The 72,089-nt window shown below is 49.3% G+C and overlaps 1 protein-coding gene across 3 annotated transcripts; it reads right to left on the bottom strand.

Moving 5' to 3' along the window:
- Positions 1–18,717: 18,717 nt before the first annotated feature.
- On the bottom strand, positions 18,718–46,939 carry BRD2 (bromodomain containing 2). 3 transcript variants are annotated; one of them, XM_069635260.1, is made up of 12 exons: positions 46,272–46,938; positions 44,804–45,119; positions 43,781–43,918; positions 43,452–43,590; positions 43,146–43,372; positions 32,548–32,916; positions 32,150–32,278; positions 30,711–30,917; positions 26,174–26,424; positions 25,512–25,834; positions 25,303–25,425; positions 18,718–20,352 (listed from the first exon to the last, which is right to left on the bottom strand). In XM_069635260.1, exons 1-12 carry the CDS (start codon positions 46,499–46,501, stop codon positions 20,222–20,224), a joined length of 2,583 nt encoding a protein of 860 aa, XP_069491361.1. In that variant the 5' UTR covers positions 46,502–46,938; the 3' UTR covers positions 18,718–20,221. The 3 variants fall into 3 exon arrangements, with proteins under 3 accessions (XP_069491361.1, XP_069491362.1, XP_069491363.1); XM_069635261.1 differs by lacking the exon at positions 32,150–32,278 and having other exon boundaries at positions 46,272–46,939; XM_069635262.1 differs by lacking the exon at positions 32,150–32,278 and having other exon boundaries at positions 45,674–46,413.
- Between the last annotated feature and the right edge of the window lie 25,150 nt (positions 46,940–72,089).

Here is a 72,089-nt window from a genome sequence, read left to right on the forward strand (position 1 = left end):
GAAGATCTGCGACCACCGGAAGCTTGACTGGAGGGTATGCCGACATGTCGAGAAGGTCTGGGTATCAGATGTGCCTTGGCCACGCTGGCGCATCAAGGATCATCCTGCACTGGGGCAGTCTTGAGTTGATTGACTAGTCGAAGAAGCAACGGCAGGAACGCATACAGAAACGGGCTGTCCCAGGAGAATGAAAATGCGTCCCCCCATGCTGCGTGGCTGGGGAAACCTGCTGGCGAACCTCCAGCACTTTGTGTTCATCACTGTCGCAAATAGATCTATCTTGGGATTGCCTCATCTGCAGAACAAGTGATCCACTTGGTCCTGCCAAAGCTCCCACTCGTGGCAAGAGCGGAACTCCCTGCTGAGGGAGTCGGCAACAGTGTTCTTCACTCCTGCCAGATGAAACGGGATGAGGAACATCCCCTGGGCGACAGCCCAGTGTCATAGATCCTGTGCTTCTTTGGAGAGTGCCTGGGATCTGGTGCCCCGTGCATCCCGATTGTGGTGGTATTGTATGTGAAGACCAGTACCACCTTGCCCTTTGAGGGACAAAAGGAAAGACTTCAGGGCCCAAAACACTGCCTGCAGCTACAACACGATGCGCAAGGTTTTCTCCTCCGGTAGCTACAGGCCTCTTTCTTGAAGACTTCCAGAGTGAACTCCCCATCCTTCCAGGGAAGCATCCTTTGTGACCGTCTTCTGGTGCGATAGGGTCTGGAAATCTGTGCCTCCGGACAGATGTGTGCAAACTCCCCCACCACCTTATCACTCGACAGAATCTCCAGTCGAGCATGATCTTGTCCTGGAAGCTACCCGACACTTGTAGCCAACAGTCATGGAGGAACTCCTGTAGCGGGTGCATCCGTAGCCTGCATGGTCGGATGAGGAAGATGCATGACAGGATCATGCCAAGCAGAGACTTGATGGTCCTCACTGTGGCGACCTTCAGTGCCAATAGCCGTTGCACCTTACCCAAAATGGCTGCTATCCTCTCCTCCGACAGACGCCAGGCACGACATTGTTGAGTCGGGACTCCAGAAATGGTGCGTCCTAAGATGGAGTCGAGCAGGACTTTGCATAGTTCACCGAGAACCCCAGTTCTGGCAGTAGGCGAACAGTCCTTGCAGTGTGATTGATGGCGGAGGAGCCAGTCGTCCAAGGGTAGACGTGTATCACCCGCAGTCGCAGCTGTGCCACCACCGGCTTCAGGCACTTGGTGAAAACCCTTGGTGCCGACTTCAATCTGAACGGAAGGGCCTTGAATTGGTAGTGGTTCTCCTGAACCACAAAGCGCAGAAACTTGCAGCGTCCCTTGTGAATGGGGATGTGGAAGTACCCATCCTCCAAGTCCAATGACGACAGGAAGTCCCCCCCTCTTCTAGCTCTCGGAGCATGTGCTGAGGAGCAACCATCCAGAATGTTTGGGACTTGATACATTTGTTTAGTCGATGAAGGTCTACGATGGGCCTCCAGCCTCCGATCTTTTTCACAAGGAAGTACCTGGAGTACCCCCCGTAGCCTCATTGGGGAAGCTCTATTGCGCCCTTCCTTAACATGGCTGACACCACCAACAGCAGCTGAGGGACATGGTTTTCCTGCCGGGCCACCGGTGGTATTTGGGGACACGTCCGTTGAAATTCCAGGGTGTGTCCGTGGGCAAGAGCATCCAGCACCCAATGGTCAGTGGAGATGGTACGCTTGAGCAAGTTCGCCAGTTGGCCTCGCACCAGGGTGCACGGGTGGGGGCCCGACACCATGGTCGGTTCAATCCTGCTTGGACGTCGAAGTGCTGTGATAGGGACCCTGGCGCAGCAACCTCCTCCAAAGGCCTTGGAGCGGCCTCTGTTGGTTTCCTAGGCCTCGGAGCAGGTGTGGTTGTAAGAAGCGGAGCCCCCGCCGAACCCCTTGAAGGATCCTTGGGACTTGCTACCTGAGGGCCAAAAAGACTGCCTCCATTGTTGGAGTGCCCAAGGCACGTGCCGTCTGTCTTTATGGCTTGTAGAGACTCATCCACAGCCTTCCCGAACGAATTGTCCCCATCGAAGGGCATGTCCAGCACCTTCGCCTGAACGACCTGATGAAAGCTGGTGGCCTTGAGCCAGCCATGACAAAGGCAAACGCTGTTGCCTATTTGGCAGAACCCTGCATCAGCAATGTCTGTGGCCACTGTGATCGCGTGGTCCGACGCCACTTCGCCTTCCTGCAGAATTTCCATTGCTTCCACCCTCTTGTCGGGACGAAAATCCAGGATGGGAGCTATTTTGAACCACAGCTAGCCGCCCCATGGCATCTAACTTCTTGCCCTCTGAGGGGTGGATGCTGCCAAGGAAGACACACCTGAGGACTTCTTGGCCGCCGCTGACACCACACAGTCCATAGACAGTTGGGCCCGCAAGCACTTGGGTGCGGAGTCCGGCACCCTGTACATCTCAAAGCAATCCCCTCCTCGCCGGGGCGTAGAAGGGTTCTTCATGAGGGCCAAACCTTCGTCCCAAATGTCATCCAGGAGTGAGACCGAGAAGATGGTCTTTCTCTTCGCCTTGCAGCTCTCATACAAGAAGCCCTCCTCCTCCTCCAGTGGAGTGAGCTGGAAGAGTTTCGAAGCTCTGGAGATAGAGTGGAACAAATCTTCTCGTCTGGCGGGGAAGATGGTGACGGGAGGTCCCTCATCCCACCGTTGCCGTCCGTCATTGCTGTGTCCATCTCATCCCTCAAGGGGGGGCTAGGGTGGCAAGGAGGTGAAGGTTGCACCCTCCTTCTTGGCCAGAGGTTCCCTCATTGCCAGGGGCTCGGTCACTGCCGGAGCCGCGGGTGGAGCCGCTGGCGTGATAGGCATCCTTGTATGTATCTCAGAGACAAAAGTATGCAGGGCAGAGAGAATGTCCAAGAGGTCTTAAGGAGATAGTTGAAGCGGGGGTGGCAGCTGAGGTGGAGGCAGAATAGGCCGATGGGGCACCAGCAGGGAGCCCAGGCCCTCGCGCCTTGCTGCTTTTCCTCAACAGTATCCTTGCCGTCATCACCCTCGTCGGTGCGCTCGTCATAGGGCCTGTTCCTTAAGTGTCCCTCCTCCTGGATGGTTTGCAGGCCGATGAGCTCCTCAGAAGAGATATCCATACCCTGGAGGGCCACCACACCCCCACCCCCTTCGCTTCCAGAGGGGAAGGTCACAGGGAGATGACCGGCATCTTCTCTGGGGTCTTCTCTATGGGCCGGAATGCAGCCTCACTCCTGGGAGGAAGGGACCCCCTCGCCTTCAGGCTGTGCCCTGCGGAGCAGTCTCAGCGGCCTTTACAAGAGACACCACCACCCCCTCAATGGACGGCTGGGCCTTCGTGGTCAGGGCCGGAGCCTTGTCCTGCTTGGCCTTCTCCTTACGGGGAGGGTTTGTGCCCCAAACCCCCTTGGCCTTCTCCGGCAAGACAGACCTGGGCTTTTCTTTGAGTATGCCCGGATGGTCAGACTTCCTCTTGGCCGAAGATCCTGAGCGTTGACTGGTGACAAAAGCCAGAGATGAACGTGCCCTGGCCGCCGAAGAGGCTGTCGCAATTGCGCTCCCAATGGCTGTGGACTCGCAGTGCTTAGCCTTTTGTTGGACCCCGCGCGAGAAGCGCCCTTAAAGGTTTTAGGAGCCTTCTTGGAGATTGGAGAGGCATGCTGCTGGGAGCCACCCAGAGCAGGGGCCTTGGCCTGTAGCCACTCTTTCAGCCACCTGTGCCGATCCTTCATCGTGCAAAGGGCCATCTCCTGGCAAAATGCACAATCTTCCTCCTTGTGAGGCCGGTTACAGGCAGTAAAGACACTGGGAATGCTCATCATCCAAAAAGACATTCCACAAGCCGCAGTCAGAGCAAATCCTGAACAGGGGTGTTGAATCCTTCTCACACATGGTCCACGCGCATAGGTGTGAAGAATCTTCTGGAAGCCTCCACGAAGAAACTCGATGAAATTCACCCTTGAATTTCAAGAATCTGAAAAACAGGTCCCCGTTAATCGGAAGGTTGATCGATGGAGCACAAGGCTCGATTGACCGAAAAATTGTGTAAACTCTTCGAAAAAGCGAAAAAACACAGTAAAAGCTCAAGAGCTAAACACGAGGACTCCCACACTTGAATGTGCGGTAAACATCTGAAGAAGGCTGCCTGGGGAAGGGCTTAGGTAGAGGGTAGTCATTGGCGGGGGCAGTATGACCCAGAGCTCAGTGATGGTTGTTAGGAGAAAGAAAGTTCAGAAGTGAAACAAACTGTTTTTTCTCTTTACCGAGGATTCCCAGCCTGACAGTGAATATTCATGAGCATGTGAATCCATGCCAGACCCCATGCTGGAGAAGGAAATGTATTCCAAACCTAGAGGTCCTTTGACTCAAGATGAGAGATTTTTTTTTTTTTAAAAAGCAAGCGAAGGTTTGTTCATGGGATTGTCTTAGAATTGCTCGCAAGACACCTTTGTCAATTCCAAACCCTCAACTTGTTGCAAATTCTGTACAGTCTGCAGGTCCTCACATCACCTTAAATGTATCCTTGTTCTTGCCAGGAAATCTTAAAGGTAAACGACCAGCTATGTTGCATTCAGGAGCCACTGGAAACTTTATGAATTGGGTTTTGGCTACATCACTAGGAATTCCGTGGAGTTTAAGACTAGTCCAGAAAGGGTCAGTGCAGTAGATGGTACACAACTTCAGGACCAATAACTCATGCAACCGTTCTCCTCTGTGGTTGGGAACAGAAGATGGGCATGGGGAGGAACTGGCTTTTGAATTGATTGATGCACTTAAACTTTTGATTTTGTGAATGCCCTGGCTCACTTTACATAATCTGTCAGTAGACTGGGAGAAGAGGAAGATCAGTTCAGTTTCACATTTTTGTTTATTGTTGTTTTGAGAGAGAGAGCAAATTCAGTGAGGAGTTGTTGACAAACCAATGAGGAAGAAGGCAGGGAAGCATTTTGGTTAGCCAAAGGTGGCACTGAGGAAGCTTGTATAGGAGCAGCGGTGGGGCAGTTGCCTAGGTGCTGGAGAGTTTTTGATGAGGGCGAAGATGGGGAGTTACCACCTCACAGACCTTACAACTGTAAAATAGACTTGGAAGCAGGGGCACCTATTCCCTGTAGTCGAATTTATGCCTTAATTGAAAAAGAAAACTTATATAGAAGAAAATCTTGCTATGGGATTAGACCTTCTCAGTCTTCGGCGGCGGCGTCGCCACTCTTGTTTTGTCCCCAAGAAGGACAAAACATTAACTTGTATAGACTAACAGGCCTTAAACCATATTACCATCAAGAACCGGTATCCTCTCCTGTTAATCTCAGTAATGCTTGACCAAATTCAAGGCTCCACTATCTTCACCAAATTGGATCTGTCGGGGGCCTATAATCTCATATGGGTAAGGGGGGGGAGATGAGTGGAAAACTGCTTTTAAAACTAAATGTGGACTGAGTATTTGGTCATGCCGTTTGGTTTGTGCAACGCTGCAGCAGCATTCAAATTCTTCATTAGCGAGATCCCTTGAGAATTTCATTTATTTGTAATTGTGTACATCGACATCTTATTTATTTACAAGATGAAACCGTGGTGCATCAGGAGCATGTGAAGAGTTTTGCCAAAATTGCAGTTGAATTTTTGGGGTTTGTAATATCACCTCAGGGTTTGAAGATTGAGGCTTGCAAGGTTCAGGTGGTTTCAGAATGGCCAGCCCCAACTTAAGTAAATGAAGTAGAGCTTTTTGGGCTTTGGCCATTTTTACCAGCAGTTCATCAAGGATTTGTCATTGAAGGGGTCACCCATTACAAAATTACTTCGGATGGGAGTGAAATTCGAGTGGTCGGAGCAAGCGGAATTGGTGTTCCATGATTTAATAATTATAAGCTACTCACCGTAGTGACTAATGTGCTCTTAGTCCATAGCCCCCTTTCCTCCATACTGTATGGGCGTCCCTTCCAAGGGACAGGAGACAGAACCTTTTTTCACTAGAAAAAACCACCTTCCCGTTTAAATTTAGAGGCGCGCTGAGGTGCGGCCCAGGGTGCATGCGCTGCCCTGACTGCGCCCTTCCAGCGTCACACCTCAGTACCCAGCATCACCCTCAGACACTAGATTTAACAATGCCTAATGACACCCATATTAGGGGATAGGATGTATGGAGTAAGTACGTTAGTCACTGCAGTGAGTAACTTATAATTATTCTTACGTCCCGTTCCCTTTCCTCCATACTTTATGGGCGATTACAATTGAATGTAGCCCCAGGGTGGAGAGGAGACCCTCCTTCAGCAAATAGGTTCCCAAGAACAATCTGTCTGAAGGCTGTATCAGATCTAGAGCCGGCATCCAAACAGTAATGCTTACAGAAAGCCGAAGGAGAGGCCCAAGTGGCCACCCTGCTTATGACTTGCCAAGGGACATGGCGCTGGAATGCAATGGCCATTGCCTTGGCCCCGACTGCGTGGGCATGCATGTTGTCCAGAAGCGGCTTGTTCCGGCCCTCGTATGCTTCCTTGGTGGCAGAGACCATCAAGCAGGATATGGAAGCCTTAGAGGCCCAATATCCTGGTCTTCAGCCTCCGAAAGTGACAAACATGGCATCCGACTCACGGAAGCCCCTGGTCCTGTCCACGTAGAATTTCTAGGCATACCCGACATCCAGGCAGTGCAGCACTCTGTGCTTCATCCTTGGGATCGGGAAAAAACATAGGAAGGACTATTTCCTCGTTCAAGTGGAACGCAGACGGAACCTTCGGCAGAAATGCTGGGTGCATCCGCATGACTCTTGTCTTTGTGAAAGGTGGTATATGGTTCATTGGTGACCAGCACCTGGATGTCGCCGACTCTACGAGTCGGGGTTAAGGCTGTATTGATGGTGACCAGCCCGATGTCCACAGACGCCATTGGCTCGGATGTTTGTGCGCCAGGGCACCCAAGACCATCTTAAGGTCCCACACAGGGTGCGGTCTCCGACGGTCAGGTAGAGCCTAGCGAGACCCATCAGATGTTTCTTGACGATAGGGTCGGAGGAGAAAATGCCCTCCTCCAAGTTCCTGTAAGCCCTGATGGCTGCAAGGTATGTGTGGCGTGTCTCCACCTGCACTCCTGAATGCCCGAGATGTGCCAAAAAGGAGAGCATGTCATCCAAAGTAAACGCCAGGCGGTCGATACCCTTGGAGTCTGCCCAGTGGCAGAATCTGGTCCATTTGCTTTTGTACTGGGCCCTGGTGGCTTTGCTCCTGGCACCCTGTATGATCTCCAGATTGGCCTGTGAGAGGCTAGGGTGCTGAAGCATTACCTGCTCAGATACCACGCTGTGACTGCTAGTTTCCCTGGGGCAGAGTGGATGACTCTGCCTCCCAGCTGTGCCAGATGATGTGCTGGGCCCGTTGGAAGGTGAATCGGGGGCACCTCCGAGAGGCTGATTAGCTCCGAAACCATGGCCTGGCCAGCCACCGTGGAGCCATCAGAATAATGAGTCGGCGAGACTCCTTGATTTTGCAGATTACACTATGGATTATGGGAGTGGGTGGAAAGGCATAGGCTTTCATGTCGGTCCACTGGAGGTGAAATGCGTTGCCCAGAGAGCCGGGCCCCTCACCTTGCCAGGATGCAAACTGGGGACACTTCTTGTTAAGCCAAGTGGCAAAGAGATCCACGTGGGGGTGACCCCACATGTTGAAGATCTGAACGAGGTCGTTTAGCTGCCATTCATAATTGTTCACTCCCAGCCTGCTGAGCCTGTCCTTTTAGAGGTTGGATTCCCCCAGGAGGTGGACTGCTGTGAGGTAAATGTCGTTATCAAGGGCCCACTCCCAAATGCTGATCGCCAGTCTGCACACAGAAGGGGGATCTGGTGCCTCCCTGCTTGTTGACGTAGTACATGCTGGTCAAGTTGTCCGGTGCTAATAGGACTGCTGCGAGTAGACCCAGGAGATGCTGGTACCACCATGGCATGGCACCTCTGCTGAGGAAGTGGGCGGTAGCCCTCTTGATGGCCGAGATTTTGTCCTCCGACAAGAAAACATTCTCGGAGCACGTGTCCCAGATGAGGCCCATGAAAGTCAGTCTGCGTGGGCTGCAGTTGTGACATCTTGAGATTAAGCGAGAAGCCCAGATCGTGCACTGTGTTCATAAGGGCATGGGAAGAGTGGTGAACCACCTCCGGAGATGTAGCCCTGACAAGCCAGTCATCGAGGTATGGGATGTGGAAACCCTGCGCTCTGAGGAGGGCTGCCACAGCATTCATGAGTCTAATAGAAACCCTGGGGGCCGAGTTGAAGCCAAAAGGAAGGACCATGTATTGAAAATGGTAGCCCATGATCCTGAACTGTAGGAAAGAATGATGGGGCTGCCAAATCGGGACACGTAGGTACGCGTCCTTCAGATCCAGGGAGCACATCCAGTCTCCATTGTCCAATGTCTCGTAACCATCTTGAATTTTTGCAGGGGTAAGGAGAGGTTGAGGGTGGAAAGGTCCAGTACAACTCCGGCCCGCCTGGTGGTTCTTCTGAATGGCCAAATTCCTGGAGTAAAAGCCAAAGCCTCGCTGGGAGTTCACTGCCTGGCTATCAACGAGCGACCGGATCCCCGCGAAAAGACGTGCTGTCCCATGGGAGTGGAGGGGAGAAGCTGGGATAGGAAGGCGGTACCCCGTGGCTACTACAGATAGGATCCAGGGGTCCGCAAAATTCTGGCACCAGAACTGTGCATGGAGAGCAAGCCTGCCCCCCACCGGAGACACATGGACCCGAAGGGACGTGTCATGCTTTCTTGCACTTGGATACTGACTGTGATGGGGACTGGAAAAAGCCCTTACTCTCCCCCCCCTCCCTTTTTTATTGCCCGCACCAACTCCGAGACAGCATGCGGTCCGGCTGCCTGGATCAGCATTCCTGGAAGCTGCAGAACCCTCCATATGTATGACCCCTTTCCAAGTGCGGCTGAGATTGGATGTAGTCTTTGTAAGGATGGATAAAGACTTTGCCGTTTGTGAGCTGTTCTTTTTGTCTAGCTCCTCATCCGTAGAGGAGTGGAAGAGCCCCCCCACCCCCACACCAAACGGTATATCTAGAATGCGCTCCTGGACATCCAGATTGAACTTTGTTGCCCGGAGCCAGGCTGTTTCATGTCCGTGGCAATACAGATGGCACAGCCTGAGGTATCGATATGAGCCACTGTGGATTCCATGAGGTCATGCACCACCAGCTTGGCTTCAGCCAGCCCCACCTTAAAGCACAATTTGCTCAGGGTGGGGAGTTCTGGGAGGAAGTCAGCAATTTCCTGCCATAAGCTCTGGTTGGCGGCAGCCAGCATGGCATTGGCTTGACGTAGATGTAAAGAAGCGCTGGAATATAGTTTCTTGCCATATGCCTCCAAGATCTTTTCCTCCTTGCCTAGCACTACCACAGAGGAAGAGGGCGAGGATGACTGGGGCTTGAAGTATAGTGATGCTGTAGCCATCACCGAGTGTGGCGGAGGATAGGCCAAAAGCAAGAGTGTATCCCCACTCCACCTGCCTGTACTTGGCATCCAGGCGTCGATTGACTGGCTGGGCCGAGTGGGGTTTGAGTCAGCCCTTCTTGGCCAGGGAGACTACATCGGTGTGCATAGGAATCCCCGATGTGGCAGAGGAGCTTCGCGTGAGGACTTCAGCCAGAACCCCCCTCTGCTCGACCTCGGGTGGGGGGGGGGCAGGTACTCCGCCAGACCAGCAAGACATTCATGGAAGGCCCTGGCTGAGGATGGCATGTCCGGATCGTCGTCCTCATCTGTATGCTGAAGATCTGGAAGATCCTCTGGAGGAGTTGGCACCTGAGGCTGGGGTACAGAGCCCGTGGCCGGAGGCTGGGGAGCCTTGGGCGTCGGCAGAGGCATGTGTGGTGCCTCTAGTGTTGCAGTGAGGAACTCCCTGATGGCGTCTTTGATAACCCCCATCTGAGGTGACTTCATGAGGCCGAGCAACTTCTCGAAGAGCACCTCCTAACTGGCCAAAGAGGTAGCAGGGGGTGCCGACGGGGTAGCAGGGAGCTGCTGGAGCCGCTTTGTACCTTGTCCATATGGAAACCAAGGAAAGCTGCCGTACACAACTGAGGGGTAGATTGTAGGCCACGTAGCTGGTTGAGGCCAGTCCCACCTTGACACTCATTCTTCGCCTGATTCCTGGAATGGCGTAGGGTAGGTAGGTAGCCATTTTGTCGAGCTGCCTGCCACGTGCCTGCGACGTGGTGCTCAGCCTGCTGGGCACGGCCTCATCCAAGACTCTTGCATGTGGATCTCGAGGCCTACCCTGCTCCTCGGACCTAGTCCAGGTAGGTGTAACTCCATCGACCCGGGGGTCGGCAGAGTTGCATTTAGGCACCCCCTCAGATGTATTGCCGGTATTAGGTCATAGACCCTCAGAAGTATTGCCGGTATTAGGGTGTAGCCCCGGTAAAAGAACCATGCGATCCCTCAACACTGCGCCCAGGAGGATCCCTCGACCCAAAGGCCAGTAGCTGAAGCAGGAGAGTCCCTGGGAAGGAGTCTCCCTTGCGGGGTGCGATGGAGAATACCAGCCCTACCTTGGGCCTGGTTCAATGCTTCACAAAGTTCTTGAGATCCTCTGGAGGAGACCTCTAGAAGAGCTCCCTCCGCCTGGCTAGTCTGTTCTTCAGCTCCTTCGAGGACAGCGAGTCACACATGGAACATGATTGCCAACCTAGGCAGAGGGCGCAGGTAGACAACTGCTGAACCCCGTAGAAGTCGACATGCACCGGGGAGGAGCACGACACCCAAGGACCGAGACCCGAATGATAGATAAGACAAAGTATGAGAACATGGAATTACATGGCCGAAGCCAAACCCAGGAGCGTTGGTGAATTCGGCCTGTTCCCATCGAAGTGGAAAAAGGAGACTGGGGTGTGGCGCCATAGGGCTGAGTCAGGGCAGAACCTCTAAATTTAAAGGGAAGGTTTTTTCTGGCGAAAAAGGTTTGTCTTCCGTCCCTTGAAAGGGACACCCATACAGTATGGAGGAAAGGGGACGGGACGTAAGAGTAAGAAATTTTACAGCAAGTCCAATCTTAATTCATCCTGATCAGCCATATATTTTGAAGCTGATGCTTCTAAAGTCGCAATGGGAGCAGTTTTATCTCAAAGACATCAGATGACTGGACAGTTGCACCCAATAGCATATTTTTCAAAGAAGGTGGCTCCTGCTGATCGTGAGCCATTAGCCATTAAAAAGGCATTTCAGGAATGGAGACACTACCCTTACAATTAAAGTTCCACTGACCACAGGATTTTGATTTTTTTTTTTTATCTGACAAAACTTTGACTCTAGGTCTACTTCAGTAGTCTGTTTGACGTTGTCATCACTTTCAAACCAGGAAGACAAAATGGTAACGTGGATGCACTTTCTCAACAGTTTCCGGGCAGTCTGAAGAATGAATATTTTTCAGCTCCCTTGTTGGAGGCAGAACATTTCGCTGTGGTATCAACTGAGAAGTTGGATTTTGGACTTAGGTAAAACAGATGGAACAAATTCAGGAATGGGTTCGGGAGATGCCATCAGAAGCATTCAAGATGGCTTGCAGAAGGTTGATGCTGGTCTCTATTTGCCTAGTGCCGACAACAAAGTGGGTTTAGCAGCTCATCCAGGTTACTCAAAAATGTTTAATTTGACAGCATTTTTGGTGGGAAGGTATGAGGACATATGCTGAATTTTGTGAGAACCAGAGGTGTATGCACAAGCCAAAGGTGAATACAGTAAACCGGCTGTGTATTTGAATCCTTTACCACACCCTTGGAATACAATATCTTTAGATTTTATTTTGCAATTACCTGAAGATCAGGGGTGTACATCCATTCTGGTGGTGGTAGAGCATTTATCGAAGGCAGGTCATTTTATTCCTATGAAGGGGCAGTCACAGCAACCAGTTTGGCTAAGAATTTCCTGCAAAATGTAGTTAAGTTGCATAGTTTACCAGTTTGAATTATCCCAAAAGGGGGGGGGGGGGGGTTGGGAGGGGTCTCAATTTGGATTGACATTTTGTAGGGCTTTCTTTGAAGTTAAGAATGGAAGTAAATTTGTCTTCAGCTTATCACGCCAAGACCAATGGTCTCACAGAGGGTTAATCAGGAGCTTGAAAAATATGTGAGGTGTTTTTGCGTTCTAATCCTAGTTGTGTTGATTGTTTGGTTGGCGGAAATCAGTTATAATAGTGTTACCAAATATTCCACCCGGATGACTCCCTTTTGCAATCAAGGTTATCACCCTCGTTTTGAGAGCTGAATCATCTTTAGATGTTTCTTGCCCTGAGGTAGGAGAAAGAATTCAAGTGAGGAGGAAGAATTTACACAACATGCTTTACAAGGGAGCAAGGAAACCATGAAATGGTTTGCTGACCAACACAGTAGAGGTAGTCCTGAGTATCAGGTAGGAGATCTGGTTTGGTTGGCCACCAAGCATTTGAAATTGAAGGGAAGCAGCAAAATTTAGCCCAAGGTTTATTGCTCCATTTGCTATGGAGAACATGTTAAATCCTGTTGCAGTCGAGCTTAAATTACCCCAGGAATTGAACATTCTTTCCATGTCAGTTTGATTAAGCATGTGATTGATGGAACTCTCATCTCACCACGAGAGAAAAAGCTACTTTAGATTCTCACAAGAGCAGCGGTAGATTACAATATTTGATTGGAAGTGGTTTGGTCCTGCAGAGAGGTCCTGGGAATCATCTGAAAATGTTCATGCCCGTCAAATCCCTGGGAAAACACAGAATTCTGGACTCAAAAGGTTACCAATATGTTTACAAAACGGGGGGGGAATCTGGGAAACTCTACCAGCACGAACACAGCCCATTGACTTGTTCTTGGGTGAATGGCACTCATCGAGGATGATCTGCTCCTCGAAGCTTCCAGATACATGGATCCAACGGGTGTCGAGGAACTCCTGCAGCGGTCGCATCCACAGCCTGCACAGGCGCATGAGGTTAATGCACGACAACATGCCGAGGAGGGACTCGATGGACCTCACCCATGCAATCTTCAGGGTCAACAACCATTGTACCTGGCCCAGGATGGGTGCTATTCTTCCCTCTGACAGGGACGCCAGACACGACTAAGTTCACCAGCCGGCCTCCTACCGGGTTGCGCGGGTGGGGTCCTGACGTCGCTGCCCGATCAATCCTGCTTTGCCATGGGGCACCACCTTGGGGACCTTGGCAACGCGGAGACCTCCTCTGGTCTTGCTGCGGCCCCTGTAGGGTTCCTGAGCCGAAGAGCAGGACGGTTGACAATAGGACGACTAGCCACCCTGGGACTTTCCTCCGGAGGCCCGAAAGGACAGCCGTCGCTGCTGTAGCGTGCCCAAAGCACAGGCCGTCTCGGTATCCGCCTTTATGGCCTGAAGCGACTCGTCCACTGTCTTGCTGAATAAGTTGTCCCCGAAGGGCATGTCCAACACCCTCAACTGTACATCCTGGCGGAAGCTGGTGAGCCTTCAACCAACCCCGCCGAATGCCAATGCTGTTGCCCATCTGACAGAAGTTTGTCCGCGATGTTCGTGGCCACCGTGATGGCATGGTCCGATGCCACCTCGCCTTCCTGCAAGATCTCCAGCGCGTCCGCTCTTGTCGGGAAGGAAGTCCAGGAGGGGAGCGATATTGAACCACAGATCCCTGTCATAACGGCCACAATGGCTAAGGCATTGGCCGCCTTGTTCGTCAACGCAGCCGATGAGTTGGCCCGCCGCCCCATGGCGTCCAGCTTCTTTCCCTTGCCGTCCCGTGGGGTGAGGGGGAGATCTGGAGGGGGTGCTAAGAGGACGTAAACGATCCCGAGGACTTCTTCGCCGCCAAGATCAGAGTCAGAGTCCGGGGACAGTTGGGATCTGAGACACTTGAGTGCAGTCCGGCACCCTGTACTTCTCGTACCGGTCCTTCTACGCCAGGGGGAGGAGGGGGTTTAACCGGCGGCCCAGGTGCCACAGGATCATTGTCCGGATCTCTGTACACAAGGTGTGCAGTGCCTGTCGGATGTCCACCGACACATCCGCTGATGATGGTGGTGGCTGTTGTGGTGGCTGCAACAGGAGCGATGGCAGCGGCGTGATGTCCTCTAGCTCCTCACTGCCCTAATGCCACTCGCTGGTATCCTCGCCGCTCTCCACATCTGCTTCGCCGGGGTCCTTCCCATAGGGCCTGGCCTTGACAAACTTTGTCCAGTACGGCCTTCAGACCAGAAAGCTCCTCCTCGGAGATGTCAAAGCCCTGCAGGATTATCGCGCCCCCTCCCCCCTTTCTGCTCGACCAGCAGGGACGGTCTATGGGTGATCGGCATAGTCTTCGCCGGTGTCTTCTCAATGGGTCGAAAAGACGAATCCCTCCGAGCAGGCAGGGAAAAACTAGTCTTAGGAGTCAGCATCCACGGCCTTCACTAGGGACGCCACCACTCCTTCCAGGGAGGACTTTGCCCGGTGAACATGGGCTTCACGACCTTGGGCGCACTGGAGGCCTTCACTGTGGGGGGGGGGGGGTCCGTGCCCCGCTCCCCCTTGGCTTTTTCTCCGTCGGCTGGGCCTAAGTTTAGCCAGATGGTCAGACTTTCTTCGCTGACCGGGAGCGTTGGCTCGTGGTTGAAGGTGCCGGGGATGCCATTCCAGACATGGCCGCCGAGGAGCCTGTCCCAACGGCACTCCTGGTGCCTTGCCTTATGTACACCTCAAAGGTCTTACAAGACCGCTCAGATTTCCTCTTGCTGGGTGAGGTTTGCTGCCCGGGGATCTTCGTCTGGAGCCACTCAGAGACGCTTGCGATGGTCCTTCATGGTGCGAGGCACCATATCCTTACAGAACACAGGTCTCCTCCACGTGCGTCCGGTTAGAATGTAAGCAGTAAAGGTACAGGGAGTGCCCATAGTTGAGGAAAATGCTACGTATTCCACACCCAGGGCAGATCCTGAACAGAGGCGTCTAGTCTCCATCTTCAGCCATGTCCACGCAGAGTAGGACTCAAAAAATCTTCTGGAATCCTCCAAGAAGGGAATGATAAATCTGGGCATAGAAAGTTAAAACAGGTCCCCGTTCGTCGGATGATGGATCTTGAGGCTCGAATGACCGAAAAATAGAGAAAACTAAGAAAAAGGGCAAAACACAGTAAAAAGCCCAAGAGCTAATCACGAGGACTCCACCACTCGAATGTGGTAAAAATCTGAAGACTGCTGCCAGAGGAGGGGCTTAGGTAGAGGGCAGTCATTGGCTGGGGGCAGTATGATGCAGAGACCAGTGATGGTTGGTAGGAGATTGACGGTTCAGAAGTGAAACTGATTTGCTCTTTACTGAGGATTCCCAGCCTGAACACTGATATTCATGAGCATATGAATCCATGCCAGACCCCATGCTGGAGAAGAGGCATTTCTGGGTTTTTGAAAATAACTTTCCAACCAGTGTTACAGGATCCAACCAGTGTTACAGGATCCTATCTGTACTAGCTAATGAAATCTTGCATAGAGACTTGAGAATCTCATTTTTTGTCTGAAACCTGAACATCTATTGGGAATTAAAGGGTGAACACTTTAATTCGAAAGTTAGGCAAGAACAGATTTTAGCAACGTACAGCGCAAGTTTTTTCCTTGAAAAGGCTGGGAACAAAGTTTAATGAGTAAAATAAGTGAATACAAGGAATACGATACTCTAGGCAATAGCAGAGCAGTTCTTCGGTAAGCTCTCAAAAGTGTTAGGTGGGATAATGATATGTAGGATTACGAATGTAGTGTGTGATTAATCTCATCTATGCAGATACGAAACCAGAAGGAGGTTCAAGTTCAGAGTTATTTTCTCCACTTCCTTACCCCCGGGGGTGTCAAGCTAGTAATAGTTGAAAGTGCTACGCTTTAGTGGGTCTGTGGGGTTCAGCAATTCCTGCGTTGGATTGAAGACTGGTCATGACAATGCCCCAATTGCTGGTATCCAAATTTTATGAAATGTTTCCCAGTAAGCATCAGGGCCTTTGGAGTGCATGGTCTCCTTGCATCTCAAAGTCTCTTTACTCAAAGGGCCTGATGCAAGCAAACAAGGTCTTTTCCTATTCAGATTGTCACAAGTATTCGTATCAGGTGAGTCACTCTCCACCCTGTATCCCCCTCAGACAGGCTCAGATCCTTTTAGCATAAAGTTCTGCACAGGCTTCCCTCTGCCGGGCTCGATCCAGTCTTTCACTTTTTCACACAATGTTCGTAGGTTATTCTTTTTTCGGGAGATTCCCAGTTCACCCCGGATCCCTCTCAGCCGGGTTCTGACCAATGTCAATTTTATATCAAGTATCGAAGACTTTCGAATGTGCACAGGGTTTGGTTGACCGGTTGCAGGACCAGCTTTCTTTTAACGTACGCACCCTTAGGTTGGATACCTAACAGACTTGAATGAGCACCCATGTGATGCCAGACCACTCCCATCTACGGCATCGTATTTTAGCTTCAAAGTTAATTCACTCGTTTGCAGTCTTCTGTATACAAAGTTGCTGCTTGCAACCTTGGTTTCCACACAGATGGTCTGTTATCACTGGCTGGGCTGACTTCACTGGTGCAGTTGTAGGAAGGTGCCAAGGACAGTACCACGGCAGCAAACACTTCTCACCGCATTACTAACACGGCAGAGCCCCCGGCGGACACAATGCAGGATTCTTCAGCTTTAATGCCAGGTCTTTGTTTCCTATTCTTGAAGGCTCATGAAAGATGCAGTGCTCTCCTAGCAATCCTCTTCGGTCTTGCTGTCTTCCGTCTTGCATCAAACTGCTGCTTCTTGTGCTTTGCCTCACTCAGTGGGCGTTCATGATCCGCCTTATATCTGTGTGGGGAAGTGTGATGGAAGTCAAGTGTGTGTAATCGCATTAATTGCTTGCCCCTGCCGGACCATTGTATTGGGACATGTCAGGTATACGGCTCGGGTGTTAGTCACGGACAACTCACTTAGCGAAAACGGACCAAGTGTCAGAAAAGGAGGCGGGGGTGATTCCCCCAAGTATCCTACCCTACCTGGTAGGATGGTGTAACTGTTACAGGGAAGGGGATATTGTGTCTCTCCATCCGGTGTCCCACTTCACTCCCCGAAGAACCCCATCCAGGTGATCCTCATGCACTGGTCCACCCACAGGAACTGAATCCAAAAGCAATGGCAGTGTCCTGGCCACCCGAATGACATCCCTGGGGATACCAGGTGAGACCCAAAACAAGTTACTTACCTGTAACTTTTCACCAGCATTGATCTGGCATGGATTGGTTGTAGGTCAACTGGTCGAATCTAAATGGTCGACAGGTCAAATGATCGATTTTTCAAATTTTTTTTTTGTTTTTTGGGGGTCCCCCTAGCCCCCCTTTTTTTTGCTAAAAAGCCCTTTTTTCCCTAAACGAAAACCTAAATATATAGAACTAAAAAAAAAATTCAATCATTTGTCCTGATGACCAAATTGTGTCTACCATTTGACTAGACACTGCATGGATTCACATGCTCGTGAATATTCCGTCGTCGGGCTGGGAATCCTCAGTAAAAGAGAAAAAATAAAAAAAATAAAACTTGTTTCTAAACTGTCTCCTATAAACCAATCACTGATCTCTGGGTCAAACTGCCCCCCAGCCAATGACTGCCCTCTACCCAAGCCCCTCCTCTGGCAGCCATCTTCAGATTTTTACTGCACGTTCAAGTATTGGGAGTCACCACATTTCGCTCTTTGAGCTTTTCTGCGTTTTTCACTTTTTTGTAGGAAAACTCGGTCAATCGGGCCCATGTGCGTCTGATTAATGGGGACCCGTTTTTCAGATTCGTTCATGCCCCTCAGGGCAGAAATCGCTGAGTGTTCTTCTTGGGAGCTTCCAGAAGTTATTGAGGTCTACACCTTTTACCGAGGATTCCAAGCCTGAACGGGAATATTCATGAGCATGCGAGTCCATGCCAGAGCCACATGCTGGAGATCAGGTATCTCACAGTACCAACATATTTCTCTTATGTGGAAAATAGAGCCTTTCATCCCAGTTCACTTCAGAAGCCATGGTATTCTTCCACGCGGACTGTGGCAATGCCTTTAAGGCCTTCTGGCAAATGCTGCAGCAGGACACACAAATTCAGCCACATTACTGAAATACTCCAACTGCACTAGCTCCCGCTGCTAACCTGCGTCATTCAGGGCGATAGATTATGCAGGATTCAAAGTCCCCAAACTACCTCACTGAGAAGCAGGCCTATGGTCCACCAGAAGCATGGTCGGATACAGACTTCAACGCAGCCGGCACAGAAGAAAAGAACCAGAATGCAGACCATCCATCTATGCCCCGACTATAGAACCTCCTCCCCCTCTTCGCCTCATTTCTATATTTCAGGAAGTAGCACAAGACCCTCCACTTCAAGGATTGGCTTCACTCCCAACACCTAGGTCCAAACCCGCCATCGTATCCACCAGTTTGACCACATTGTTACGTGTAGATATCTTGCTGACACATTGCTCTGCCTCGCCCTCATTTCTCGGCTTCCCTCATTCTTACAATTAAGAGTTACATTGCTTCTTGTAGCTAGGTTCGCACTCAAATACCCGGACAACAACCTGGAAGAATAGCAGATTCATCCTGTTGGGTTGGAGAAGAGTCGAGGGGCTGTGTTGTAGAGTTTATGAAAACTCATAAAGGAACACATGGCCTTCCATGTAACTGTGCATTATATTTCAAGTTACTGCTATAATATCCTACACTGGACAGGTAGAAAATAAAACATTGAAACAGTTTGAACTTTGAATAATATTTTACTTTTATTTACACGTTTCAAAACTAAAGGGTTTCAACACATACAAGGAAAAATGGGGAAGACGGCACAGAAAAGGGAGAGGGAAGAAACAGTAGAAAAAAACTGTACAAGATTCTTTTTAACATAAAAAATAAATCACCCTTTACATTTAGAAACATGCTACGCGATTGCAGACCAGTAAATATATACATTTTCATAAAATCTCAAATCTACACCAGCCCGTGTCAACAGGAGTTTCTCTTCAGTTATTTTACAATATAAAAAATCTTTTCTTAAAATAAATATAAAAAAAAATTAACACGAAACCTCAGAAAGTGAGATCCTGGCGATCCGATGTCCAATCCTATCCCTTTGCACAAGACCATTGCCATCCCTGTAACTCGGGATAACGGGGGGTTGGGGGGGGGGGGGAGCAAACGCCTATGCCCCAGTGTGCAGTCTGATAGGTGAGAGCATGGCCATTTCAACTGACCAGAAACCCAAAAGCACATGGAGGCGGCACAGATCACGACAAAGCATCAGGTAAACCAAAAAGCTTTTTAAAAAATGGGGGAAGCCACAGAAAGAGTTGCTCAAGTGGTTCAGTCGGCACTGTTGCCAAGCTGTCCATCGGATGTTTTAGCATCTGGAGGCGTGGCATTAGGTATGGGTCACTAAGGTGAAAGGGTTCACCCTGTGTTACAGTACAAGAGAAGAGGAGGCACTGCTGTCCAGCAACTTCGAGCTGCTCCAACCAAAAGTTCTGGTAGGAAACTGTTCAAAAGGACAAAGCTCAACACAGAAGGAAAAAAAAATAAATAAGTCTAAAACTTTTTTCCAGAACCTGTTTCATGAATGGTTCAGGGGGTTTCAACACACGCGAGAAACTGAAGTTAAAGGCCAACAAATACACGCTCCAAACTGAAGCGGAAGAGAAGGTAAGCGAAGAGCGAGCAGCAGAGCCCCTACCTGCTCCCTCTGGGCTTTGGTTTACCATAGGAGACCAACTAACAGGCCGGAAAGCAGCAGACAGCTTGCAACTGTAAACAACGCCGGAGGAACACAACCTGCAGCAAAACACGGCGCAAAACCCACACATCGAGTAATGCACAACTCCCTTCCACCTGTGGATTAAGTGACCAGGACTTTTCCACATTCCTTCCAAACTGGTAACTGACCAGCACATGCTTCTCAACACCAGCCACCACCTTCCGACACCCGGGTGTCATTCTTGCCGTCCCAGGGCACTGTGCTGGGCAGGCGAGGGAGATAGCTCGGCTCAGGGTTACGAGTAAGTGCCCATGTTCTGACTACAGAGCCCCTGCAATCTCCAGTGAAAATACTGTTTGCACCCAGGGCCTGTGTGCACATACCGAGCACTGGGTGAAAGTCTGGTTTCAACCTGGTTCAGAAGGTCTGGTCCCGCAGAGCCAATCTGAACTGCAGCTTTAATACACCCTTTGTGGAACGCCCCAACCACTGTGGAGTCTCTTGCTGTATCTCCTAGCTGGAGTCCGAATCACTTGTGTCGGAAGAACTGGAGCTGCTGCTGCTGCTTGAGGAATCTGAACTGCTGCTGCTTGCGCTGAGACGAGACACAGACACTTGCTGTGCAGACTCCATTTTCTCATGAGCTGTAAGGATGAAAAGAAGGGACATTCAGTACAGTTACTGCATATGCCTGCCAACCCCACACTGCCGCCAATCCACACATCGGTTGAGGTAGGATGTTCTGCAACAATGAACCCAAAAAGGAACAAATTGCTCATGTGAGAACTGGTGTAATCCAACTCTCAGGCCAAAATGCTTTCACATAACCCATCTAGCTGTACAACAAAACATGGCCGTAGCCTCAATCACTGAACATTGCCTCCCAATGGCCACTTTTAATAGCTTACGCCATCAAGTTAACTGGTACTTTAACAAACCAAACAGAGTCCAGCTAACAATGAACAAGTGGCAGCTTTCTGCGGCCATCTGAGTTTTGCACCGATTGAACCCAGAGATCCAGTAGGCCATGCAAAGAACATGGCAAATTAGCAAGGAAGCCAATTAGGATGAGGCACATTAGCTCCAAAAACCTAAAAGTATGTCAGGGGCCAGGCCTCAACAACCTAGCTATGCCTGCACTTTGCCTAAATGCTTATAGCATCCAGCTGCCCAGGAGGGACAAATTAAGCTAGAGTACTCGTACCCAAGATTAAACCTTCTTGTCACGTATGCCCACACTTTTATTTCTCCATTCAACTCCTTCAGCTGTGTCTCAACAGGCTTGGGTGTTAGCGACATGTACCTCCATCCTCGGGAAACTTGATTTCCATTCAGCTCAGCTATACCCCTCTCCCCCAATCCATTTTCCCCTCCGAACTGTCTTTCTAGCCCATCCCACACCTCATGAATAATAAAGTGAAAATAAAATGTCAATGACCCCTGTAACACTTCAACAGCCAAAAGTTCCATCACAAAACACCCCAATATTGTGAACTTACACTATTTAGTCTCAGACACAAGTTACTCCTTTTTCCAGTGCGCGTCCAGAAAACCACTTTGGAACTGCTGGATTTTTTCTGATTCTCGACCCTACAAATTCTCTGCTACATTACAAGCCCGCAAACAATTTACTTTTTGCCCAAGATCTGCAAAATCCCAGACATCTTACTACTAGGCTCCCTCCTACGTTCCCAACTGGCATGAAGCCCATTTTCCTCAGAGGCAACTCCTCCTGTGCTTGAGGGAACCTTTTGCTACTCACGTTACGAAGGTCTGACTTCCTGAACACCTCAGATTATCCCAAAAACCCTGGTTAACTACAGACAAGCCTTCCCTTGCCTCATGACCATGCAGTCCCTTGGTGGAACGCAAGGTCTCTAATCAGATCAAACTATCTTCCCACTTCCAAGCAAGCTTTCGTATTAGTCCCTCAACGTTAAATTGATCACTCACATTTAATTTCCAAACTAACCTTACAGTACTCCAAAAGCTTCCCAATAACATGGTACATTACCAGTCCTTCCGTCTGAAGCCCTGCCGATCTCAGAATTTAGCACTTTGTACCTTAATTACAAAGTTCAGAAACCCATAGCGAGGATGGCACAAGACCATCAATTGAGATTACAATGGGGCCTATAATTCATGGAGCACATCACACAAATGAGGTTCAAAACTTACACTTAGTTGGGGATACATTTCACGACATCGTAATCTGCACAAACTGTATCCCAATTTTTGGCTCTGAAGACAAAAACTAGTCAGCTTAAAATGGAAAATCTGTTCCTGAACTTTGCAGGGCCATGCGTTTTCTCTGCTCCATGTGTGTATTCTGGGAACCCTTGTGAATGTTTTAGATCTCAGAATTCCAGTCAATTCAATTGCCTGGATCGCCCGCTTAGCTCCCCAGATGTTCGCCCACTTCTTGAATATGAATAGGAGGCCCTAACGCAGGAATCATGCTTGGAAAGCCCATGTCCCCTAAACACATATCTTTACTTTCGACTGCAAATCAACAATGGAAGAATTCGGTCTTTCGTTTCCGGGCAATTGACCGCAAAGCTTCCATCTTCCGTGCATGGCTTGCTCTCCCACATTTCTTCACCCTAACCCCCCCCCCACACCCCTACCCAAATGACAGAATTTCAACATCCTCCAAATTCCAAACATTGACAGCAACTAGACTGCAAAAATTAATCACCCGATTAAACTGTGTTACAGCTCAAGTTCCTGGATGAAGTAAAGCGTACATCTTACGATTCACTTCAACAAAAACCCTCTTCCCAACCCTAGTATTCGGTAAAGCACAGTTCAGTATACTTTTGCCCCCCCCCCTCACTCTAGACCCCTATAAGTGTAGTCACTTGCAATCTTCACCAACCTACGCCAGCACTGCTTATCTATGCAGCTCATCTATAAATGTAGCCCCCTCCCCCAAACCAGTCTTTCAATCTAAGCAGGACATTCCCCCCCACCCCCCTAAACATCTCCCCAATTCAACCACCAGGGAATTAAAATCCGAGGAGCAGGAGCTACCGCTGGGGTACCAAGCGCAGGTACACAGCTCACTGCAAGTCTAACTTCCACATGGGATGCAAACTATGTATGACCCATTCGGTTTATATGGACTAGATCTGACCCAATTCTTCAGGAAGATTAAAAAGTGTGATGTCACAAATGCAAGTGATATGATATGGCATTTATAACGAGCCTAAACACAATAAGGTGTGACAAGGCAAGGGAGGGGGAACAGAGGGAATACAGACAACGATCTTACTAGGCCAGGCGATGGAGATTGCGCAAGTGTGCAAGTGAGGGGGGTGTGGGAAAGGAAGGGGAGGTGGCAGTGCAGTACAAGTAAAACATAAGTGTGGCCAAGTGCTGGGAGGGAGATGTAGGGATACAGAAACAGCAAGTGCAAGGGTTGCCAGGGGGAAGTGCAGGTGTGCAGCTGGCGGGGAGGGGACCTGGGCCCGAGATCTGAGGGTAGCCAGGTAACCAGTGCAGTTTGTCAGCAGATCAGCAAGGGAGAGGGGGAGAGAAAGCCGAAGCAAAGAGGAAGGTCTTGAGGTGCTTCCAGAACCGGAGATGGTTCTCCAAGTTTCAGGGAGGCTGTTCCAGAGGGAGGGCCCCAGCCAAACAAAGAAATCTACCACCAACTCGTTGCTTAGAGAAGCAACTGACCCCGAGGGAGTTGGAGGCGGATGAGCAAAGAGCTCGAGAAGGAGGCCCCAGAAGGCTTTGTGGACAATGCAGAGGGTTTTGAACTTAATCCACACCACCAATGGGAGCCAGTGCAGAGATTTCAGTCCTGGAGACGCAATATCCCTGGGCTTGAGGCCAAGGACAAGCCTTGCAGTCCAGTTCTGGATAGGGTGGAGTAGAGGCAGGCAGATGTAGAAAGACTGTTGCAGTAGTCCAGCCTAGAGAGCTTTGGGGGGGGGGGGGGGGGCTAGGGGAGGAGGAACGACAACTCGCAGCAGGTGTAGCTGGTAGTGTGACTGGTAGTGTGACTTCTTATACGTCAGATGTGAGGAGAGACGGAGTGTGTGGAGTCGAAGATGACCCTGAGATTTTTAGCCTCTCAGGTGGGAGCAGGAAGAGGGCCAAGAGAGGCCAGCCAGAGAGTGACGGGGAGGGAGCAGGTGTGCAGATGAAGAGAATCTTGGTCTTACTGGCATTAAGGCAGAGATCATTGGCGGCACACCACTCATGGATAGCAGAACAGTCAGATTGGAGGAGAAGAGGTGGCGAAAGGAGTTCGCATAGCACTGAAAGTTGGGGCAGAGAGCAGCAATGCAGTGGGCAAGAAAGTGCAAGGTATTTGTTGAACAGCCAGGGATAGAGGTTAGACCCCATGTTGGACCTGGGAGGATCGATCAGAGAGGAAAGTCAGTCAAGCCAGGGCCTGATCAGTGAACCCAGGTTACCACAAAGACAGATGAACAAGATGGGAATAGTTACTTACCTGAAACTCCATTTCTCCAGCATTGGTATCTTTCATGGATTCACATGCTTAGAATATGGGAACCCGGGTTCCCAGTCTGACGGGGAATATTCTAAGCATGTGAATCCATGAAAGATCCAATGCTGGAGAAAGCATGGTTCAGTGTCAAAGGCAGCGGAGAGATCAAGAAAGAAAAGATCAAAGGTGGTGTTGGAAACGTAGTGGGAACATGTCTTCACGGATGTTCAGTAGAGCAGTTCCCATGCTTCTGGCAGCTCTGAAGCCAGACTGATGGTCATGGAAAAAACCAACAGATTCAGTTTGAAGATTAAGCTGGGAGATGGCCAGATTTTCCAGGATAGGCGTGATGGAGATTGGGCGATAAGTTAGCCGGGCAGGACGGGTCGGCAGAGGGTTTCTTAAGAAGAGTTTACCGGGAAGTGCTTTTGCAGGGGAGGGGGCGGGGAGAAGACTCCAGTGGCAAAGGAGTGGTTGCAGAAGTCAGCCAGCGCAAGAGCCAGGGTGTCAATGTGGTCCTTGGAGGAACCGGTTTTGACGAGACCTTCATAGATCAGACTTCTCTAGAAACCTCGTCTGGGGAGAAAAGGTGGCTGAAGAAGGGCCAGAGGAAGAGTAGAGGGAGGAGAGGGAGGGGAAGAGGACAAGATGTTTTGAGTTTTAGAGATGAAATGAGAAGCCAGGGCCATGCAGAGGGCCTGGGAGGGGACAGGAATGGTAGAGACTGCTGCAGGATTAGCCATCCCCTTGCAGATTTCAAAAGAGTTTGGCCGAGTTCCTAGATGCCACAGAGATGCGGGCTGTGGGCTCTCTTCTTGGTGCGGACAGAGCCGGTATTGCCTTTGGAGCAGGCCGTACTGGAAGCATGCCATTTCCTCTCAGCCACCCTACATTTGTGTTGAAGGGTGATGGCACAAGTTTGTCTGGGGAGCCGAAAGTAGCTCCTGGTAGCTGTTGGTTGAAAACTAACCATGCTCTTCTAGGCTAGAAATTAAAATCGCTCCCAGCAAGTAACCAGCAGCCAAGTGCATACCCAGCTCCACTTTTCTAACCAGAGCAGTCCAAACACTGCACCATGCTGGATACAACCTTGCAGCCACCTTAACTGTCCCAGCACCTGTAGATTAGTCACCTTTTTTGGGGGGCTTCTTGGTGGAGTTCAGCTGCCCACTCACGTCCTGCAAACGCTTCTCTAGCTCCCGCTTTTTCTCCAGCGCCAACTCCTCCTTTGTTTTACCTACAGTCTTTTTTATTGCTGGAAGAAAGAAAGCAGCATTAGGCTTCCAGCCACACAGAATTTTAACAAAATAAATATCCCCAGTCCTCAAAGCATGCACTCACCGCCAGATATGTCACTGTAGGGCTTGCGAGGCTTCTTACGCAGGCAGGACATGACGTACCGCTCCAACTCCCGCAACGTGGACGGTTTAAGAGTCTCAAAATCAATCTCAATCTCCTCTGGGTTGGAGTCCCGCAGCGACGGCTCCCGAGATTGGATGATATGCACCACGCGGCCCAGCTTCTCACCCGGAAGTTTATTAATGTCCAGACTCAGCTGCCGTTTCTCGTCATAAGTCATCGGCTTGCACTCTTCCTCCTCCTCCGAGTCGTACATGGGTGGGGGCGGCAGAGGCGGTGGCGGCTTGGATGCCTTCTTAGAGTTCCTTAAAAGTGGGAAGAAAAGTCAGAAAGGAGCAAGTCACCAGACTCCAACTTGCTGAGCCACGGGCAGGCCCTCAACATACACTTCTAGCACATCCATTCAGCATGCTCAAAACTCCAACCCATTTTACAACTTGCAGCAAATTGGATTCGGGACAATTCTAATGTCGGTTGTGGGGCGAAACCTGTAAATAAATCTTGTGTAGCACGCAAAAGGATGCCGTCTTTTCGGTTAAAAAAAAAATTATAAAAATAAACATAACACCAATCAACCGAATGTTTTAAGAGGCTAGATTCCAACTGCCCACTCCAGTAGTCTACCCGTGTCGCCCCTTACTCACTTGCTACTGCTGGTGGCAGACGTGCCACTACTGCTGGGGGCACCGGCCCCCCCAGATGCCTTCTTGGATGACTTCTTGGACTGAGACTGCTTGGATTTCGCCTGCTTACTAGGCTTTTCATCGTCGTCCCCTTTGCCTTTGCGCTTGTCCGATTTTTTCTTTTTCTTCTTCTCCTTCCGCTCTTTCTTCTTCTTTGGCTTAGAGATGGGCCCCTGGGAGAGGGCAGCCAACTGCTCGTGGACAGCTCGCAGCTGGAAGAAAAGGCACAGTGGATTACACCACACACTTCAGCTCTAGACCAGCCACCGAGGGCCTAAAACCATCATTTACTACCACCAGGCTTCAGGCACCCCGAAGCTCAATTAACTCCAGCCTGCATCAAGAAGTCGGCTGCAGCCAGGCGATTGCAACACACCCAGCACCGCCCCCAGGAGGGATGGAGAAACGGGACTTTAGAACATAACAATACCATGGGTATCAATCATAACTATTATGGCCACACTTCCAGGAACAAAACAATTGCATCGGTAGCTAGGACGGAGGCTCACCTTGACTCATCCCTGGCAGGCTTTCAGCCCGGTTGTCCATGATTTTACCACAATTAGAAATTTCCGAGGGAGAAAAAAAACCAAAGTGATTTGAACGAAAATTACTTTTGGTTCTCTCCCCCCAGGACATTTATTTCTGGTAACCCGCACCCCACCCACTTAGCCCTTCTTTTGACAGTACACTTTGCTGTGTGCCGCTTACTCCATCCCTCTGCGACACCGGTTCCCTTCACTTACGTGCATAGGAACTGGCACCACAGGGTCCTTTTTTTTATTTAAAAAAAAAAAAAAACAACGGACTGAGCGGGAGACATCCCCGTTAATTCCCCGATGCCATGGTACCAAGTGGGAGATTTGTTCGACAAAATTCAAACAACTCTACCATTCGATGTCCCTGCAGACCACCCGGAAGCCCCCCGCCCCAGGTTTTTTTTTTTTAAATATGGATTCAATAGAGTGCAAGTGCACATTCTGCCAAGTGTCAGATGTCTCGGATGGGAGTATAAAGAAAATCCCTTGTGAAATACCCTAATTTGATATGGCAGAACTCTGGTTGTAACTACAAACAATGGCAAAACTAAGTCCTCAGAAGCCAGTACGAGCAGTGGCGTGTGGGTCATGGCGGAACGCCATGCTCTGTTCCCTGCACAACAAGCAGCTGCGAAGCTCCCGAGAGGCTGGAACTTCTACGGCTGCTTTGCCCACTCGGGATGCGGGAGGCGCACCTCAGCCTGTTCACCTGCAGGATCAGATGAATAGCAAACATGTCACTGACCAGTTGCTAAGAGGACACAAGCGAGACCGATGGAACCAGTAGCCGAAAGCGTCTGCCAAACTTCTGGACATGCCTAGAGTTGGTTCACAAACTCTGCATCTCCTGACTGGTGTCCCTTTTATATCCCTGCTGAGCAAGTCTGTGGGTATCTTTTTTCTCCACCGCCGACAACAGCACACAATACCTGCACCGCCACTGGGCAGATCCTCCGAGCAGAATGCCAAGGACCCGCCTGGTACGTCCTAGTTTCTAAATGTCAAACACTGCAGTTGAATGGTCAGTCTGGGTCGTTTTCTCGTAGACTATAGGGAAGAAGGGTTCAGCTCCGGCACGTTCATGTGCCATGATTTCTCCAGGAACCACAGACCCAGAAAATGTACCAATTTCTCAGCTCCCATTCTACAGAAGCCAACAACAAACAGCAGTCCTGACAAAGTTGGGGGTGTGGATCCATAAGGACAAGGCATGCATCACGTAATTCCCATGGATAACATCTTCAAAGTCTGTCAAGTTGGCCCGCTTGGGGATGGGGCATTCTGCCAGATGACCCAACGGTGCCCTGGGTTGAGGAAGGTCCCAGGAACTTCATACTCTTTTACCAACACCCCTCGTGGCCGAACTATCAGCCAATCGCCCGTGTATGGGTAAAAATGGGCACACCCAACTCCCAGGCGCTTGTCAGGTTCCCATTTAACGAAATAGCTGAAGGCAAGCTCAGGAGCAGGTGTTCAGGGAGAGGTTTCTAGATTGTAGTCATTAATGCAGTGGGTATGGTGGGCCATTTGCTGTCTTCTTCCTTTGGCAGCAGGAATAGTCCCAACGCAAGATGGTGACTCAGCTGAACAATGATGGGGCCTGTGCTCGGTGTGAGGTTTGGAATCTCTACAGGGGTTCTAAACTGCCTTTCATTCAAGCCAAGCTCAAGGAAGGTCACAGCAATAGAAAGCTCTCGAGAGAATGTTACGAAGCCCAGGTTTTCTTAAGTTTGGAACTGAGCGAACCAGTTTTGATGTTTAGTGGCGTTTTGGGGGAAATGTTGATGCGAGCTCGCGTGAGCAACTTCAATGATCTGGAGGGCCAGCACACTACAGGAACAGGCAATCTTACTTGAAAGTAGTGGGCCTGTGGTTGCAGTGTGAGCGTTGAGGAGCTTTTCATTGCCCGCCCACGCTAGAGGAAAGGACCTCATGGCGTGTCCTGGCAAGAAAGCCGTGGGAATACGGTTTGCGCTCTGTCTGCTGTGCAGCATAGAATCATGGGGAGATTGAGGTGGTCAGCTGGCATCAGGACTCGCAGCAAGAGTTGCAATTACAAAACAGACGGGGCACAGCGTGATTAAGCAACGTGCCTCGCCAACGCTGGAGTAAGCAGCAGAGGTTCATAGACTGAAAGTTTTATCGCAAGAGAGTTTGAACCACAAGTTTGTTCAATGAACTGAAAGAAAAGCAGCAGTCGGGAATACCTTTATTAAAATGACAAGAACGTTTTGTAGATGAGCAGAAGAGAGCAGTATAAATGGCTTATAAAGAGAAATAACCTCTACATATCTTAAGTAAAGCCTCAAGGAAAAAGTTAGACCAGTCTGCAGTACAAGTAATTCAAGTAAGTAAAACATAAGCCAGCACGTTCAGTAAGAATAAGAAATACAGGTCATCTGCTAGAGTTACCTCCAGGCCATGGGTGGGTGGAGGGACCGACCGGTGTGATACCACATGATGCATTTATTACCGGTTTCTCGATATCTGAAGTTGGGGGACCTATCTTTGTTTTTTTTATCCACTTACCCTTCTGCTCAATTTACTCTGTTGATCCCATGGGCTCTGGCCCTACTCTTCCCATTGGTGGCAGGCAAGGAGGGTTTGGAAAGTGGTCCCCATTCGCAAATGGCAATCTCTTCATGTTACGAGATGGTACAAGGCTGCAAATTAAGCATTTTAAAGAATAATTTGTTCTGCAACACTCGCATAATTATACTTGTAGAACCTGCTTAATACCGGAGAGGTCGCTGCGCGTGCGCCCGGGATTCGAACCTGTGTTGCTATGGACCCGAGCCATCCTCTGCAGAAAGTGCTTACATTGGCCCGAAAACCGGCAGCAGTCGCACTGTTTGGCCTGCACTTCGGCCATTGCTTTATGAACCACCCAGAGCCTGTTTTTAATAGAAATCCAGCACATGGCCTCTCGCCAGGACAAGCAACCATTTGGCAGATGTTATTCTCTGCCAAGCCAAGATGTGGAATGCTTGCGACCCCCCCCCCTCTATTGGTGAGCTTTGGATGTGAGAACAGGGGGAAAGTAGGGTTGCTTGGAGGGGTGGGTCAGGCATGCTCCCTGTGCCCCGGTTTCCACCTCTAGAGGGTCTGAGTTGCAATGAGCACGCCAACTCAGACTCAAAACCGTGGCACCGACAGTTGGTGGCAAATTAGGCCCGATGACAATAGGAACCAAGGCAAGAGTAGCAAAGGCCATTCTGGCCATCTCTCTTGTACGTACGAGGTAAACGGCTCATCTTTTCTCCCCAAACAGCTGTGTGCCATCAAACTTAAGTTTGCCCTCTGGCCCGATGACTCACCCAGCCAGAAACCGACGACCAACCCAATATTTGCTCCACGGAAGCTGGCATGCACACATGTCCGTATAGCCCACGTGTCGTCGTCCAAGGTCAGGAGTCCCATTTAGTCCAGATCCTGCAAAAATGTGGGTTGTCAGCGCTGGGTGTTACAAGCTCTTAGGAGCAGCCTGCGAACGTAGGCTGGTTGGAAATTAAATTCATTTAACTGATGGAGATCGGGGGTTTGAAGCTGGCTTTTGTGACCGTTCTAAATCAGGATGAAAAAATGTAGTTGCAAGCTACTAGTCATTTATCAATGTCGCATGCACACAAACCACCCTTTCTTACTTGCCCTAGTCAATTGCGGAGGGGAAAATGTCGAGGTCTCCAGATGTTTCAGACCGCAACTGACACCTTTAACTATGCTGAAAGGGCTAATGTAAGTTTATTTCAAACCAAATGGCACCTTGGGTGGCAGAAACCAGCAAACATTGCAAGACGTCTGCCCAGAGATTGCATCAATCAAGGCCCATGTGCTGCAAGCTGCTGCCTGCATTCACAGTATCGGAAAGCCTACTTACATCTAAAGATGAAACCAGTGTCCTGGGCATGGGCATGTCAAGTGGTACCAAGGGCACTGTGTGGGGCATTGTAGCCGCGTACCTGCTCCTGGAGCTCAGCAAGGCGATTGGCGCGCTCCTCCTCGGAGTCATCCGAGCTCTCACTTTCAGAGGAACTCTCACTGCTGCTTTCACTTGATGACTCAGACGAGGATTCAATGACCGCCATGGGAGGCTGGGAGGAGACAGATGGGGGATTCAGGTCGATGGGCTCATCAGGCATCTTGGCATAACGGAACTCAAACACGTCCTGCAGAGAAGGGAGAAAAAACAGTAACAATCAAGTAACCGGACAAGGATGGCCTGCAATGCTATACACAACCAGGACATACTGAACGGTTCTACTCAAAGTGCAGAGATGTAGGGTGCTCCTACAAAGCACCTCAAAAACACTCAAGCGGTGCCATTAACCAAGCGTGCTGAGTGGTGCTCATCGAAAAAGGGAGCACACAAGGCGTTAATTGGGGCCTCAATAGGGTAACGCAAACATTTTGGTAGGTCATCTGCTGGATCGGAAACGATGGGAGAACATTTACGCTACAATAATTGGAGGTACTATTGGTGGTCAGTAGGCATAGTAATCAAAGTGTGGCCTAGGATTTATCAGGACAAGCTTTAATCCTCTAGGGCATTCGTGCAAACTGTCAAGACTAGATTTTCACTCACAAAATGGCTATGAGCAAGAAGGCAGAAGGCAAAAGACAACAAGAGCTCACTTCCGCCCGGTCTCGTTCAACATAGCTGGTTGACCCATTTACAATTAAACTAACATTTTATCCCAATGCAATTCCAACAAAGCAAGTTGCAGATTAACATTAGATAAAAAACAAAACAAGCGTTCTGCCGAATACAAACGTGCATACTCGGATAGTTCGCAGTAAATATGACTAGCAGTGGAGCAAATACACCGGAACTGCGTAATATTGCCAAGTAAAACAGTGACAGCCTTAGCAGGACACTGATATTTGTTGATTTGAATGAAATTACTGTCTCAAGATAGATGGCAGTCATGCAGTGGGGCGGGGGGCGCTGCAGAGGCAGCAGACGTCCTTTGACCTCACTGAGAGGAGTAGTTTCAGCCTGCAATCCAAGGAACCGGATTGGCCCTGGGTGTGAATAGTCATGAGTGAACCAATCAACAATCCACTCTAGGCTAGATATGAACATTCAACAAGCTAGGCGCAAGCACTGGAGAACAACAACTGATGGGACTATTACCATGCATGGCCCAACCCCCTCAAAGCATTGAGAACAGAGGTTGCAGCACACAAACCGCCAAGTCTCACTGACACACCAAGGACAGCCTATGCTCGTACACCTTGCAGAATCAACAAACCGTGGGGCCAGCTGCAAAAATCCACCAGCAACGGTGTCCTGAGAATCAGATCACTGGCCCTGCCTGCGCCAACTGGCACAACCCGTGTATGCAGCCATCCTACAGTGACTGGCCGGACAGCTCGGTGACTGCTGGACTGCTCGTACCTGCAGCTTGCGAGCCATGGCCACCACGTCGTGATCCGGGGGGTTGTACTTGTAGCAGTTGGAGAACATTAAGCGGATGTGCCCAGCAAACTCCTGTGCATGGTGGTACTCCCGGTTTTCCATCTTCTTCTGAAGAGGAGACAAGAGGGAGAGGAGAAGGGTGAGGTGCGAAGGGCGACAGTGAGATGCCCAGATGAAAGCCCTAAATAAAGCTGTGCCACCGTTAGGCCAATACATGCCTAAAGGGGCTCCCAACTACACCAACGTGAAAGCACCCAACAGATGGGCTCAGAGCCATGGACAAGATGCTGGGGTAAAGAATGCGAGCAGTTGGGGGAATACTGGAGAAAGGAGGAGGGGTAAGATTGCACCTTAGAGGAATGATTGTGCCGCCTTACCTTGATGCTGCTCAGGTCCATAGGAAACTTTATGATATCGTGGTAGTCGTGCAGCCCCAATGCTGAGGCGTCCACAGGCTTGTAGAAGGGCCAGGCGTAAGCTGCATGCTTCTTTGAAAGCAGCTCTTTCAAGATACCATTGCAGTACTTCAGCTGCTCCGTAAGCTTAACCTTCTTGGAGGTCTGGTGCTGTTGGGAGTCAGGCAGGTCCTTCTTGGGGGGCTTGATGGGTCGCCCACTCTCGCGGCGGGTGGGGATCTTGGCTGGCTTTGCAGCAATAGTCATGATGGGCGAGGAATCTCTGCTTGTTGTGATGATGGACACAGTTGTGGGAGTCGTAGTATCCGCTTTTCTCTTCACCCCTTTCTTCTGTCAAGAAGTGCATGTCAATGTTAAAGTAGCCTACCATTAGAATGTGTTTAGAATGCAGTTAAGGAGCAGGATAGACTCCAAGCACGGGAAAGTGCAACAAAAAACATTTATGCCGTTTCCTATTTTTAAGGGACAGAACTAGACCACATGCGCCCTAAATTAGGTTACTAAATTCAGACACAGCAGAAGATGTGTGCAGGTATAAAACAAGGTTTGTAGACAAAGGATAAATACACCAGCAGGGTTGTGATTTCATCCACAGGTACCTACAATTTCACCTACCTTCTCGGTTATCGGACTCATGAAGCATGTCAGTTGAGGCTTCGCCGCCACTTTCTCGTCCCCTCCCCCTGTGGCCGATTCACACCCTGACACAGCCCTCTCCATGCTCCATTATGTTATATCTTATACGCTCAATATTCTTACCCCCTGATCTACTTGAAGCCCAAAGCCAAGTGAAACTCAGACCTCGCCACCCTTAAATGTATGTGCAAGTGCAGGGTGGCCGAGAGGAACTGGCGTGCTTCGATACATTCTCTGACAAACTGGCCCGCGCCAAAGGCATTACTGGCTCTATCTGCATCAAGAAGCAAGAAGCAAGAAGAGAGCCCACATCCCAAGTCTGCGTCATCGAACAACTCAGCCTAACTTTTAAAATATGCAAGGAGCTGGCTAATCCTGCTGCAGTCTACTTCTCCTGTCCCCTCCCAGGCCCTCTGCACATCCCTTGCTTCTCAGTTCAGGACATCCACTCTCTTCCTCTCCCCTCTACCCACTGCTCTTCCTCTTTTTTGGCCACCTCGCCGGTCTCATTCTCCACCCCACAGACGAGGTTGCTAGACAAGTCTGATCCAGAAAGTCTTGTCAAAACAGGTTCACCCGTGCACCTCCAAAACCATCAAGGACCACATTGACAACTTGGCCCCTGCTCTGGCCGCTTCTGCAACCACTTTTTCGCCACAGGAAATCCCTTCCCACTGAAGCACTCCCTTGTGCACCTCTTTAAGAAACCCACAGCCGACCACTCTTGCCCGGCTATCACCCAATCTCCATTACTCCTTTCCTGGACAAAATACCAGGAGAAACTGGCCATCTCCCCACTTAATCTTACCACTGAATTTGTTGGTTGTATGCATAACCATCAATCAGTCTGGCTTCCGAGCTGCCAGAAGCACAGCCAACTGCTCTCCTGAACATCCGTGAAGACCTGATCACCAACCTTAAGCCCAACACCCATGTCCCTTCTTACTTGATCTCTTTTCTGCCTTTTACATGGTCACCTATGCCATCCTGCTTGTTTATTTATAAAGCGCATCCGAACCCTCAGGTAGCTGGGCGCGTAATCATGTGCACAGCAGTTACATATCGTTACACAAACATCATAATACACCAGTCAGAGCATACATTAGTCCAGGCTCCGAGTAGTGACATACAAGAATAGAGTATACCGTGAGCAGGGTAAAAGATAGTTACAGTAGAGAGTGAGGACCGGGTTACAAGAATAGAGTATAAAGCGAACAGGGTACAAGATAGTTACAGTTGAGAGTGAGGACCGGGTTGCAAGGTGGTCCTAAGTCGTATAAAGCTAAGGTGAAGTAGTACATGGTGGCGCACGGCGGCTGGCCGGAAGTGTCATTGAGAGATCGGATGTTTTAGTTCAAATAACCCATGGCTCTGAAAGGCCAGAATGCGACTCCCGATGTGATTGCAAGAGGGAGGGTATTCCAGCATTGTGCTGCGAGCACTGGGAAGCTTGAGCCTCCTGCTGTTTTTAGGTTATAGTTGGGGATCTTTAGTGGGTGCAGGTAAGGGGCTCTGGTGGGTCTAGTGGAACAATGTCTAGTGAATTTGTCTGAGAGGTAGCGAGGGGCGGAGCGTGACAGGCACTGTGATGACCAGAGTTCTTAGCTTGATTCTGTCTCGGATCGGCAGCCAGTGGACTTCTTTGCTTGCCGTGGATACGTGAGGCTTGCGCGGGAGGTTAAGGGCACACCTTAGTGCATTATTTTGCAGGATCTGGAGCCTGTTCATGTTTTTTTGTGGTAGTGCCTAGGTAGAGTGCGTTGCAATAGTCTAATTTAGACAGTATCAACGCTCCAGATAAGTTGAGACAACTGGTGGTAGAGAGAAAAGGCCTACAAGCATTGATCAGTTTATTGGTGTAGGTGGTGGCTGAGATGGTGGAGTTTATTTGTTTTTTTACTGACAGGGTGGAGTCGAGGTATACACCTAGTGTTCTGACCTCTTTGGAGACTTTTATGATGTTGCCGTCAATGGTAAAGGATTGATACCTTTGGTCCAGTTTGTTGAGGCGAGCCTGGGAGCCTACGATAAGCAGTTCTGTCTTATCGTCATTGAGGCAGAGACTGTGTGTGGCCATCCAGGCTTGGATTTCTAAGTAGATTTCATTAAGCTTTGCAACATCCTCTTCATAGCTGCCAGTGAGAGTGATGAGGACCTGGGTGTCATCTGCATAATTTGTGTAGCTGACACCCAGTTTGTCAAGACTGTCAAAGAGGAGCTTTGTGAAGATATTGTAAAGTGTGGGGGAGATGCAGGAGCCTTGGGGCACTCCACATGTGATTGGGATGGGGTCTGCAGCCGCGGTGGGAGCGAAGACCCTAGTGGACCTGTCAGATAAAAAAAATGACTGGATCCACTTTGTGGCATTCTGAGAGAATGCAGCAGCCGAGGAGAGGTGTTGAGTGAGGATCTGATGGTCAACCAGATCGAAGGCAGCAGAAAGATCCAACAAGAGCAGAATGGCCAATTCGCCCTCATCTTTGGCATCATCCATTTGGATTTTTAGATCCAAGAGGGCAGTTTCAGTCCCGTGCCTTGGTCTAAAGCCGGATTGTCGCAAGCCTAGGAGGTTGTTGTATTGTGAGGTAGGCTGCCCTGTCTAAGATTTTGAGGAGAAATGGGACTGTGGTAATGGGCCTGTAATTAGTGGGGACGTTGGGTTTTTTGAGCAGGGGTAGGACCCACGCTTCTTTAAGATTATTGGGGACCACTGAGTTTTTGAAGGAAGAATTCATCAAAGAGGCGATGAGAGGTGCTAACTGATTAGCCTCGTCTTTGATGACGGAGGCGGGACAGATGTCCCCTTTGCAGTTGGAAGGTTTGAGACTGGCGATTATCTTGATTACTTCCTCTTCTGTGAGTGGTGAGAAGTGGAAGGAAGGGCAATTGGGGGAGGTGTGGTTTATTATGCTGATGGGATTCTGTATGGAGGCAAGGTTGGTTTTTTTTTGCAGGAGGGCAATTTTATTAGCGAGGGCCAGCTGGATATTATTGCACCAGGCCTGGTCTTTAATGCGGTCCTCTGAAGGGGGCAGTGGTGATTCGAGTTCCCTTAGTATAGAGAATAATTCTTTAATGCCAGATTTGGCGTTTTGTATTCTCATGTTCTAGATCTCTTTTTTAGCATTTAAGATGGCAGATTTGTATGTGGAGGCTGCTGAGGCGAACTTATCTTTGGTAGAGAGAGAGGGGGCTTTTCTCCAGCAAGTTTCTGCAGTTCTTTTGATATTGTGGAGATCCTTTAATTCTGCTGAGAACCATTTGTTGGAATGGGCAATGGGTTTGGCGTTTCGTTGTTTAAGAGGAGCTATCTGGTTTCCTCTCCGATCAGCCCTCCTAGGTCAAATGTGGGTCCTTTCTCCACCTCTACCTGTGGTAGTCCCCATGGGATCCAACCTCTCTCCCTGGCTGTTCAACCAATACCTGGCACTCCTTGTCTACCACACAGCTGCTCTCTGCCCCAACTTTCAGTGCTATGTGGATGACACCCAGTTCATTTTCAGGCTCCCTTCTGCCCACGCCTTATGTATCCATTATTTTTACTGTTCCCATGTGCTGCCCTCTCCCCCTTCACCGGCACATGCGCGATCTCAATATCACCTGGCCTGAAGATCGTTCCTCCTTCCACTCGCTTGCCTTGTGGCGCCTTGAAACACTTATGTATAGGTGCGTTATAAATGCCATCATCATGCTCTCCATACATACGCCCACTACTTTATTTTTTTACCATTGTTCCCGGTGGCGGATCATGGTTTGCAGATGACTGCCTGCAAGGCAATGCTTTAAGTGGGGTAAGAAATTGAGGGGGGCCTCGTTTGGAGACGTGGCTTCCATTGTGGGTGCAGCCTAAAACGTGCACAAATCATTGTAAGGTCGTGCAAACAAATATATAAATGCTGCTAATGGAAATTTGTACTGCACACTATCACCACCGGAGTGGTCCCCTGGCGCTCTGGTGGCTCTGAAAGAGGAGGGGAGGTGCAGGAAAAGTGCAAGGGAGCAGTAATGTACTGTTGGCGTCCTCAGCCCGGTAGGTCCATTGGCTGGGCCTGGGGTGTTTGCGGCAGGTAGTCGTCATGTACCGTTGTGCAATACTATGTGTGTTTTTGTTTTGTTGTTGCGATGTAGTGAAGTTTGTGCGGTTTGTTGTGCTGTAGGTTTTGGTTGTGTTTGGTTTGGAGTATGAGAGGTGTATGCAGAAAAGGGAAATGGTTAATAGGGTTGGTTAGTTTGCGTCTTTATCCTGAATTGAGGCGCTCGGCTTGTGTAGTCTCCCCTGACGCGGCCCTGTCCTGATCTGGGTCCGACTGGCATATAAGGTTCCTTGCTCACTGACATTTATATGCGTACTAAAATTACACCTACTATGGTTGGTGTAATTTTCAATATAAAAATATAGCAATGTTACGTATTTCTAGATTTATAAAAATGTGGCTTGAAAAGTGCTTACCTTACTATGGTTTGTACTTTTCAAGCCACCGTTTATAAGCATAGACATTTATAACATTTCTAGGTTTATAAAAAGATGGCTTGACACGTAAACAATTCAAGGCATCTTAAGCGTTGATGACGGACAAAACTCAAGGTGGCTTTGTCCACCGACAAAGCTTTATAAAAGATGCCTTGAATTGTGTACGTTTCAAGCTGTCTTTTATAAACATAGAAATAGTTCTAGGTTTATAAAAGATGGTTTGAAACATACACAATTCAAGGCATCTTTTATAAAGCTTTGTCGGTGGAGAAAGAGGAACCGCGGGCTCCGTGATATAATCTGCATATTAGATCACGAAGCCTGCGGGTTCGTGAGGGTCAGTGACCTGGGAAGCGCAAAAAATGAACAGTAACTTCCTCCGATGACCCTGATGAGGGGGTCAGAGGAAGTTACACTGACTGACAGAAGTGCCAGCCAGCCTCATTGTCGCTGTGGCTGGCTGGCACTTCTGTCAGCTTGCCTAACATAATGGCGGGCGGATGTCCTGTCGGGATAATGCGTCCTGCCAATGCTTTGTGGGACATGGGGGCCCGATAGGTCCCCGGCTCAGTCCCACTTTTGGGAGACTGCCGGGGCCCGGCCCCCTTAAAGCAGATTGTGCAGATTGTTGAGTTTTAGGCTTAGTGGTATTAGTTGGTATCTCTACCCTGGATTGACCAGTTGGGCTCGTGTAATCATACATGACGGGGTGCTTGCGCACCCTGTGCCTCAGAAGGTACGTGCCAGTTTTGCATTCGAGGCCCCTTGAGCATTTAGCTGTCCCCTCCGTCCGCTCCCTCAATAACTTGGCATGCTCCTCACCCCCACCCACATGACCAGAGCACCTGCTAGTGTCCATACTTCAGATTGTGTGGCAATTGGTGGCATCTCGTCTGTTCCAAAACCCTGTGGTACCTAGTTGTAGCTGTACGGGCGGTGGGGGATGGTAAGGATTGGCTGGGGTTGTTGCCCCCGTCTCCATGGGTCTCGCAGGTGGACCCGTGTCTAGCGCTCCAGTAGTAGTAGTTCTCCAGGCGCTTGCGGATAGTCCCCATGTGTGTAAGTGTTTCCTTGGACTGAGTGACTCACTACAGCCGTCCTCCCTCCTAGACTAAGCAGGTCTGCTCAGCCATTGCTACCAAGGCTAGTTCAGGCTAAACCCAGAGGGTGCAACCCTGACCATCCAAGGTGGGCTTTCTTAACTCTTGTCCTAGACGGGACTTGGCAAAACCCCTGAACACCATCTCAAAGCCCCATTGGCAGCAGCATTCACACCAATGGGGCGTGCCTTGACCTTCAAACCTGCATCTACATCTCCTTTGATGGGGTCCTTCAGCGGCGCGCTGGGGCAGGAGTTGCCACTACTCGATGCTTCCCGCCTGGTGACAAGGACACCGCCCAGCCTCCCGCTAGCGCCCCATTATCCATGCCCCTGCACCAAAGCTGACTTGGCTACTAGTCCTTCATTGGACTCATTGGGACCTGAAACCTTCACATCTCCAGATGTTTTGACTATGATTCCCATGATCCCTTATCACTGACATTAATGGATAGGGCTGATGGGAGTTTTAGTCCAAACTTTCTTCAGTGCTAAAGATTGCAGAACCTACCTAGGTAAACAGTATAACTACATGCTGCTTATTGACTTGGTCTCAACAATTCTTAAATTCTAAAACCACTAAATATCTGCAAATATCTCCCCGTAATTGTGTGTTTAATACTTGTTCAGGGACAGGTTTCTCATTTGCACGTTTTAATAGGTTTTAAGTACCTATCTGAAAACAGATATTACTTTAAAGAGTATATATACACTCTGTCTTATATACTGAATTAACCTTAATTTATTATGACCATATGACCCAGTGACGGATCAGTTATTATTGGGGTTTAGGGGTGAGAATGGCCACACTTTAAGAGCAGAAAATGATATTTGCCAAGGAGCAAAATGAGGGCGGCTCAGTTTGACGATGGGTTACCTGTGTGAGGATGTAACTCGAATAGTGCCCACCACATAAGTCACTCTCTTCTTGGTGCTTGGAAGCCGAGAAAAACAGTACGCCGGAGTGAAGAGTCAGTCTCAAGAGGGTACATCGATAGCTGACCTAGCGTGAAGGCGGGCGAGAATAGCTGTGCCTTGAGAGAACGGATGGATTGAAGTGTGGATCCATAAAAGGGATCGGTAATTTCACGGTAGCATAGAATATTTTACAGCGAATTTCGCCAAATTCATGTGGAAGGGTGGGGTCTGCGTGAGGTCTCCCCTTATATACATTTGCAATGAAATAACAAAAAAGCAATTAGATGGATTCAAATTCGATATAGATGCAGGTAGAAGGCAGTTTGAGAGTGAGAAGCTGGTAAAATGGGTAAAGGGCGTGAACACCTCTAGGCGTGATCCCGGAGGGGCATGCTGGGGAGGACAGTTGCTGAAATAACGGTGGTCTTTTAAGGTGCATTTTCTTTCGCGGCGTTTCTCTTGCCGTCTTGATAGTAGTCTTGAAACAGTGGCGGGAGTGGAGAGAAGGCAGGAGCCAGTCATTTTGGGTATATTGAAGGATGGGAGAGTAAGTGGGAATGGGGTCGGTTGGGGCGGAAAGGAACATACGCCCAACACTTTTTTTTTTACCATTGTTCCCGGTGGGGGTTATGCCGGTCATGCCTCTATAATGAGTACCATTGAGTTGGGTAATCCCCAGAGCTGGTTTGCTTTTCCCTCTGTAAATACCATTATGCATTGTCATAACTAACTTTTCCTATACTTTGCACCCCCCCCCCCCCCCGCGAGGGCTATCAACCAACAGCACGTTTGAGACCATACCCATAACGATGGTGCTATACAAGGAAGGACACCTGACAGGGAAGCAGGCAGGATGTGCGTTTCAGGCAGTGAAAGAAAGACTTAATGGCTGAGTGACAGCGTCCCTGAAGTGTGGGGAGTCGCATTTAAGATTGACTGAAACCTACCACCCTTCAGTGGGGGGGGGGGGGGGGGGGGACCCAAACACGGACAGGAAAAGTGCCATTAAGTGGCTCAAGACACAACAGGGGTTCTGGGACATCAGTATGTATTGACAGACTGACCTTAGTTGAAGATGGTAAAGATGGCAGTTGCTAAGTAACCAGACGAGTTAGGGCCTCCTAATGAGCACAGGGGCATGTATAGCAATGGAGGAAATGAGATGCATGGCAGAAAATGGCTTACTGTGCAGAGGTGGGTGGCCGGCCCCACAGGCAAAGATGAACCCGGGACAGGTTCATTTATAGTCTTATTGCTTGCTATAGGCGAGGGTCAGGTTTTCCTCTGCGATTTAGGCGATCAAAGGGCACGGCCATCTCACGGGTATCTCCCATCGTGTTTCCTCAACAGTAACCAGGGTTAAAGTAAAAAAGGAGCGGTGCAACCATAAAAAGATAGTTTGACAAAGTTGCCAAGCAAAGTCAAGACGTGGGCAGAGTAAAGAGTTGTATATTCGTTTAAACCACGGCAAACACACAGGAATCGCCATTGTGTTCTCGGCTAAAAACACTGTAAAGACATGGCAATTTACGGTTCCATGTGTAAAGAGCTCGTTCTGAAGCGCTCTGATCGAACATTTGAAAAACCAGAATAAAGCATTGCTGGAGGGGCGGTGGCACACTTTGCCCTTCTGTAACGGGTCCTATTGAGCCCGTCAGCCCCTGCACGCACTCGTGTTGGCAGGGGCGCGGCAGTCTTTCTAAATCCATTTTCTTTCGAGTCGCCAGTATACAAAGAAAGCATGGCCGAATAGCGAAGTAAAGAACTGCACGTAATGGGAATGAACCAGCAGCCGCGTGCAGCGGCACCCGCTTCTAGGGGGGTTTGGGTAGAGCCCACTGGCTTATACTTTTTCCTCCAGCACCAGGCGAGGTGTTCGCCACTTCCACGCTCGGCATGGTCTTCCCGTCTCCTCGCCCAGCACCCCCCAGCACAGACAGGAGTACCTCTGGACTCCCCAGTAAGGACGCTGTAGCAGCACGATTGGGGGCAAAGGTGGGACCCACACCCATCATTGCTTTCCACTCTCGGGCAGTCTTCCAGCCTCTCTCCTCCTGAGCAGATACCCAACTCTGGTGCTCTACAGACCCCTTCCACAGAACCTTCATTACCCCCCCCCCCGCTGACAACCACACCCTTACATCCACCAAGAACACACACGACCAGCCTGCTCACCATCCCTTGGATAACATCTGCCCTTCCCCAGAGACGCCTCTCCTCCAGCCACCTCACCTCAAACTGCCCTTCTACAATCACAACCCTCCCCCAAAGTATCTGTAAGAAAAGTAAAGTATCTCCTGACCTTGCAGACACCCACCCCCTATTCAGGACAGATCAACATTCCCAAACTTAGATCACAGGTCTGCTGAAGCTCTCGGGCCACTCACACCCACCAGATCCACGTTCACCCAAACTGCCAGACACCTCAGCGGTGGAAGAGAACTGAATGAGTGGGGATGCTACCAGTAGGGGCAGGATTACTCCAATACGTTAGAATGCTTGAGTAGATGGACTCGAACATTTTTAATGGTATTGAATGTAAGAAACAATTGAAGGACCACGCCCTAGAGACAGATTGCCATATTCCACCTTGCTCAAAGTTTACCGGGTAAAGATACAGCTCTGGTTCCCTCTAGGCTGGGCTACTGTAACAGCCTCTTTCTAAATCTGTTTGCTTCTCCCTCTGCAACACCATAGCCAGAGCAATCATCGGATCCAGATTGGACTACTGCAATGCCCTCTTTATCAGAACCTTGCAAAAAAAAAAAAAAAAAAAAAAACCTGCCTCAAATAATGCCTTGAAGGACGCAACAGGCATGTCACGCAGGGAGCACATCTATGGGGTTAGGAGGCAGGTACACTGGCCCCCCCATCAAGAAAAGGGTCTTTAAAACATTGGCCCCAACACAAATGTCTTCACGTGCAGGCCCCTACGTGCCCAGCAGAGGATCACCAAACAAACAGCTTCTATACCTTCAAGGTCGCCTATGCCAACCATATCACGGTTCCCCACACGCGCAGAGTCTGTGCGGGAGACGCCAGCTTCCCAACAACGCAGCAGCCCTGTGAAACAACCTCCCAGCACAGATCCATCGACTCTCACGCAGCCTCCCGCAAAGCCCTAAAAACTAGGCTCTTTCTCTAAAGAGCTTTATCCCTACGAGTTCTGTTGGATATGTTACTATGTATAAGAATCCTGTAAACTATCTAAGCACCATTTTTGGGGCCTCTTATTGTAACCCTCAAGCAAGCCTTCTTAAGCATCCTTCAAGCGGCCCAATGCCTGTAGGCTGTAGTGCGCTCTACAAATCCCAAAAAAGTGCCCGACTGACAAAAGCATGATCAGCAAGATCCGAAGTATCACCGAAATCACTTGTTCATACATGTAATATCCCACTCGAGATAAGTGTGGGAGCACAACCTCCCTTGGCTTACCTTGCTGACAGATGGGGGTGCCATCGGCAGGACCTTCTGGGCAGCCGGAAGAACCTTCTGGGCCACCGGCAGAGTTTTCATCATGGGAATGGACATGATTGAGGGGTGGGAGACGCTGAGGACTGTTGTGGCTATCTCGGGTGGGGAGCTGGGATAGAAGGTCGTTTGCGAGACCGACGATATGGCAGGCACCTGGTGAGCCATAGTCACTCCCCCTACAGAGATTGCTGAAAAAGCGCAAAACCATGTTAGTGTCCCATTCAAACACTAAAAACAGAAGAAAAAAGGAGTAACCATTTCCCACACCTGGAGGACTGCGTGACTTCCCGTGCTTGCTCCTGGGACCAGGTAGTGGGTATTCCTGCTCTTCCTGGGGCATCTGTGCCACTCTCTGCAGGAAGGACTTCTCCATGCTCTGAGCCATGAGGACAATGTCGTCTGTCGGCTGTAGAAAATAGGTATCAATGTGTTAACACTAGAAACAGATCAGATACCAGGTAGCAACATCAACATGAAGCCCTACACTGAACATGCAATACCTACCCCGCTACAGGGATAAGCTGCAACATTAGAGCAAAAGGTTGAGTTCCCAGGCAAATACCGAGTACGAGCTGGAGAATAGCAAAGGCGCTCACCTTGTTGTAGATGTAGCAGTTGGTGAACATGGTGTTGAAGTCCTGCATGCACTCGCTAGCGCTCCAGTAGTAGTTGTTCTCCAGGCGCTTGCGGATAGTCCCCATGTCCATGGGCTGCTTGATGATCTTGTGGTAATCCTACAGCAGAAGGAAAGGACAAGGTTTATAGCATGTACCGAGTATGCCATGGCCAGCACACGGGCAAGTGTTTTTGTGTGTAAAGGTGCACATGGGAGGGCCAGATGTGGGGTAATGACTCGCCATAGGGCGGTGTGTCCAGCCCAGTCTACATTTATTAGCACGGGTCTGTTTGAAGACAGACCTGCCCGCCCTTGGATACCATGACAGGTCGCCCTTGTCCTGCTTCTTTGCCAGTCAGTGTGCGATCAGCTGCACAGCTCTAGCCTTCTCTCATTCAAATCTATGCACCAGCAGTGGGCGGCAGTGTCCCCGGGGGAACTGTCCCGGGTGGCAAGTTATTGCTATGCTAGAGTAGGACTGATGTGGTACGAACTCAAAACGGAGGCAAAGATTAGGGTGAAAAAAAAAACACTACTCAGCCTGAGGCCAAGAGCATTAAAACTCACATTTTATAGACGCATGGCTGCCTGAATTGGACTACACGCAGGTCTCAGGAAACAAACTGGGGAGAAACACGAGAAAAAAACAATGGTCAGCTTGACCTTGGGGTGGGGTCAGCCCCTCAATGCACATGCAAGCGAGAGTAGGCCCGAAGCAGCCAAGGGCAATGCATGGGCGCATGCCCCGCAAAGCCTACCAGAGAGAGAAGGGGGGGCGGGGGGCGCAGAGAGACACATACACACACTGGCAGGCCTGGGCATCAGTGGCCCATCACACAGCAGCAGCAGCCGCCCCCAGAGCGAGAGAGCCTGCTACTAAAGCACGCAGCACTGTGGGAGCTCGAACACTGACACTGGCAAAGAAGGGACGGCGGGGGGCCCTGTGTGCGGGGGGGAAGAGGCGACCCCCGCTCCCACCCTCCCGGGGGAGGCAGTCACTCACCGGCAGGCCCAGCTTGACGGCGTCCACGGGCGCCCGGAAGGGCCAGGAGAACTGGTGCTTCCAGAGGGCCTTCATGACCACCTTGTGGATGTACTGCAGCTGGTTGGTGGAGCGGCCCGGCTTCTTGGGGTTCAGCACCTCGGGCGGCGGAGGGTTCGCCTGCGGGGGGGCATGCTGCTGCTGGTGGTGCTGCTGCTGCAGGGAGGCGGACGTCATGGTGGGGCTCTCGAAGCCCTCGTAGAGCAGCGACGGCTTGCGGATGCGCTTCCCGGGGGGGCCCTCTGCGCTCAGACCATTGCTCCCCTCCCCTGGCAACCTGCAAACAGGACGCGAGAGTCAACAGCGGGCAGCCTGCTGGGACAAAACACACACACGGGCTCAGCGGCGGCACGGCACCCGCTCCCTCTCCTCCCACCACCCCCCGCCGCCTCTCCGGCCCCGGGGCAGCCGCATGCCCTGCACCCCCGGTGCACCCCGGCCGGCCAGCCAGCCAGCGCCACGTGAATCATGGACCCAGGGGCTCGGGCGCCCCCCGGCCTCGCTGACCCGGGGTCACGCCCTGGCCGGCAAGTCACTCGCAGCCTCAATAGCAGAAGGAAACCGCACTGGCACCTACCCGCTGCCCCCACGGCAGCATGCTGTGCCTGGCACCAAATGGCACGCTGCTGCCCATGAGGCACTAGAGCCAAGGGCAAGAAGAGTGCACAGGGGGGCGGGACGCGACCCGGCCCCCACCCGTGGGAACCACTCCGATACAGCCAGCCAGCCGCCCGCCCCCGATCCCTCGCCTAACAGGGCCCACCAGCCCGTTACCCCGCCACCCTAGACCCACAGGCACGCCTCCGCAAAGGCTCCCACGCAGACCCCTACCTTTTAAATGTAGGATTCGCGACTGTCTCCATTCGGATGGACACGGATAGAGCGAGCGGTCGCCCGAGCGCGCTCTTCCTCCCACGTCCCCAGCACCGGCTCGGAGCTCCAGCGAAATGGCGCCGCTCGCGCCCCTGCCGCTCATATATAAACACAGCCAGCCAGCTCGCCTCCGCAGCCCATTGGCTGCAAGCAGCTAAGACACATGCCCGCTCATGCTCTCCCATTGGTACGCGGAGTAGTCTTTCACTGGCGTAGCGTGGGCTTCTCCCGAGCTCCGCCCCCTGCTGTACACCTCGCACTCCATTGGTGCGCCTCTCGTGTCCATCAAGGAAACCAGGCCCCTTTATTTGCCAGAGAGAACAGCAACAACCTGTTCACTTTCCTATTCGCTCATCAATATGTCCTTTACAAGGACTCCGCCCACTGACACATCCAGACAGTGACTCAGAGGGGCTGCGCCCCCGCCTCCTCCCCGGAGGAGGTTACTTTCTAGCAAGCAGGCCTTCCGATTGGCTAAGGACAGCAAGAGTTCAGTGTACTGCGCGACTCCACGCTCTTCTATTGGCAGTTGGCAAGAGAGCTCGCGCTGACTCACGTGCCACGCGAGGCGGTTGTTCTCCGCAGTTGGCCTCTGCAGCGAGAGGCGGCGGCGCCATTTTGTGTTCTTGGTGTCCGTCGAGAACGTTTTCTATCCAGCAAAAATACTGTCTGTAAACATTCCAAATCCACGAAAAATGAAGGATTCCAACATAAACGCCGACGTAGATCACACAGGCCCAAAAGGAAAATCCAGGGTACAAAATCCGGTAGCGGGAACATATTCATGATGTCGTAAAGTTACTTGCTCTTGAGATCCTCGCGTTGCAAAGCCAGTCCTTTGCAAAGGACTCCATTAGGAATGCTCCCCAAGCGACGAGTCCTCGCGAGCGGCGCCCGCATCCAGCGGCGCCCGCATCCAGCGCCGCCATCTTGCCACGTCCGAGCACCGCCTCCAGGCTGCCGCCGCCACCGGGAAACAGAAAGACACAAGCGTTAGTCAGGCGGCCGCGGAAGTTACGGCACACACACCACACACACACAAGCCTGAAACGCAATCCTCCACACAGCCCAGAAAGCGCGGCCTCGCTACCCCGCAGCAAAGGGAGCTGGCAGGCCCCCCTCTGCCTCGCTACCCCGGCCGATTGCCTCCGTCTAGAAAAGGCAAATATTAAAAATAGGACGAGGGTAAAGGCCGCTCGCAAGACGGCGAGATATCATTAAATCCCCCCGCGTCCCTCCCTCCCTCCCGTTCCCCCGCCCCGACCGGGAGGGGGCGGGGAGGTGAGGTGGGGCCGGCCCCGCGGCGCCATTTTAGCCTCCCTCCCGCCCGACTCGACTTCAGTCACGCCGCAGAAAGCGCGGCTTTCAGGGCCGCACGGGCCCCGCTTCCGACTCCCACCCCTCTGCACAATGTGCCGTGAATTACACGCAGGGCCCTCGGGAGCCGCGCAGCCCTTCCCGGGCCCGCGGTGCCCTGTGACGCAGCACTTATATGGCCAGTCCGTCTCCCTCCTCACATACTTCCCTTAATGGAGAATTAAGACATAAACCCACTGCCCCGATGGAGAGGAGGGTCGTGTCCCCCCTGCACTCCACGGCTAGGCCGCTCTTACTCGAGGCTCGGTATAAAGCAGGGGAGCCGGGGCGCTGTCCTGTCAGAAGGGCGCCCACACCCCCCAGGCTGCTCTTGCCTCCCCCCCACACTCCGCGCGCAACCTTACTGCGGGCAGCACAAGGCCACGAGGCTCGGCCGCCATTTTCCCCCCGCCACTCCCGTGTCCGAAAAACACAACCCCTGAACAGCGTGGCAATTTGAACACATCCATTTACACGGCACATTCCACACATAACCGGGCCATGTACACGCCGGGAAATTGGGGGGGGGGGTGGGGTACAGTTCACTGTTACGGTCCTCGGGCAGCTCAGCTGTCACTCAAACCACTCTCGGGCGCCCATTGGATGTCATGTGACACGTGATCCCCTCCAGCGCCCCCGCTTTCAATTCTCACCTGCAGCACCGTCGGCTCTCTCGCAGATACGGCTTCCGCGTCGAATCCCGTTGATTTTAAACCTTTTCCGTCGAAAATCCCAACAAAATCGGCTTAGAAACGACGAAAACAGAGGAAACTCAGCACAAAGCGCGAGGCGCTGACGTCAGCTTCCCTGCGATTGGTCCCCGCGGTCACGTGGCGTGTTTATCGCTTCCCCCGTCCGTCGAGCTCCCGGCCTTTCTGGCGACGTTTCTTGCGGGGTTTCCACGGCCCCGGCCCGCGATTGGCAAGGGCTGCGAATATCGCTAGTTGGCGTCTCGTTGTGCGGGGTCGGGGGCCGGTTGCTTCTGCCGCATTGTGCCCCCCCGGGCTCTGGTTCGGGATAGTCAGCATGGCTGCCAGTGCGGGAGCATTAGTGCGCGTGCGCAGGGCGGTGGCTGAGGAATGGCGATTGCGCATGCGCTGGAAAGGATAATGAGCACGGAGCATGCGCAGTGCATTGAGTTGATGTGATCATTGCCATGGCACTGTCACTACCCCAGCCGAGTGCCACGCGTCCTTGAGCAGCTCTGCAACTTCGCCACACTAAGCTGCCATGGGCCCGTTATTGAAACTACAATGTGTGGGTGTGTCACTGCATCTGTGAACCCCAGAGCAAGACTGCACATCTGAACCCATGTCATGTTATGTGGCCTCCTATTACACGCAGCACATCCATTTGTATAGCCTGTTGCCACTATGGGGCCTGTACGAAACAGGGGCTTGGGTTTAGCTGGAGGCAGAAAGGACAACACAATAATGCGTTGCTTGGCTGCTGAAGATGAGAAGTAACACTCTAGCTGCCTTCTAGGTGATTTATGTCAAGGGCACTTGAGTTGTGCGTATCCGGCAGGAAGCCCCTGCAAGCAGACGGAAGATATGTAGAGTTCTGATGGTTTTAAGTGTATTGGGAGGTTCAGTTGGCATATGCGAGTGGCAATGCGCGTAATATATGTTGGATAAGTGCAGTTCTAGTAGGATAAAGAAGCGTATGGACAATCCAGCTCCCCAACAGGCACTCATTAACACAGCCAATGCCACTGCAACCATCAGTTGGGACCCCCTTCTTGATTCAGGGAGCACCACCTACTGGCGAGGCGTCCCCCGACAAATGATGGGGCACAGCAATCTTTTACTTTGTTGGGGCCTCCAGGCTTTGATGCCTCTCAATATTCTAACTCTGGAAGTTACTTCTTTTAGAAACTTAGGCTTCTCTGAAAAAGGTGAATCTCCTGAGTCGGGCTGTTTACGATGGGGGGGGGGGGGGGGGTTAACCATGTATTTTAAACCTCAACATCCATATAGGGTCTTGCAAGATGATTGGAAAGAGGAAAATCGGGCTATTTCTAATGATAGTGGGTCCTCAATTATATGATAGGATAGGTTATTTATAATGGGTTTAATACCCAGAGGTTTCTAAGCCTGGACCAGGGGATCGAACCTGTGGTGCTCGCATCATCTTGCTTCCAATGCGAGCACGTTGCCTCTGAGCTATCCTCCCGGGACAATAACTGTCTAACTCTAAACAAAGAGACCAGAACAGTGAGATGCTATGCACTTGGGATAAAATCACTTGGAGATTTCCTGTGGTATTTCAAAATAGAATCATTTGGGCCCAGTTAGATATTGGAAGCAGAACTTCGGCCATACAGGCTAGTTTACTTCCAGTTGGCTGGAAAAACGTGAGTTACATTGGTGAATTGTGTACATGGACAATTGGAAAAACATCCCATTACCATCCTTGATGTTGCCATTCTAGAGAATAACTCCTACTTCTTTGGTTTTGGGTGCGGAAGTCCCAGCTCTGTCAAAATGGGAAAAGCGACGCAGCCAACATGTCCCCCTGTTGACTCTAGGGTATGCGAAAATATTATTGACAGTAATCTAGTCTGGGGCTTGGAAACTCGTAACCATTCTAAAAAGGCGGGGGTGGCCGAAGTAGAAGGGAAGATGGAGCCTGGCCGGGAGGTCAGGTCTTTAGGGGAAGGGTATGTGTGACGAATCCTGCGGATCCCTCAACAGACCCCTGCCTAAATTCTCCCAGGTGGCCAGGAGAGGGCAGACGCTCCCTGATCCCAATCCTGGGGGTGGTGTACTGCATGAGCATCACCTGGGTGGAGACAGGGCCCAGGGTAGTGAGGAGAATCTGTGGGATAGGACGCCGTATTTCTCCTCTAAAAAGGGATACTCTTTACCACCCTGCCAGAACTGGTTGTGGCTTGTTGTCGCTCTAATATCTTTCAGCCTCCTATTAAAACTAACGTCGTAGTCTATGGCTGTAACATCCAAAGCAATTACATCAAAAGAAACAATCTTTTGTATAACAAACACCCTCTTCAATACCAAAGGTATACTACAAGGAATGGCAGACACGTTGCTTTCTCTACACCTTTTCCTCTAATAAGGTTAAAAACTCCAATGCCTCTTTTGAAAAGACTAAGGGAATTAAATCTACCCTGAATTCTATAAAATAAGTAGAAGATCCAGATATCACTAAAGTGAACTGCTATGAACATGTGGATTTGATCTGTTTAGATCTCCCAAGTTTACTAATATATGTGTATTTTCACAACAGTGGTTCAACGCGGATGACACTCACCATAGCAACAAGACTGGGATTCACTGCCAGTGTCATCCCATGGTGATGTCATCACGCTGATCACAAGTGTAATTGCTATAGCGACTGCCCGTACCGACAGAGGCTGCCTTTACACAGCAGTCTATGGCAGAGAAATGTTACTTGCAACGTCTTGACTCTTTGGGGTAAGCTGGATCGCTAAGATTCCTATTTTATAATTTTGTGGTAATATGAACATCCAACCTGAATACATGTTCTCTTCTATGATTGTACCCCACAGGGTGGAGTTTGAAGATCTACAGACAAATGCAGATACATAACCACAGACTCTTATTATCTCTTCGGGATACTTGCCGGCACCGTTTTCTTGGGGCAGAGTGGAACATAAGTTGTAGAAACTGACTTCCTATACTACCACAAGTTTCTTAGATTTTCTGATGTACAGAAAGACCAGCTGCACTTCGTTTTACGATCCAAAATCCTTTATCCCCCCCCTACCCCTCTGCTTTTTTTCATCTAGGTTTATGAGACTCCTCGTTTTCAGCCACAATTGACATCCGGGGGAATTGATGTCCGCTGCAAGCCTTTTACTGTGTACACCAAGACACCATTTGAAGTTACTTACATATTCATTGTTATGAATAGTAAGTGACAACCATTATTTGCCTTTACAGACATTCCCCGGATATATGGACATTATTGAACATTTCTCTACACGGCTAGTGATACTGATATGAGATTTGGTCATTTGTGCATAGCTGCTACTACTTTTTCGACTATGTATGTATAAGATGACTAATTGAATTCTATTATCTGTTATACCGTAGTCATGTGAAGTTATTACCCCCTGATGAAGAGCGATTTAGCTCGAGGTGCGTTGGCCATTCTATTAAAAAGAACATTAGGGACATTACAGGACTTAGTTTGAAGATGTGTTGGTGAAGAATATTCACATGGTCTACATATGAATGTGCAAGAATAGTTGCTCTTTTTGACTCCTAATGTTGAGAAGTTTACCAATCTTAGTTTCACTCTTTACGTTACATTTGGATTACTTACTCTACTTTTATGTCTAATCTTTGGCTTTTTTTAGCCAGTGATAGTGTGCAGGGGACGGGGCCTTGTTTGTTTATGGACATGTCCTGCGCCTTGGATCGAGTGAATCATCAGAGAGTGTGGTACAAATGATTGAGTAAAGGGATACCCAATGTTCTTGTTGGGCTAGCCGTTTTAGGTCCCAACACGGAATAGAAGTTCACACTGCGTAAATTGTACTAGGCCATGGTGCGGCTGGATTAGATGCAATGTTGCAACTAATTATGTGTTCAATGTAGTTAGAATAATTGAAATTAGTGTTACTTTGTGTTGTGTTTTAGTTGGATTCATTTTAGAGTCACAGTAGGCAGCACCATGAGTAGCTGTGGAATGGATAACATGTATTGTGCCATGTACAATTTGTAGCACTGAGATGTATGTAGTGGGGAGCTTTATGCATGCAACAGAGGGGTTCATTAAAGGGGAAACTAACACGTGGGACTCCAACAATGGTTTAGATTGCACACACATTTAGGGCATTGGGAAGTAGGGGGTTCACTTTGGGTAAATGGAGACATCGTAGAATGCAGGTTTCACCTGCTTGGACTCTTTGTAGGCCCAGAGTCCCTGGACTCGCAGGAATGGTTTTTGCCTGGTTTGGAGTTCTGAATGACTGAGGTCATGAAAGGGGGTAGAAAGCGAACTGCATATGGGAAGTTGTGATAACATCGCAAAGTTCTGAATACGAGAACGGAATGGAAAGCATTTGTTAGATTTGTATGGCTGGATTGGGTTCTTAGATGCAAAGTGATCTGAATAAACAAATGCCTTCAGTCAGTGTATTCTCAGCATCTCCTAAGTATCGCATGTGCTCACTAAGGGCTTAAGAGTCTCTATATCTCTTTTGCAGAAACAACAATGTCTTTGGGACTTTGAGGTTTTGTTTCAAGCTCTTACAACTTCCTGTGTTAAAAACAAATTCAATTCTAAAAGGAATACAATCCTCCCTAAAACTTCTCAACGTGTGTGGCAGTAAATAATTGGTTACCTAATTATAAGCTTCTACTTCCAATGTTGAGTGATAAAATAAATGGTAATTCATCAGAGATTCTCTATTTACATCCAAGCATATTAATTCATTTGCTCTTTCACTTTCATAGGGTTATTCATTCCTCTATTGTAGCTTTCACTTGCATTAATCTGTTATCTCAAGACATAACCCACTGATTTAACACCATACACAATGTATCTGCCATTTGTATGTTCAACTTCACAAACTATTTGGCGGAGGGATAATTATCTTACTATAAATCCATAGCTTTTCCAGGTAATTGCAGCATTAATAGATAACAGCCCTAGTTCTTGTCTATCAAAAGCCAAAGCTTTACACCATAATAGGGCCTCTAACGTATCCCATTCTACTCCTATGGGAAACGTTTCTGCACCGCAGGATATCTTGGTACAATTTTCAATGTATACAATCTCAGCATTGGGCTAATCGAAAACATCCCAAACCACTTATCCATTATTCTCATTTGAGTCGCAAAGGCTTTTGCCATCGATTGCAAAAGGTTGTACAATAATTTAGCCTCCGATTTAGCTTTTATAGTTGCTCCCAAATATTTAAATTAATCAAGAAGCTCAATCCTTTGGTCCTCTATGTACCAGGAACAAATAGCCTTTGTTTTTTTTTTATTAACATTTGAACTGTTTCTTAGGTTTCACAATCAAACATTTTGTTTTTTGCACATTCATTTTTAGATCTTAATCTACTGAATGCCTGCCCAAAGTGGTCAAAGACCTTTGTAAACCACACAAGAGTTTGGTCACATAGCACCAAGTCATGTGCATATGCCATATACTGTAACTTCAAAACACCCAATCAAGGTTGGCATGTATATAACAAGCTACTTACATAATGGGGAAAGCACACATCCTTGTTGGAGGCTACAATGTGTTCTAATTTTCCAGAATAATTTCCCTCCTGATCTAAACATACCTTTATCGTGGTGTTGGTGTGGAGGGCCATCATAATATTTAATAAGCTCTCTGACAGCCATTTGCACCATAGTTTATCACAATTTACACAGTCGAAGGCTTGGCATAGTTCTCATAATGCCACATATATTGGGCGCTATCTTTCAACAACTTGAAGCGAAAGAAGTTGCAATATAAAACAATTCAAAAAAGTGCCAACACCCTTTTTAAAACCCACCCGATTACTCTCCAAGACTCCTGCGTCAACAGCGTAATTCTGTAATTCTTTTAAAATAGTCAAAGAAATGATTTTAAACATCAAGAACTGATATTGAGACATTTCTTTCTTTGGTTGAACATTAGCAGAGTTGACCTTGAATGCCGGGGAAGGGAATATACCCAGGACATCAAAAGGCTATTCAGAAATTGTGAATGCTGTTCATGTTATGTTATATTGCCATATATTTTCTTTGTGTGGTTGTTGCTTAGTGTGAGGGCCAGATATCTTGTGTTAGAGTGTTGTCCCTTGGCTTTGGTAGTCGGCGAAATCCTCAGCAGTGTAGGGATAGTAAGGGATTTTATCATGTTTCTTTTGAGAATAAAATGGCATGTTTTAATGAATCATCAAACAGTTGTCTGCCTCGCATTACTGACCCCTCACAGAGTTCATGTAGCTCCTTCCATCCCTAGCTTGTTAAGGTTATTTAAAAGCCTAGTATTTTGATTTGTCCTATATAGTGGGGTTCCTGTCTTGGTTGTATATTATGTGGTCGAAAACGTTTCATTGAAGTAGATTTAGTCACATTTTTCTCTGGTTGAATTTGCTGTAAATATTTGTGGAGGGGGGGTGCCTGCAGCCCCCCTTTAATGCCCCAACATTAATTATTCAACTAAACCAACCCCCCACAAATGTAATGGAATCTCCTTCAACTAAATCTTCTGTGTTCAAAACTCCCTATACCCCTGTCTTATTAGGTATGAGAGACCCTTTCATTTGCTTCTCACCCACCATGAAACCAGAGTTCATGGTTTGTTTAATTCCACTGTGGTTGCTTTGCGTAGAATGAAATATTCCCATAGTGATCACTTTCTCCCAAATAGAGGCATCCAAAAAAGCATACCTGAAGTGGAATTGTTTCCAATTTTTGGCACTAATAGAAAACTGATAGTCAAAGTAAGAAACCTCGTGAAGTGGCAAAAAAAGGAACATCAAGCAAAAATCAAGAGGCTCCCGAGCATTTTTGAGGAATTTGACTATGCCCCTCAATCCTGTAATTCACCCTAAGCAGAAAGAAGACAAACAGAACACAAAAAAAGCAGGGCTGTCTTCGATTCAAACTAAAGAGCTTTCGAAAGTCAAACTAACCGAGGCACAAGTAATAGAGGAAAAACTACAAATGGAGCTTTTGATGAACTTAACTACACATGATGAAGACATTTCTGTAATCTCTACAGAAGGAAACATGAACGCGCCGGAAGAAACTTCATCTCTATATATCCTCGAGTATGAAGAAGGTCAAACCCTCATAAGTGAAAGTGATATCTTATCCTGCAAATATCTGAAAAAGAAGACAACTGGTCAGACGACCTCCCAGAAATTAATGACCCCAAAATCGACTTGACATGATCCATTGAGGAAAACATCCATGATGTAAACCAACCTGAATTCCCAAAACAGGTGCATACTTTCCCTCCACCTCCATCAGGAAAAACAAGTGAACACTTAAAACTTCCTACATTTCTAGACCCGAGACGACACTTGACAAAGCCTTCAGTCCGTATTCAAATAGACAAATAGAATTGGATGATGGTTTGGTATTGAATAGGACAAACTTGCTGCGACTATTTCATGCAATTCCCCTGCTCCACTCTTTAAACTCTGGAGATATAAAAGTTGTTGAATTCCCAAGGGATGAAATAACAGATTGCACAGAGATTTATTTTCACAAGCTACAAATAGCAGATAGAGTTCTCGCATGCGTTCCGCATTTTAGAGAACTAGGCTTCAAATGTACTTCCAACTTTAGCACGGGCCGTGCCGTTTCACGAGCAATCAGCAAGTTCATCTTTACCTCTAGATGACGCGAAAGTCCTAAATCAAAAAAAGAAATGCGCTCAACCATGAAAGAGTCCCATGACCGCTCTTTAAAGAGCATGTGGGCTTGAAGAAGCTCTAGAAGTCTGCACAATCAAGACAGATCAACACATTGTTCACATATATCAAAACGGAATCTAACATGGAAAGATGAAGAACGAGGCCAAACGAAGGCTTACCTATAACTCCCACTCAAAAATGACAAACGCCAGATAAATCTGTGCTCTTGGAATACTAGAGGTTTTTCGCACCTCTATACGACAGGAAACCAGAATCTACTCAATTACGAAGTAATCTGCGTACAGGAAACTTGGCTAGTCAAACAACCAATATGCAACAGATATTTGAACTGCATTAATCCCGCCTTAATAGGAAAAAAGGGCGACCATATGCAGGCCTCTTGACCTTATGGAAAATGGAAGCTAACCTACATCTGGTAGAAACTTAAAATCGAAATCATTGGATCCAAATAACGCGGCTAAGACACAGACAAACCAATGTATAAAAAAAAATCAGATCCAAATATCAGAACGTAATCGGCCTGATAAATCTATATTGGAACTCTGGGACCTTGAATGACGAGGCTTTCATAGACGAGATCACAACAAACATAGACGATCTCCAAGCCAAATACAACAATCTGGATATGATTCTCTGCGGTGACCTTAATATCCATTTGTTCTATGCTAATGGTGAGGAAATACTGCACAACAAACTAGAACCCAAAGCAAAACTCTGGTCAAAAGAGATAACCATGAGAAATCTAACACTACTAAATGGGAAAACAAAAGGAGATAAGCCACTGCACCCCACTTGGTCAAGAGGAGAATCCAAAGCATACCTGGACTATCTATATGCATCCCCCAAGATCATGGAAGCAACTAAAAATGTGGTAGTTATTGCTGCGACTCAAAGTGACCACCAGAAAATCTTCTTGACATGTTCTGCCTGTTTCTGGTATTTCATGAAAGAAAATACAACTAACATCGAAACAAACACGGGTCTAAACAGACTTTGAATCTCGGCACTCCAGTTAAAAAAGATGAAAGAAATGGTTCACAAATCCACAAAAATAGATAAAGGGAACATTGATTACGAGTGTCTTCTGATACCCTTCAAAATTCATCATAGAAACAGAGGCAATCCGAAAAAAGAACGCGCCCACTCATACAATGAACTGATCGATGCAAAGAAAAAACAGCAGCAAAAGAGCCTAATTGCTGCACGCAAAACGGACCATGAGGGAGCAACAAATACAGTTCACATTCTAAAACAAAAACACTGTAATTGGATGAAATCCATGAGAGCTACTCTAGTCCAGAACGATGCAGAATTAATGCTGACAACGCTAAGAAACTAAAATACCATGGACTCTGGAAACTTCTCAACATGAACCTGTTGAACCAACATCGGTTACTAGCAGACGTTCCAGAAAGAGTGTGGGTAGAGCATTTCTCCAAGATATACACTGAACCGACAAAAAATATAGACTAGACCCCGGAGACACCTGAATATCAAAAGAAATGGTTTAATAATTGTCATTACAAAGAAATCCTTACTCGCATAAGGCATCTCAACAGTTCCAGAGCCCCTGGACCCGACGGGCTAAGTAATAGCATCATAAAGCAACACCCAGAAGACTGGGCAGAGATATGCCTTGAAATCGTCTCTCTAATCTCAAACATATTCCTACAACGTGGAAATCTGCCACACTGATTCCTATATACAAACGATAGGAAACAACCTCACAATTATAGACCATTGGCAATACTTGATCCATTGGGAAAAATCTATGCTTCAATTTTATTAAAAAGACTGACTGAATGGGCAACAAAAAAAGGCATACGAGATCCGTGACAGACAGGATCTGTTAGAAAAACTGGAACAAACATCAATTTACTAATCCTCATCATACTAAAAAAAGAAACAAACAGAACAAGAACGCAAGTTGTCGCTACCTTTGTAGTTCTGCAGTTGGCTTTTGATAGTGTCAATAGGACTAAACTTTGGAATAAATTACACACTTGGAAATGTCCTTCCGAAATCCTTGAGCCAATTAAGGGTCTCTACACGCAAACAACTGTCAGAGTCCACCTAACCCAAGATGGAGTAGTCTCATCGCCGATTCAAACAGCCAGGGGACATAAACAAGGAAGCCCCCTGGCAGTGACTCTTTTCAATTTTTACCTCTTTGACCTGACAGAAAATCAAAACAGTATCACAGCAAATCCACCATAATTAAATGGAATGCTCATCCCTTACATTCTCTATGCAGACGATCTTGCGATACTGGACAAGACCCAAACCAGATTACAAAGGAGACTGCAGGCACTTGAAAAATAAGTAGAGGATTACGACTTGACAATTAACACCAACAAATCGCAAGTGATGTTATTGGCTACAGGAAAAACATCAAAACCAAAGCTCCCTGAATATATTTAAATGGGAACTTGCTTGATCTAGTGAAAACAACTAAATACCTCAGAATTTGGCTCAACCAGTCTGAAATTGAAGCACAACAGACAAAACACCTGAAAAATTAAGCTCAATCTCTTGCCAGACAAGGTTTGTAATTCATAAGAAATACGGCTGATTCCAAGATGGCCGCCGCCTGCTAAAGTCGCGTAGCCCATCGCTCCGCCCGGGCGAGACAACAAAAGGCGAATTAAGCAACTCGTAAGCACTGAAGAATCCCGATACCGCCTCCAAATACGAGCAGTCAAATATAGGACTTCACGGAGACGAGTTTGCACAGAAGAAATACAGAATTAGGGCAACATCAAAACTATGCAGATCCTGGAGGGCAGCCCTAATCCGCCGTGGACTACCAGGGAAGAAATCATTGTGGCGTATGAAACAGCACCAGTGGCGGGGAGACTCTCCACCACGGTGCAGCATCGGACCCGGTGAACTTGAGTACGCCGTCCCATTGGTTCTACTATCTATAGGACCCTAGATTATTTGGTACATTGTGATTGGGTTGGCTTCAACCCCATGCATAAATATCTACTTTACTTAGCAGCACGCAGAATGGTTAACCAGGTGCAGGGTGCCCTGAGATTCACCCGGCCTCCCTTCAATCAATCATTACTTTAGTGGCTATGTGTCAATAGTTGGCTGTGGTTGGCCTCGAAACTGTATCTTCTTGTCTGAAAAAGTTATGATATCTCTGACTGGGCGACAGCCAGGCGTAGGTGTGAACCCGTGCTTCTTCTTGCTCGGATGGTCACGTGCTGCTCACACCATGATTTTGCCTAGTTTCCTTCAATTTGTGTATTTAATTCTTATTCAGCTTGCCACCTGCCTACGCCTTCTTATCTCGGCCTTCCTGAGATAGGCTATTCTGTTCTTAAGTTTCAATTCCACGAAGCTACTGTTTGCTCCTTCTATTGGTCTGACCTTGGCTCTTCCTGGCTCACGTTGCCTCTGCTGAGTTTCGATTCAGCCATCTCTTCTCGTTTTAGCTGGAATACGAATCCTGTCCTGTTTGACCTCTAGTAACCTGAGTTAATTCTGCTTTTGTGTAAAGCGGACTCGCACTTGTATAATGTGCTTCATTGAGGTAGATATGTATAGGTGCTCTTGTCGCGGTCTATCTTCTACTAAGCATAGCAAGCCACACTGTTTTCTTAGATTTTGTGTGGTTAAAAGCATATGTACAGACATTAGCTGGTTTGAATGACTTCATCCTGCTTTAGAGCTTAAGTTTCTTTATATTTCAACATCGTTTCTTCTTCTAAGTTCATGGTATCCTTATTTATTACCTTTCCCCCTTGTGTCATCTTTGGGTCGTCTTATCTTCTATCGGCAAGTCTCTCCAGCCTTCATGATGTCACCATTCATCTTCAATTAAGGCCTTTGTGGGTTCTTCCGGGATGGTATTTAAGCAATCTTCATTTCGTTTCATTTGCTGGTAGGATTTTCTCAATGGATACCTTACTGTCCATGGTTTTCTAGGTGTCGGTACGTCAACAGGTGTTGTTCTCCTGATAGGCACTGTGCAGGACCCTACTGCGGCTCTCTGCTGGTTTATTTGCTCATCATGCATCACATATCTCGGTGTGAACGTTCCTGGTACTTCAAAATGGGCAACTGGAGTGCAGGCTTTATTTGGGACCTCCTCTACACTCCCCCCCTCTGGTCGATTCATCGACCACTGTCATGCCCTCCTCTGACGTACCGGCTCAAACAGCATGCAGGAGGCGGAGCGCAGTGCGGGCTCCTCTCGCGGCGGCTCACGCTCGTTCCCTGGGAGGCCGCTATGTACCAGGGCTTTCCTGGCGCCGCTTTCCGCCCCTATCTTGGGGCTTGCACTGGCGATTGTGGGCATGAAGAGGGGCCCATTCCGCGTTGCGGTCTCCTGCGGGGCGCGGCATCTCAAGACAGATTGTCACGTGACGTGAATACATGATCAGGAAACAACAGGCACGGATGACCCACGCGGTCATGTGACCAGAACAGCGGTCACGTGATCAGGAAATCATCCGCAATTGCCCAACAAACCAGGAAGACCAAGATAGAAAGGGCATAGCCCTTTCCTGCATTGCTTCTCAGCTGTTCAGACGGCGTCTAGCTACTCCTGCACTTCGTATTTCATGGTTTTCGACCCCTTGGATTTTGGACTTCGTTCTTCTTGTGGATTGTTCTTGGTTTTGGCGCTTGAATTAATATTGGACTTCTTACATTGTTTAATGGATTTTTTGGACTGCATCTTTGGATTGCTTTTGGATTAACCCTAGGCTTTGGCACTTGGTAAACCTTTCACTTGAATTGCTCAATACCTTTGGAACTGTTTTCAAGGACTGCATCCACTTTCGTTTTGGAATCATTGCTACCCTCTGTCAAGACTCAGCCCTCTACATTGTTGGTCTCACCCTTTCCTCTGCACCTCCCACCAGATCCTCAGGTGGAAACAGTTAGGTATTCCACTACCATCGGTCATCCTCAGGGTAGGTGCATTTATTTTCTATCTGTTGAGGCTTGTTGTAAATACCTTGTAGCCATTCAGCTAACCTGGTGTTTTCTTTGCAGCCACCTGGGACCCGGTGTTTCCTGTTTCTCCCACCTGTGGCCCCAATAACCGGTCAGCGAGTTCATTGTGCTCCTCTCTGACTGGTACTTGGGGACGGAGGTATTCTAATCTACGTGGACCTCAGAGTTTTGACAGACTGAGAAGCCTCATACCACTGTGTTATGGATACCTCCGCCGGAGACCCGGTGGCTGCCCTTGTACAAGCAATCACGGTCTTAAGGGCTGATATGGAAGCTGCTACTAAGGCCATACATCAGCGATGATATGCCATACAAAGCGAAAGACACGCTTTACCACCAGATGAGGAATTCAGGGATGTTCCTGCACAACAAGAACTCCCTGCAGAGGCAGTGGCACCAGCCCCAGTCTATGTTCAGACTCCATTTCCATTGGCCGCCCCCGAAAAGTTCCAGGGCGATCCACGCAAATTCCACACCTTCCTGAATCAGTGTAAACTGCATTATTTATGTCGGCCACAGGCATTCTCTGATTCTACCACTAAGGCTGCCTTCACCCTATCCCATTTAGGCGGCATTGCCGCTACATGGGCTAACCCATTTTTGGAGAATGACAGCCCTGTTTTGTATGACTTCGATAGGTTAGTGGCAGAAATGACCAAGGTATTTGATACAGGACATAAAGCACAGACACGGGACCTAGAATTTCTTGACCTGGTTCAAGGAAAAACCACTTTGATAGAGTACATAACACACTTTAACCAATTGTCTGTCGAAACTGCCTGGCACAAAGAAAAAAAGGCGGTTGTATTCTATACGGGCCTCAGTGAACGTATGAAGGACGCCCTATCTGTGGTACCCACATTGCCTACCCAATATCCCAAACTGGTGGACCTGGCACTCCAAGTCGATGCTAGATACAATGAGAGAAACACTGAATCCAAGAGAACAAATCCGGTATTCTCTCGGGGCTCATTATCCACAGAGCAAACAAGCGAGCCCATGCAAATTGGGCGTATTCGCAGTCCTCTTTCACCCACGGAAAGGGAACGACGCAGACATGCCAACACTTGTTTTTACTGTGGGATTTCAGGGCATTTCGTTAATGAATGCCCACGGAGACCCAAACAAAGATCATCGGGTTTTCCAAATGCTCGTCCCTAGACCAGGGGGCACGGACGAGCCTGTCAGTACAACCACACGTACCCCCTTCATTGTCCAATCCAACCCGACCCTTGTTCCTTCCGGCTCTTTTGTTCTCTGCTGACAACATCAAGCACCAGGTACATTTTTTCATAGATTCTGGAGCGACAGGCAACTATGTTGATAGTACTTTAGCTGCCTCCCTAAACCTCCCTTTACAGACCAAGAAACACCCTGAACCGGTACAAGCTGTAGACGGTTCCCCATTGATTTCGGGTCCTATCAGGCAACAGACAGCCCCATTAACTCTTGTAGTACAGGACACACACCAGGAAATCCTTACCTTTGACTTAGTTACTACTCCTCAAAATGGTATTATCCTTGGCATCCCCTGGCTACGCACACATAATCCTGTCATCAACTGGTCCTTAGGTTCAATCTCCTTTGAATCGTTATTCTGTCAGGAACATTGCCTGGTATCCCCTGAACAGGTGACGACTCCCGCACAAGCCCTTGGAGCATTAGCCCGGTTGTCCATACCAGAACCTCAACAAATGGAGTTTGACACCCCCGGGCATGTGGTTGGTCTTGTTTCGGCCCAAATACCCTCAGAATATCATGACCTTTTGGAAGTGTTCAACAAAAAATCCTCTGAACACCTGCCTCTGCATCGTCCATACGATTGTCCCATAGATCTGGAAACAGGGCTCTCGTACCCTGCGGACACATCTATTCCCTCTCACCATCTGAAGATCTGATCCTAAAGGAGTATATACAGCATTCATTACATCTAGGCCACATTAGACCTTCCCAATCCCTTGCCGCCAGTCCTATCTTCTTTGTACCAAAAAGGGAAGGTGATCTTCGCCCCTGCATTGACTACTGTCGTCTTAACAACATCACAATTAAGAATCGATACCCCATACCACTTATCACACCATTGCTGGACCGTCTTACACATGCTACTGTCTTTACCAAGCTCGATCTACGAGGGGCGTACAATCTTATACGCATCAGAAAAGGAGACAAATGGAAGATGGCTTTTTATACAAAGTACGGTCTCTTTGAGTAAACCATCATGCCCTTTGGGCTCTGTAATGCGCACGCAACCTATCAAAGGTTTATGAATGAAATCTTTCACAACATCATCGATAGTTACATGGTGGTGTACATGGATGATAGTTTGGTGTTTTAGCAATCAAGACAAGAATGCATCACTCACGTACGAGAGGTCTTGAGCCGTCTGCGCACTCACTCTCTTTACGCCAAACCTGAAAAATGCGTGTTTCACGCCAGAGAAGTAGATTTTCTGGGTTTCCAGATTACCCCCGGTGGTCTGGCTATGAACTCGACTAAAGTCTGTGCAGTCACTAACTGACCTGTTCCATAAACCATCAGGGAAGTGCAGTCCTTCCTTGGCTTCGCTTCTTTCTACAGGCGTTTCATTGCGGGGTTTTCAGCTCTGGCTGCCCCGTTAACTCAACCCACTAGTCCACGTACCCCATTTGTTTGGACCTCCTCACAACAAAATGCATTCTCTGCCTTTAAGACAGCGTTCACCTCAGCCCCTATCTTACAGTATCCTAATCCGGACCTTCCATATATCCTGGAAGCAGACGCCTCCTCCTACGCTTTAGGAGCTGTTTTGTCTCAAACATGTCCATCCACGGGTTTCATTCCCGAAAGTTTACACCAGCCGAAACTCATTACACGGTCACGGAGAAAGAACTCCTCTCAATCAAAGATGCCTTCCAGGTTTGGCGTCACCATCTACTTGGAGCCAAACATCAGGTCACGGTTTACACTGATCATTGCAACCTCCAGGATTTGGCCACATTTAAGTGTACTAATAGCTGGCAAGTCCGCTGGCATTTGTTTTTTCAGCCTATGACTTTGTAATCAAACATCGACCTGGCGTAGCACATGGCAAAGCTGACGCGCTTTCCCATATCCCTGGGGGTGCTTCCCTATCAGTGTTTTTCCTGAAACACTGTTAGAGAGAAAACATGTTATATGTCTGTGCACACCTTCAGCAGATTTATGGACCCTAATCCGACAGTGGGCTGTTTTACATCCAGAAAAAATGCGAGAATGGGAGATAGAAATGCATGAAGGCCTACCATACATACAGGGGAAATTATACTTACCCACGCCAGACACACGTTCTATAGCACTCGAATGGTCTCAGGATGCACTCATAAACGGTCATCCCGTCCAGAAACGCACGTTGGCCTTGCTCCAACATTGGTGTTGGTGGCCATCCATGAACAGGGATACAGTGGTGTATGTGGCGTCTTGTTCTGTGTGTGCACAGTGCAAGAACAGAAAGGGTTATCCTCTGGGGCTACTACAACCATTACCACTCCCATTAAAGCCGTGGCATACTGTCACTATGGATTTCATCACGGATTTACCCAAAACTAACGGGTTTGACACTATTTTGGTAGTGGTGGATTCCTTCACGAAAATGGCCCGTTTTGTTCCATGCACTGGCATACCTACAGCTCCTGCCCTGGCTAACCTCTTCTTTCGTCACGTCTTTTGTCTCTTCAGATTACCTACCATTGTAATATCCGATCGGGGTTCCCAGTTCACCTCTCGATTTTGGCAATCACTTACCAAACAATTAGGTATAAACACACGCCTCTCTTCCTTCTATCATCCCGAGACCGACGGGCAGACCGAACGTGTCAATCAGACCATGGAACAGTATCTCTGCTGTCTCTCTTTACAACATCAACAATCCTGGTATAAGCTCTTACATTTAGCTGAATTCGCATATAATAATGCACCCCACTCATCTACAGGTTACTCGCCTTTCTATGAATTGCATGGTCAGCACCCTCGGATATTCCCCATCCCAGCATTGACACCCACACTGTCTCCCTCGATCTTTTCATGTGTACAGAACCTTAGAGACATTCACAGCCAAACCCTACTACATCTCCGGGAATCACAGGTCTCCATGTGTAAGGCTGCTGATAAAAAAATGTACAATGGCTCCCACATATGCCGTTGGGGACAGAGTATGTCTTTCCACGAGACATTTCCCAACACCAGGTTGCCATAAGCTACTGCCACGTTTTGTAGGGCCTTATCGGATCACTAAAGTCATCAACCCCATAGCCTATAGGGTATCCTTGCCGATTACCTGGCGCATACACCCAGTCTTCCACACATCCCTCCTCAAACCATGTCCCCTTTCCACACGCATCATTCTACCCCTGTCACCTGTGATGAGAGGAACCTCAGAAGAATACAAGGTCAATGACATTCTGGGGTCTCGAATCACTAAAGGCTGCCTCTACTATCTAGTGGACTGGTTGGGTTATGGCCCGGAGGAAAGGTCCTAGTAACCTGCAGATCAGGTTCATGCCCCGTTGCTGGTCTCACGTTTTCATATGAACAACCCTCATATCCCACGGGGACGTGTGCCCTTGAGGGGGGGCTCTGTCATGCCCTCCTCCAACATACCGCCTCATACAGAATGCAGGAGGCGGAGCGGAGTGCGGGCTCCTCTCGCGGTGGTGCACGCTCGGTCCCTGGGAGGCCGCTATGTACCAGAACTTTCTTGGCGCCATTTTCCACCCCTATCTTGGGGCTTGCCCTGGCGATTGCGGGCACGGAGAGGGGCCCATTCCGCGTTGTGGTCTCCTGCGGGGTGCGGCATCTCAAGACGGGATGTCACGTGAAGTGAACACGTGATCAGGAAACAGCAGGCGCCAGATGACCCACGCAGTCACGTGACCAGAACAGCGGTCACGTGATCAGGAAATCATCCGCAATTGGCCAACAGACCAGGAACACCAAGATAAAAAGGGCATAGCCCTTTCCTGCATTGCTTCTCAGCTGTTCAGACAGCGTCTCCTGCGCTTTGTATTTCATGGTTTCCGACCCCTTGGATTTTGGACTTTGTTCTTCTTGTGGATTAATATTGGACTGCTTACCTTGTTGAATGGATTTTTTGGACTGCATCGCTGGATTGCTTTTGGATTAACCCTAGGCTTTGGCACTTGGTAAACCTTTCACTTGAATTGCTCAATACTTTTGGAACTGTTTTCAAGGACTGCATCCACTTTAATTTTGGAATCATTGCTATCCTCTGTCAAGACTCAGCCCTCTTGACAGAGCCTGAAAGGATTGGTCCCGCCCTTTCCTCTGCACCTCCCACCAGATCCTAAGGGGGAAACAGTTAGGTATTCCACTTCCATCAGTCATCCTCAGGGTAGGTGCATTTATTTTCTATCTGTTGAGGCTTGTTGTAAATACCTTGTAGCCATTCAGCTAACCTGGTGTTTTCTTTGCAGCCACCTGGGACCCGGTGTTTCCTGTTTCTCCCACCTGTAGCCCCAATAACCAGTCAGCAAGTTCATTGTGTTCTTCTCTGACTGGTACTTAGGGACGGAGGTATTTTAATCCATGTGGACCTCAGAGTTTTGACAACCACTTTCACTTCCTCTTTTGGATTCAATTTACTTGGTTCTTCTGTTTTTATCTTTACTTCATCTTCTGGGGTCATTCCTTCTTCATCTTCTGGGTTTGTACATGATGGTTTGAAGAAGTGTCTCTTTGGTGTCCATGGGCCTCATTACGAGTAGCGCGGTAAAATCGGGGTCATTACCGGCATGGAGGTACGAGCGGGTCCGTGCTCGTATGATACCGCTAATAGCGGGTGATTACTAGTGCGCGAGCACGCGCGATCCCCCATGCCAGTAATGGCCATACCAGCATGCCGCTAAAGGCCCTCCAACCCCCCGATAGCGCCATCACGGCACCCGCCGATACTGCCACCGCCTAGGAGGAACCCCTTAATACCGACCCGGTAATAACAACATGCTAATAGCGGACCCGGAAGTAACGTCATTTCGTCGGAACAGGAAATGCGCCGGCGGCCATCTTTAAAAACACAATCCATTGCCATCCTCCCAAACCACCAGTCGTTTCCTGGAGAGCTCAATGGCAATACTTTCAAACAAAATGTCTAAGGCAACCCATAAAACCACCCCCGCCTGCGGAAACAGCGCTTTTCAGACGCTGAATTAAACATGCTTGCGGACACCCTTGCCGCACATACTGACGTGATCAAATCACAGAACCTGAAGTGTGAGGTGCAGCAGCCTAAGAAGGACATCTGGCAGGAGGTAGCCCGCAAGGTCTCTGCTGTTGGAACCACCCCACGGAGTGTCAAGGATTGCAGGAAGAGGTGGGATGACCTCCGCCTCAGGGTCTGCAACATCCTTGCGAGCAACAGGAGGGAAGCCATGGCCACAGGCGGGGGTCCACATTCTCCAGTCAAACTGACCACCTGGGAGGAGACGGCAAGCACCTTTATAAATCCCGAGTCCATCGAGGGTTTTGGGGAGATGGAGATGGGTGCGGCAACATCACCAGAAGGAGGTGAGTGACCCTGCAGATTCCTGTAGGGGAAACCATGACGTAGCGCAAGTGATGTGGAAGAGAGTCTAGGCAAGGCAATGCATGACCCAACACCCACATGAACATGTTCAAGTCCAGATGGAGGGCCAAACCCTGCCAGACAGAAATGTATGCTAAGTGCCAATCCCATTACCAACACACAGCCAATACACATGGACCGTGCCCATGTAATACATCACACAAACCCCAATACAATGGAATGCCACCTGCCATGCAGCAAATGCCAAAAAGCCCCCCCAGACTACCCTGTATGACACACCTGTAAGACATGAATGCATGATTAATGAAATACTGTACAGCACCATGGTATGCATCTGGCATGTAACACCATCACTGATGCCCTGCATCTCTTCTACCCCCCAGGCACCGATGGAGAAGATGCCAGCCAAGACACCACCACAAGGGCATCCATGTCCTGGTCACAAAGGGCAACCGACACCACCACCTCCGGGTCAGCATTGCAGCCCACCACTACAGCCAGTGCCCCTTGACACCGTCAACACCCAGCTGCCCACACCCACACCAGTGGAAGGGGAGGCCCTAGAAGCACTGGCCACCACTGAAGATGACTTTGAGGACAATGTGGACCAGGAAGGAGTCATGGATGTGGCTTGTCCAGGCACCCCAAGCCCTGTGTCCACCCTCCCGTTCCAAACTCAGCCCTCACCCACCTACAGTAGTGCTGATCCCTGCCTGCACGACTCTGACCTGAGCCCCTTCCCTGAGGATAGCACTGAAGAGGCAGGCCCCGTGTCAGCACCACTCCTGCTCCCACCAACAGCCTAGAGTCACGGCTGGTTAGGGTGGAGGCCCGACAGGAGTCGATGTTGGAGGTCCTGTGGCAATACATATCGGATGGCGAGGACACCAGGCGGGAGATAGCCACAGCCATAGCGGAGACCACAGCCGCCATTACAGCCAACACAGCCGCAGTCAATGCCTCGGCAGTGCTGATGAGGGACTGTCTGGGGGCTATCACCCATGTACTAACATCAATCCTGCTGCAGACTTGGAAATCTGGCGTGGAAATCCCCACGACTCCTCATCAGCCACCACACCTGCTTCCTCTGTCCCCACCAGCCCTGTGTGGCCTACCAGAAGGAGTGCGAGGCACACAGAAATGCTGCCTCTGCAAAGCAAGAAGGCCCGCAAATAGTGTGGGAGGACAATGGGAGTGGCTCACATGGTGTTGGGTGCGAATGGGAGCATTTGGGGGAATTCACTGGGGGGTTTGTAGTTTACTGGGGGGGTTTGGGAGTTCACTGGGGGGTTTGTAGTTTACTGGGGGGTTTGGGAGTTCACTGGGGGGTTTGTAGTTCACTGGAGGTTTGGGGGGGTGGGGGTTGTCACATATTAGCAGTTTGAACCAATACACCCGTTGTGAGAAAAAACATTCAATGCCTGGACATTGTTCATTTTGTGTATATCCATTTAATGTATGACGGTGTTCAGTGCCCAACTCCCAACATTCCATGTGAGCATGTCCACATGGACCCAGTCTGTCACTGACACATGTCTGTCATAGTCCCTGTGGTTCAGAAGTATTCGTGAATCAGTGATTGGCGTACTGCATGGCCACCCTGTGCATCACATACTGGCAGGGGTGCTGCTTCACCTCCATCTCCATCCTCATCATCCTCAACCGTGCATGCATGTCAATGTCAGGTGGCAGTGGTACATTTATCCGGACACACATGTTGTGCAGCATGACACAGGCCATGGTGATCTTTGCCACCTTCTCAGGCTTATAAAGAAGAACTCCACCAGACCTGCTTAGGCAGCAGAACCGCACCTTCAACAGGCCAAAGGTCTGCTCTATCACAAAGCGGGTACGGGTGTGAACCCGATTGTACTCCTCTTCATGGCTGTTCTGCAGGTTCCACGCAGGGGTAAGTAGCCACGGCCTCAAGGGATATCCTCCATCACCTGCAAGCAAATACAAATAGGTGTGTGTCACTCTGAGCTGCCACCTTCAGGAAGCACAGTCATGCCCGCAGCTATTTGGTGTGGACATGCACATGTCCTTGTACATATGCACGAATGTTATCTTGATGCATACTATACTGCTATGAGGTGTGGTAGTCTGGATGGCGTTCAATAGATGATGCAGGGTGTGATGATGCATGCTGAGGTGGATGTACTGTGGTTGTACGACAATGTTTAGCCTCCCAATTATGCTGCATATTCTACACTGTGCATGGTCACACTAGCCACATTGGCACAGTAGCGATCCTGTTTATTCATGCATTGCTTGACATACACATGGTGGTCAGGTCGTGCGTCTCACATGTGGTCATTGATATGCGTTAATGGTCAGATGTGTGCCAATGATGTGTCATGTTGGGGTTGGGAGGTTCAGGTCAGGTGTCATTAGCTCTGCGTGCATTCTCCAATCACCGTCCATTCCCACCCAGGTGGGGTATGCATCCCCCCTTCCTATCCAGGTGGGGTATGAATCCCCCCCATTCCCACCCAGGTGGGGTATGCATCCCCCCCATTCCCACCCAAGTGGAGTATGCACCCCCCCATTCCCACCCAGGTGGGGTATGCATCGCAACACATCCCTACCCCAATGCACTGCCATGGCCCAGTCAGGCAACTCACCAAGCAGCCAGGCACGTGGTCCAGCAAGTCGCTCCATGTGACGGGGTAGCGTGGAGTTACGCAGCACCATGGCATCATGTGTTGATCCGGTAAATCTCGCGCAGCAATGTGTGATGATCTTGCTGGAGTCACATACCATCTGCACATTGATGCAGTGGTATTGCTTGCGATTGCGGTACACCGCCTCTACGGCATGGGGGACTACCAATTCTACATGGGTGCAGTCCAGGGCACTGACACAATTGTGCATGCCTGCCAGTGCATGGAAGCCTACTTTGGTGTCGGCTATCTCCTGGGCAGTCCGTGGTAGGTATATGTGGGTACTAGCATGCTTCAGGAGGGCATCCAGCACTTGGTTCATCATGCGAGAAAGTAGTGGTTGCAAAATGCCATGCAGCTGGCCCACTGTGTGCTGGTAGGTGCCTGTGGCCAGGAACTGGAGCACAGACACCACCTTTAGTAGCGGGGGGATGGCAGTGCGTATTTCTATGAGGCTGGCAATGTCGTTGCCTTATCATGTCCACTATGGTGGTGATGGTGCCCCAGTCCAACTGGTACAGGGTGTGGATCTGCTCAGGGGTTAAATTGAATGGACTGGGTCTGATGCGAGGGATTGGCGGCTGACTAAGAGACACTACTGGCTGCACTGGTGGTAATTGCTTGGCCAGTCTCACCCTCCTTCTCCTCCTGCGTCTCCTCTGTGCTGCCTGTTGTTGCTGCTGTAGTTGTTGTTGTAGTTGCTGTTGTTGCTGTAGTTGTAGCAGTATAGGCATGTCCTCCAGTCCCATGATTGCAACAGCTAGTGGTATCATTTTGGTGTGGGAAGGGGTGTGGTGTGTGGGTGTACTCCTTTTATACTGGGCCAGACTCCATTGAGTCCACCTGTGGTGATTGTGTGCACCTGTGGCAGTTGCCTTAATTTCTGATTGCTGTTTACGGGTGGTCCGCGATGCCTGTATGGCCGCCATCGTGCAGCCCCTGATTACTGCCTTCGGGATGCCGGTATTTGCATGCCCGCGTGGGTTGTGATCTCCTCCAATTACCGGCATGCCAGTATTTGCTCCCCGAAGGGGCGCGTATACGCGCCCATTCCGGTATCAGGGGGCACGGTACGGGCAGTGCCGGTGTTGGTGAGTTTGCGGGTCATAATGACCTGGACCCGTTAACGATGCCGCTATTACCATTCCGCCTTTCTTTTTTCATTACCTCCATTCTCGTAATGAGGCCCCATATTGTTATCACTCCTCTCAGGCTTCCTGCTGTCCTTACATGTTCGTCTTTGTTCCATGTCATCAGCTGACATTGTCCATTTGGGCTGCAGTAAATCCATTTTCCTTCATAATTTCGGCGTTTTCTGGGATGAAGAAACTTTGTATCTTCTGGTGCATGCTCGCTAGCCTTCACAAAGTCTCTTATTTCTTCATCAGTCAGATCTCTGGGCTTCTATCCTGGTTTGACATAAATCATGATCTTCATCCCTATGGCTTTCTTCGCAGTTTTCTGGCATTGTGAGATTATTATCTTGATAACGCAAAATCCTAGTAATATCATCACTAGCAGGGCTCCCAAGAATTTGAATGCATCCGCCATCTATTGTGTAACCCATGAAAACAGTGATCCAAACCAGCTGTCATCATCAACTTCGTCGGTTTCATTTATCATCTGGTTCTGCAGGTTTGCCAGCATACTTATAGCTTCTCTTGAAGTTCCATTTTCCTCGTCGTGAGAAGGTATAAACGTGCAACTTGATTCTCCAATTTTTGCACAAACTCCTCCATTCATAGCTGTGATCATGTCAAGTACATATCTGTTCTGGAGAGTCATCAGTCGGATGGCTCTTAACTCTTCCTTGATTGCATTGAATCCTTTTATTGTCGTGTTGATGGTTTGCAGTAACTCCCATCTGGTTATCTGCAACCATTGACAGGGTAATTCATAGAATTTCACACAAAAGTGGCGCACGCGGCTGGCGCACAGTGTCCCCGTGCGATACACTGCGCCAGCCGTGTGCGATAAAATCCTTTTAATCGCACAGCGTATTCATGGATTTTAGCCTCAAAAACCAGCCGTGGCGCAGAGTGGCGCAGCGACCCTGCAGCAGCACCAGTTACGCCCTCAAGAACGCCCGCGTGCAAGGAAAAGCCTTCAAAATTCCCAAATCATCTCAAAGGGCTGCGCTAACCCTGGACCAGTTCACAGGGCTGCCAAACAGCAAACGCCAAGCGGGGAACGTGTATTTCAGTGGTTCGCAGGAAGTTTCACACGCGATTGTCCTGGGTACGTGTACATCAGGGCTGCACGGGAAGTAACACACGCGATTCCATCAGGGCACGTGTATTCCAGGGGTGCACGGGAAGTATCACACGCAAAAACAGCAGGGTACGTGCATTTCAGGGGTGCGCAGGAAGTATCACACGCGATTCCATCAGGGTACGTGTATTCCAGGGGTGCGCGGGAAGTATCACACGCAAAAGCAGCAGGGTACGT

This window comes from Ambystoma mexicanum, chromosome 13 (genome assembly GCF_040938575.1).
Source record: "Ambystoma mexicanum isolate Mex_15411 chromosome 13, UKY_AmexF1_1, whole genome shotgun sequence".
Taxonomy (NCBI): Eukaryota; Metazoa; Chordata; class Amphibia; order Caudata; family Ambystomatidae; genus Ambystoma; species Ambystoma mexicanum.

Excerpts from the sequence above, each read along its gene's own strand:
- BRD2 (XM_069635260.1), bottom strand. The coding sequence starts at position 46,501 with ATGAATATGTTCCCGCTACCGGATTTTGTACCCTGGATTTTCCTTTTG. Across the intron at positions 45,120-46,271 it reads ACAACCGCCTCGCGTGGCAC|GTTGCCAGGGGAGGGGAGCA; the intron begins GTGAGTCAGCGC and ends TCCTGTTTGCAG. Across the intron at positions 25,426-25,511 it reads CTACAGTGACATATCTGGCG|CAATAAAAAAGACTGTAGGT; the intron begins GTGAGTGCATGC and ends TCTTTCTTCCAG.